Source organism: Astatotilapia calliptera, chromosome 15 (genome assembly GCF_900246225.1).
Source record: "Astatotilapia calliptera chromosome 15, fAstCal1.2, whole genome shotgun sequence".
NCBI classification, from domain to species: Eukaryota; Metazoa; Chordata; class Actinopteri; order Cichliformes; family Cichlidae; genus Astatotilapia; species Astatotilapia calliptera.
The window spans coordinates 33,240,889-33,310,378 of record NC_039316.1 but is presented as its reverse complement, the minus strand read 5'-3'; the positions used below and the strand labels follow the sequence as shown (position 1 = coordinate 33,310,378).

Below are 69,490 nucleotides of genomic sequence, written 5' to 3'. Positions count from 1 at the left end.
TACAGTGGAGGTGAGTTGAGTGTTGCCACGGTAGTATGATGACAACAACCCATCTGAATTAGTTTTTGTCTTGATCTGGGCTGTCGTGGTCCTATCTACGAGGATGGGACAAACTGAAGCACCCTGGTTGTTTGTCATTTATAATAAAACTGTAAAGTGTGCTTTCAATTTTAATAATAAACTAATCATTAAAGAGTGGCGCTATTGCATCTTCTGTTAGCCTCCTCTTTTTGTGTTTAACCATGACAGTCGTGGTCACGAGGTCCATTTGCTTTGCTCGCTGCTCACTCTGACGGCTGTGACTTTGTGTGCTGCTTGTGTTTTTTGTTACTCCATCGCTGAAAGTGTCTGCTTGTGAACTCAGATATTTTCTCTCTCTGTAAAGATTTGTGTTATTATTGTAGCCACTGCAATGGTGTATTTCTCATATATATTTTTGGGGGTTGTTTGTGTTCCTCCAGCACATCCCCGTGGTGGGCAGCATATTCGGCGACTCCTTTTATGATCAACAGCTGGCATCGAGGCAGACCAACGCTCTCTCTCATCAGGTGACACGTAACGTTAAGTAAAAGGTTTTCTTTAGATTCTCTCTGACTTCAATGTGTGTAACGCGTACAATTGTGCTTTTTAGCTCGAGCAGTTCAACATGATCGAAAACCCCATCAGCTCCACCAGCCTTTACAACCAGTGCTCCACCCTCAACTACACGCAGGCAGCCATGATGGGGCTCACTGGGAGCAGCCTACCCGACTCTCAGCAGCTCGGCTACAGCAGCCACGGCAACATCCCCAACATCATCCTAACAGGTAGCCACAGCATCTGTGTGTGTTTGCCCTTTGATACATTAAAGGTTCTTTGCATAAATGCCAAGCATCCGTCAAAACATCGGTGATGAGCAAGAAACGAGGCCCCCCTGTGCTGGTGTGTTGCACATGACTGAGATTTCAGTCAATATATGCTCTATCTGGGCTAAGGTAAAGAAGTCTAAAGGCAACTGAGCCGAAACTAACAGCAGAATTCTCCAGAGACCATACGAGGGAACAACTTCTTTTAGACACTTCCACATTTTACTAAATTGCCAAGGTTTCTTGTTTTATACACTTCTATCATCCAGTCTAATAAACAACACCAAATAAGAGTCGATAGCAGAATAAACCGTACGTCTGTGCAGAGTTGGTGTACTATCATCAAAGTAAACCTTCCAGTGACTTGAACGTTTGTCTTTGGGTTTTAAAGGTACTTTGCAATCCACTTGTGCAGTAGTTCTAAAATAGGATCTCTGTGGTAGGGAAACATGTAGAAATACTTGTCCCAATTTCGCTTGAATCAGTAAAAACTCTAACCCGATTCTTGCCAGGCGTGCACGTTGTTCTCAGCACTTGTATTTCTCAGTCACAGGTGAGTCTCCGCCAAGCCTGTCCAAAGAGCTGACCAACTCTCTTGCGGGAGTTGGCGACGTCAGCTTCGACGCAGATTCTCAATTCCCTCTGGACGAGCTGAAGATCGACCCGCTCACCCTGGACGGACTGCACATGCTCAACGACCCCGACATGGTGCTTGCCGACCCCGCCACCGAGGACACGTTTAGAATGGACAGGCTGTGACGTGAAGAAAAAGAAAACTCGTTAATGGAGAGAACCAAAGGGCAGGATGATCCCTCTTCCTCGTTGCATGGCCGTCCAGCTGTCCGACTTTGCCCTTTGAAACAATGCGGCACCAAAAGACAACAGGGGGGAAAAAAGACATCCAGCGGCTCGCCGGGGGGAATGCCTCGCTGTCGTTTTGAATGAGATTGGTCGCTCAGTGCTTTTGCTAGCCTACTGTGTTTACAGTGTACCATTACATGCCACATATATTCCAAAAACGCACATTTGGCGGTTTTCTTTTCATATCCACTTTATTATTTATTTTGTTGATATTTGCTTGTAGCAGGAAGCTGCTAGGACATTGGGCGAAACTGCACCCGATATAAGCGGCCGTGTTTTTAAGAAAAAAGAGAGCGAGAAAAAAGAAACCGAAAAAAACATGGTCGCTTTGCTAATACCGTGCAATGAAATAGAACGGTTTTCCCATCATGCTATAACGGCTTTCTATTTCACACTCAAAGCTTTATTTTTGACAACCAAATGTTATTTTCATTGTGTACTTGTGTGTTTTTATGCTTCATCTATTTATATGTTCTATTTATTTATTTGGTTAAAGATTTTATATTCCATTTCATAATTTCAATTTGATGCCAAAATGTTTTCTGTAGGCATCGTGTAATATTGCACTGATGTAATTTGTGTCTATTTATTGATTACTAACATATTTATAAATGTGTTTATTAAGCTATTTTTGGTTTATCGAGGAGTGCAAAACCTCCCCATAGTTGCCCTTCGGTGTTCAGTGTGCCATTTTCTGATGTAAGATGTGGCGACCGTTAACCATGCTGCAGCCCAACAGTCCAATCCAGATACAACAGTTTTTTTTAGCACCGCTCCAAAAAATGCTGCGTGCTCCGGAAATGCGTTGGCTTAAAGCCACACACGTGATCTTTAACTGAGAAAAATCATCAGGAAGAAAAACAGAAGCATCTAAATTTATTTTCTCCTGATGAAAAGCCAGAATACATACATATATACACGTTCAGGCCGACCCTCTTCTCAGTGAAGGAAGGTGTCTGTTTTTAAACCAGAGATCACTGAAATCTTTTAAAGTCGTCACTGTGAAATCACCTGATTTTGCCTTACGGGAGTATTCTACTGTTCTACTTAAGTGTCTAACGTGACAGCGTATTTTCGTAACTTACTGTAACGTTTTCTCGTATTTGAGAGAAACTTTTGGTCAGTGATGTTTGTGGTTATGTTGTGTAAGGTTTGACAAATCAATGTACTGTATTTTGTAGCGGTACACTTTATAGCCAAATTGTTGGATGTTTTCTAAAGCGGGGCAAAAACGAGAAAAAAAAAAGTCAAAGGCGTGTTTGAAGTGTTCGAGATGGAGCGCAATTGTGGGGAGGCTTTTTGCTCCTTTACAGGGAAGCTCTAACAAAAACGCAGCTGACTCGACGCGTGGGTATTTCTTACTGAACTACTTGGTTTTCATAAGCTCCACGCTTCTAGTTTATGAGAGGATGGGATAAAGTAGACAAAGTAGAATATGGCTATATAAATCTATTTATATGCTAAGTATTGTGTGCAATCTGAACACTACACAAATCGGCGGTGTAGCAGAGTCACATCGTTTGAATACGCAGACAGACTTTAAGGGGTCAGTCAGCCCGCCTAAATCTTTTGTCAGAGTTTCCCTGAGAGTCACGTGCAGTCTGTGGGATCATGTTTGTTATATTGTAACGTTTGTGTACAGATGTGCTAATATTTTTACTCACAGCGCTGATGGGAAGAGTTCCCAAATCCCCCTTGCTGAAAAAAGAGAAAAAGGAATCACGTTTGGTTTACCTCTACAGCTGGACGGTTCGTCTCAGTTGAAGTGTTTTCTTGTCTGCTGTAAACCTCCATCAACGGTTTTTGTTTGCCTTCAACGGGCCTGTGATTCCTATGCAAAATGAGACAAATAAGATGCTTGAAGGAAAAAATCCACCTCTGGTGTTTTATTAGCTAACAGAGTTTGCACGTTAAGCTGGATTTATTCTTTTTGCAGGCGAGCAAGCAGTGTGACTCTTGTATTACAGATGGTAGACTTTGGAGATGTCAATTTTATTTTAAAGAGAAACATTATTGCAGATTAAAATGGAACCTAAAATGTCAAACATGGTAAATGTCGTGCAGGCCGTATAATATTTTAAGACTTTAAGGGCTTTGTAGTTTATGACAGAATTAAAAATCACCTCACTTAAAAACTGGAATTGGGCGGCATCTCTTTTAAAGACTAAACATCGTGGCTCTACGCTAGAAAACTGACACTATTGGGAGTGTGCGCGTGTAGGATGTTGTAGTGTGTCGTGGTGGTGCTAATGACAATCAACAAGTGGAATACAAATTCATTTCGATACCAGAGAAGCATAAATCCAGCTTACTTTTGAAGTTTTGGCCTCAAAAACTGTAAATTGTGATTTATTTAATTACCTGAATCTCCCTCTTCGTCCTGTGCGACTGTTGAACATGGTGCAACATTGCTGCTCTAGAAAGACACCCTTTGCCCCTGACCCTAAATGAACCCGTGTCACACGAAGAAAAATGCGACACACACTAATTCTGCTTCGTGTAAAGCAGCTAACGTTGGATTTTTCCTTCAAGCCTCCGAAACAAACATGTAGAAAACACACTCTACGGATTACATTTCCAAAGGTTTGTGTACCTAAAAGATATTAAGCGTCACGTGCACTGTCGTGCTGCCAATAACGCCAGTGATTTGAGCTTTCCTGCCATCTCCTTCGTCCTGCTGAAGTCATTGATTCACTGACCTTGTACATATGCTATAGCTGAAACAAAATGCATGACTTACCTGACAGTCAAAACCTCTAAATGAAGGCCTTCTATAGCTCTGCAGGTTTGATTTGTGTAACGTAACACTACCACAAAGTCTAAAGGGATGCATGTAAGGGTTTCTCCTGTTCAGTGACTCTGTTACCTCCATCTCTGTACAATGCTACTTGATGAATGATAAAAGAATGTATTTTAAGTGGCAGTGTCCTAGTTTTAACCCTTTGCCAAATGAACCCGACGATGTTTGGTGCGTTTGGTCTGTCAGAGAAGGCGACCAGGCTTCCATTTCTCTCTGCACTCTTTCATTTGCCCCTTTTCTCCTTTTAAGGAATCAGACTGTTGCTTGTTCCACGCTTTCTCCTACTACTGTAGCATCTCTCTGCGTACGAGTGTAAAGCGGTCCCTTCTTGTATAGAAAGACCTTGCGGTCGTTCCGGCCCTCTCCTTGGCTTTGTTGATGCGGGATCCGTCCCGTGGAAGTTGCAGATTGGCACGTGCGCTGATCGTTTGCATATGTGAACTTGACTCTTCTGACGCTTCTGTGTTACGCAGTCAGCCGCATGACATGATAGACACGTCGAGCAGATTATTATAACATGTTATGTGCAGGACTTTGATCTCGCTATGCTGAAGTGGAGTGCTTTTCAAGACACCGGATATGATAGTTTTTGTTGTTGTTGCCTATCATGTCACGTTCTGGACTGGGTAAAAAGCAACTGTGTGTGTTGGGTTTTTATTTTTATTTTCTTGGTTTCTTTCTTCGTTTTGTTTTTTTGTGTATGTGTGTGCAACGTTTAGTCCACTGGTTGCTTCGCACTTTATTTGTGATTTCCTGGCTTTTGAGCAGAGACTGTTCTGCCTGACGTGAATGCTGACTGTTTCACACCAGATGTATACTCCGGAAATATTTTCATGTCAAAGAAAAGATGAATTCTCTATTTTCCTTTGTAAACTATATTTTGGCTTGTCTTGTTTTTTAATCTGTGAAGATCTTAGGGGATGCAAAACTAGAAAGGGCTTACTCCAGTGCAGCTTGTGTTGGAAAGGATAGGCATTCCGAATGTGTTTCTTTGTTGGTCACACCACACACACACACACACACACACACACACACACACACACACACACACACACACACACACACACACACACACACACACACTGATTCAAACACTAATTAGCTACATATGTCACAGTCACACTAGAGTAAACAGTGGTTTGAAAGTGGTATGCAAGCACTCAGAGTGCGTTGCCATCTTCACAGGAACTTACTGCTGTTAAGATGGCTTCAGGCTGGTATGACTTTGCGATTGAATAGGGCCAAAGGGACTATTACATGCAGTCTGTTGGTGATAATGAGACTTGGCTACATATAAAACTTCACATTGGGCATTTAGAGTCCAGTGAGAACCTCAGCGATATGAACAGAATACAAACCAGCTGAGTCGAGCCCACTGTGGCAACTCACAGATGAGTTGTGCTCATCGCCGCAGACCGACTAAGATTGATTGCACCGTGGTGGCAGTTTTGGCTGCATTTGAAAATTAGAGACCAATTGCCCCCCACAAGGCGATCTGTGCAGAGGTGGTGCGCGGTCAGCCTCGGGTGCAACTAATTATGGTTGGTCTCCGACAGAAAATAAATAAGTCAATGCATTCATGGGGCAACCACCAATTTTCCTTTTCTAGGCGCAAGGAGGTTCCATCCTGTTTTTACTCTACTGTGACTGAGCCATTAAATACATATGCTGCCAGTAACAGTTCTGCAACACAGTCTGACTTTACTCTAGTAGCTAAAACTCGAAACTACTGGTTTGTCATATTTTTTCCTGTCTAAAATATCCACCCACAAGCCTAACAGTTAAAACAAGAACATGTACTAGAGAGGAGCTCGTGCTGAACTCACACTACTTAGAAACTGCTGATGAGGTGTGTTAACGCCTTCTTTGTGGTTTTATCTAAAAGTAATTAGAACTCTGGTAATAGACTTGACTTCATGCAAGGCAGCTAACACTTTAGTTTAAAATTAGTAAAAGAGACTAAAAATGTCAGGTTTGTTGATCAGATTTGAAGTAATTTCACAAAATAGGCCGATCCTGAGACGACATGGTGAAATGCAGAGAGCTGGGGGTCCATTTATTTCAAATATAAGATGCACAGGTCATCTGAAAATGTCTTTTTATGTCTGATACACTGTTTAGTTTTGAGACTTTTGCTTATTTTAGTCTGAGACGTCACTTACTTGAGGTACTTCTCGGCACAGCCCGTTCCCTTTTTTTGCCATAAAAAGGCACAAACTGCATTTTTGTCACAAACTGAAAAAAGTTTGATGAGTGATGCTCAAACAGGAGCGTGCGATTAAAGGTGTGCCCTCAGTCCCAGAATACAAGGAAAGAGTTGCTGCTTGTTCCCAGAGACTTTAGGTTTGACTCAAATGTCCCTTTAATAATATGGGGTTTTATAAATGACTCTACAGTTAATTAAAATGTGTAAACAAAAATAAATAAAACAGAGTTTAAGTTCCACTTAAAGCTTCTAGTGAGAATAGCATTATATCACTGTTGTCCTGTAAGTCGTAGTAACAGAACTGTAGTTATTTATTTGTTGCCATGTGATTCTCTTTACGTGACCATTTGTTTATAAGAAAAAAAAAAGTCAAATTAAATTGAATGTGGAAGACAGATTTTTCTCTGCACATAGTCTTGATTTGCAGAATATGCCGATTAAAAAGAAACTGTCCAGTGTCGCATCACAGCGTGTTGCTGTGGACATGCATGATGTTTCAACCCTGTTGTATATTGTCTTTGCTATTGTTTCTATTTTGTAATCTGTATTTCCAAATGCAAATTTAAAAGATTATTTTGGATATGTGCATGCTTGTGACTTGTTCAGAATGTTAATTTCCACTAAAAGCTGTTGAGTTTGAAAACAAACAGTCAAGTCTGTTACTTAAAATCACGTTCGGCTTGTTCCTGTTTAATAACATATAATACCTATAAAGCCAATTTTAAATTGAATGATCATCAACGTAATTTTACTAAAGTAAATGTAATTTACCTTTCTCTGTTATAGACTGTGCTATAAAACTTCTCGGTCTGAGAAGTCGAGCTGATTCTTAAGTGCTTTAAACTTGCATTATTTCTAGCCAATTTGTATAGAAGTCTATAAGAAACATGACCTTACTGCTCACTCGATTTATGCCCACAGTAAACAGTTTACTCATAAATGTATTGTTTCAGCTGCTAGCTTCAGGTTCTCTTTAATACAATTTAATTTTTATTTTGTAAATTATTTACCCATTTAGAGTAAAATTGAGAGAAAAGCATAGCCTGCTTTGGGGAGTGACTACATTGTCATATACAGATCCCTTATGGTGAATGTCCAGTGTCTTAATGACATCTAGTTTAAAACAAAAAACAAAAAAACAAGATGGTAAGCGCTATAATCCCCAAGTGGATGCATCTAAACAGGGATATTAGATGCATTGATATCCATGGTTTCAGTATGCACAGACATCAGATTCCCACACAACAACAACATTTATTCATTAGTGACAGTCCAATCTTTTCAAGTGGTTTTTCTGAAGTGGAAAATGTTATATAATTTTTAATCTAACATTATACCACTTCCCTTTGAACACATATTACCGTTGCTCTGCACCACAATCGATCAATTTTCACTGGAGACATTTCCAACACTTCTGCTGGATTTTTAATTAAACTTATCGCCGTGATGATCTTCTTTCTGAGATCCAGCTGTGCATTGGAAAGCGTTCTCTTTGGGCCTGTTTGTTGTCATCAGGCTACCAGCTGGACCTGCTGGGCTCTGTAGGCATCAAAATCCTCTGGAAGAGTGTCTGAAGAAACACAGTGGAAAGCCAGTTCACAATTCAGTTTGAAAAATCACACATTTTGTGGCAGCATTCATGGCTCTGCTAATAATAGCATACTTCCAGTCAGTGCATAACTGGTTAACAAAAACACACCAAATAACCAAGTTATCCAACATCAGACATGACTGGCTTCAAAAGCTAGCAGGGCACTTGGAGAGCGAATCCTCTGCAAGGTAAAAGCAATATTTTTCATATTTAAGAAAGTGTTCTAAATATAGCCACTAAAACTGAAATGGCTTATGTTTGATTGCTTTGTGAAATTTGGCTCGGTATTTCCTGCTGACAAAGAAACAAATGGCACTAGTTCTTTCCTTGGCAGAGGAACATTGTTGAATAAATGAAAAACGCTTTGTGGCTGCAGTCCAGCCTTTCAACTCTTCTGAATGTTTCACTCACCGTTGCAGCGATAACGCAGGTTGGCCCAGATAATGTTCTCCTGGGAGAAGCAGAAGACTCCCAGTCGGCCTCCTCTCATGGTCGCGTCTATGATGACGCCCGTGTCCGCTACCATTTGAGTGCCCTCGTAGAAACGAACTCTGCAAACCAACAAAGCGCAGCAACCAACATTGCATTAACAAAGTGTTAATAACACTTGCAGAATTACATTTTATGGCTGATTCATTTTCTCTAGCACCACCAATGTAATCAAATTTTTACTTTTATTGAAATATTTATAAAACGGTTGCATGTATTCACTGTACATGTTCATCTATTCTCGACTACATGCCTCTGGCACTATCATGTTGAGAAAATGTTTCCACAGACACACAGATGTTTCCACACATTTGACTATGACACACGTACATAAATACACACGAGTTTGCATGGATATCTTTGGAAAGCCCCTTATAATAACCGTAACCATCCCAGCTACATAAGCCGGGCGATCGTCGCTCAAAGAGTTGGCAGTTTGTCTTGTAACCGGAAGGTTGACGGTCCAAGCCCCGGCTCGGACAGTCTCGGTCGTTGTATCCTTGGGCAAGACAGCTGTTTGTTCAGTGACCTCTTGTCCCTCATTGGCTCAGATGTCTCCAGGTTCTGGCCAGTGATGGTTCCAGCATTAGGGATTAATTTGTTGATCCTGCTGGCATCCCTGGCACTGATACTCATGATTACTCAGTTTTGTTGATCAGACCTCACCCAGTTCACACACACGCACACCTGTGACACTTTCATGCTGAGAAAGTATTTTCACAGGCACAGAGACATTTCCACATATTTGACTATGACGCACCCAATAGATAAATACAAAACCTTTGTCTAGCCCCTTATCGTACTCTTAACCATCCCATCTATATGCATAACCATAAATTAAAACCTTATTCTAATGTTAAACCTAAAGAAAATCTCAAGGTCCTCAGTTTTTCAAAATGTCCCCAATCTAATGGTCCAATGCTCGAACTGGTCCTCACTAAGATGATTAAACAAATATACACACACACTCTCTATCATAAGATGAATGTTATTTTCCAGCCTGTGGCTCCTACAAAACATCAGCGTTAATTGTGTGTCACGGTACCTGATGTAGCCGTCAGCAGGCCGGTGCTGGAGGAACCAGCGGTACGAGGTCTTATCTTTCCAGCCAACATTGCGAGCGTCTTTCCACAGGAGCTTCACCTGATCGGTGGTGTCGCCCGTGTGCCACAAAGCGTTCCGCAAGTTTTCACCTGGACCTGTGTTTGATTTCACTGCCTTAAGAAGAGTTAAAAAAAGGGATAACGTGTTTGCGATCACGTTTTGTTTTTGTTTTTTTATTATAGATTATTTCACAACTCATATGAGAGAGAGAGAGAGAGAGAGAGATAGCCTTTATTTGTCAGTTGCAGGTCTTTTGCCCACAACCGAGATGACAGACCTTGCCGACCGTACATACAATACACAAACATCACATTGGGGAGACAGGTCAGGCTAGGTAGCGAGGAAAAAACATCGAAATGTGTAACACAAAAAGATGCACAGATATCAATCAACACACCATAGCACAATAAACACAGACAAGCAACATGGGAAAGAGTTCCAGTGTGTACATCTGATCTGGGACCGCTGCAATCTTTTGACTGCGCCTCCAACTGACCCGATGTCCACATCAGAGGGGAGGTAAGCGTTGGAGGTGGCGTTGGATCCGGGGTAGGGAGGGTGATGTGTCGGTGAGTGCTTATCAGTATATGTATGTGTGTGCGTGTCCATAGTTCAGCTGAGACAGTGTCCTTCGCCCTGCTAGGCTAAGTAAACAGTCTTCCAGCCAACCCTGGTGGCCTTGCATGGAATGGGAAGAAACAGACTAAACACAGTCGTTATCAGGGTGTTTTGTTCAGCTCCGGCCTTGCAGCTGGCGCCAAGAGGGTATCCGCATAAGTGATGGTATTTTTTACTTTAGTGCGAACAGCTCATATGAATTTCAAAGCAGTTCTACAGTCCAACACTGGTCTCTCAATCTCCCGTTGGAGAGCCGCGAGCTTCGCCATACTTGCGTTCTGTGTTGTCATTTCTTGTGCTCAAGGAGCCGATTTCTGAGAACTCACGGCAGTGTGTCTCCCCGAGATGTCATCCAATTTTGCGCCCAGAGATGTTATTCCGGGTTAGCCCTTCCGAGATGTATCCAGTCTGCAGTCAGAGATCTTATTCTGAGTATTCACAGCACCCGTAGCCTCTCCAAGATCTTATCCGTGCTGACTCAATGAGCCCATTTTGAGAAACTCACGCCTCTCCCATCGTTCCAATCCCAGCGGGCAGCCTTGTGGGGGTTTGAACAGCCGGTTCCACTTCCTTAATTCTTCGATAAGTCAGGGCCAAGCCAGCTCTGATCAGCCAGAACCCTGTTACCATGGTTCCGAATAGGTCGATATCTTCAGCACTCAGGCTCACCCAAGCCCAAACTTCTCGTTGAGAAAGGGGTGTCAATTGCATTTAGGTACCAGTTGATCCAATCCATAATTCCTCTTTTAGGTTTTAGAGAACAGACTGTGAGAGAATGTTCCAGGGAAAATACAAAAATACAAAAAAAAAAACGAGACTAGACAAGGACATAAGCAGGGAAGATAAGGGAGAGGAGAAAAAGTGTGTCCGGCTCCTCCGAGAGCCAAAGAAGAGGCTGTTTGTATGCCTCTACTAAATCTACAGATTATCAACAAATTTACTACCATTTTCTGACCATGGCAACTAAAATTGTTTTTAAGGTTTAACTGGTTGGTTGTAAGCCACAAGGCAGTGAAAATAATCGTCTTTTAGCTCATTATTTCATTATGGACACTTCTTCAAATGGACTGTGCTGCAAAACCTTGACCCTATAAAGCATTTAAACCATGGATTAAATATTAATACAACTACTAGTTACAGCTCAAAGTCTCTTTACGACTAATCCGTTATCCTGAAGTGGAGCTGGAATTTCTTGCAAACAGTACGGCAGTGACATACCTTCAGTTGGATTCCTGGTTCTGCCACGGCTCTGAATGGGTTTGCCTGCCAGTAGATCTGCTCCACCTGCTTCCACATCACCACGTAGAAGCTGGAGCTGTCCTGGTACGCAAATATAAAACCTGCATAGTCGTCGTCCGTTACCGTATTAACATGAAATGTTCCTTCAAAATCTACTCCGCTGAAAGCTGTGTAACCTGCAGGACAAATTATTTCACATCAGATTTTGTTTTTAAAATGTAGCATAGACGTATAGCTCTATGTGCAGTAAATTAAAGCAACAGCCAGGGGCCTAATAGTAGGTGAATTTGGTTTCCTTTAAACAAATCCATGCCATTTTCGGTCATTTCAGATGGCAGTTTAATATTTATATTTTATATTTTCTTGAAATGTCAAACAGTTTTTTACCAACAGCCAATCCAGGATCGCTGTTCATAGTCTGGACGATCTCTCTTCCCTGTACAAACAGAACAGTGGATTGTAGAGAAATGTTATTTCATGACATGTTATTCTGGCAAAAAAATAGAACAGCAAAAATCAAAGAAGCCATAATCGCTTGACCTGGTTCAGCACCACCCAGTTAGGATCGATTTGTGCGTCTCCTTCTGGATCTAAAACGACTGTCTGGTACTCCCTGAAGTCAGTGAGGGTGACCTCTGCGTTTTCTGGACAGACGTCTATTGGGTCAATTATGGTGTCGTTGTCGAAATCCTTCTCACATACATTACCCACGCCGTCACCTGGGAGGATAGGTAGATATTAGGCGTAAGTAAAGCACAAACTTTTATTTTAATATGTCAACAGTGTCCCACACCGTCAGAGTCCTCCTGTAGAGGGTTGGGGATCAGACGGCAGTTATCAGGACCAGGTGGCAGCAGGTCTGGGATCCCATCGTTGTCATCGTCATCATCACACTCGTCTCCCTTTCCATCTTTGTCAGTATCCAACTGAGAGCTGTTGATGACAGCTGGGCAGTTGTCCCGAGAGTCTTGGTGACCATCGCCATCACTGGACAAGAGACAGATGTTATAGCAGGTGGAAATTTGACTTGGAGAATGAAAACAGATCCAGATAAATACAAGTGACTTGACTGATGAGCTCACACAATACCTGTCCTTGTTAGTGTCACAGGGGTCGCCAATCAAATCATTGTCCGCATCCATCTGAGAAACATAAGTTGAGTCGAATTTCAGATATGAAATTTTCCAAAGAATAACAAGCAGACAATGGCAATGATAATCCCAGCTAGGAAAGACAATGTGGACTGAATAATGCACCATGAGTGTGATGCTACATCCTGGAGTACACGCTATACCAAATTACTGTTGCAGACTAAAAAGTTAAACCACTAGAGGCCATTAAAAGAAAGATTTTCTACTTAAGATTAACTGCTTAACTTCTCGTGCCTTTTTGCAAGATATTGATGTAACGTGTGAAGACATTTCTCACCTGGTCAGGGTTGGGATCATAGGGACAACTGTCGCAGGCATCTCCCACTTTGTCACCGTCTCGATCTTTCTGGTCAGCATTTGGGACCCTTTTGCAGTTGTCAAGGTGATTGGGAATTCCTGGGGTTAACATTGGGAATGTTAGAAAATATTATAGTAACCCGAAGACAGGCACATAGCTTTAATGTGTTGTCAGTGATGGACAGCAGTTTGTTCACTGTCCTCTTGACTCAGATGTCTCCAGATTCTGGCCAGTGATGGTTCCAGCCTTGTGGATTAATTCGTTGACCCTGCTGGCATCTCTAATGCTCACGATTACTCAGTCTGGTTGGTCAGACCATACTCATTCTCAACTACACACCTGTAGCACCACCATGCTGATAAAGTATGTTTAAAGGAAACCAAATCCACCTACCAACACGAAGACATTTCCACACATTTGACTATGACAGACCCAATAAATAAATAAATACAAAATCTTTGTCTGACCCATTATCGTAATCTTAACCATCCCATCTACGTGCATAACCATAAATTAAAACCTCATTCTAATTTTAAACCTAAAGCAAATCTCAACCAGGCCTTTACAGGAGTGTGTGTGGCCCACAGGTCCTTATTTTCCAAAATGTCACCAATCTAACTGTCTAAAGTTCAAAATGGTTCTCACTAAGATGGTTAAACAAGTGCATGTGCATACACACACACACACTCATAGTCATAACATGAAAATGATTCCAGTTGATAGGTTGTAAAAATCTCATGTATCAAATTCACATTCAAATCACATCTCAAATTAAAGGCATATCAATACATGTCAGTGTTTCTAATTAACAGCCAGAGTAAATAGGTCTTGTAATTAATATAGATTTAAAATCTATTTGCACAAAGTCTTTACCATCGCCATCGATATCTTCATCGCATTCATCTCCATATTTGTCCACGTCTGTGTCTTTCTGGTCATTGTTTTTGACGGCAGGACAGTTGTCGCAGGCATCGCCAAAGTCATCCTCATCGATGTTCCTCTGGTCCACATTGGGCACCAACACACAGTTATCCTGGGAAAAAGATGTTTTAGTCCCTGAGAGCAAAGTTACATGATTTTACTATATTTTCTTTCAACCTCAGTATCCTTTGTGTATGAACCTGTGTATTTAAGATCCCATCCCCATCTGCGTCTTCATCGCAGGCATCTCCAATTCCATCACTGTCAGCATCTTCTTGACCAGAGTTTGGAACAGTGAGACAGTTATCCTGGAAGAAACATAAGCAGATGGGTAAGTTTTAATTAATACTTTTGTTTTGTATAAAGTGATAAAGAGCTTCTTTGATCTGGGATTGAGGTTTGAATTTAAAGTATGACAACATCTTCTTTTATGTCACATTTTTATAAGATCTTTGATCTTCTTCACAGCTAAATAAACTGTTTTAATATGGGTAACTTTCAAAGAGTTCTCTTAGATATGAAGGAGATTTACCTTGTTGCAGTTACTATCAGGACAGTCCAGTTTTTCATCTGGGAAACCATCGATGTCGGTGTCAGGACCACACACATAGCCATTGCCAGCCCATCCGACTCCACACTATAAGGATGGAAAATGTTTTAGAAGCTGTACATAATGCTTTTATTGGCTCTGTTTTGTGGTCTGCACAACATGAGCATAAGTGCTCAAACAGCTTTTTCCCAATAGCTGCTATTATTGTTATAACATGATGAGGAAGGAATGTTGTAATAGCTTTGATAACCCATCAAAGCTAAATCCAAGGAGCTAAAACATAAAAGTTTTATTTGCTCACCTGGCACTCGATGGTCCCCTCTCGGTGGACGATGCACTCTGCGCTGGCGTGGCAGGGGTTGGGTTGGCCATTGCCACAGGCTCTCTCAGGCTTACAGCCTTGTTGCTGATCCCCAGTGTAGCCTGTCTTACAGGGACCACATCTGAAAGAGCCCTGATAGAACCATCCCACCAAGTCACAGGTGCCCACATTGGTAGTGTTAACATGGAACTTAAAACACAGTGCTTCAGACAGCAAACGAAGGAGAAATATTGGTCCTAAGATTACACATACATTTGGCATGGGATATACTGCATTTATACAAAACACTGAGTTCACCGTGGGCTTCACTATGCAATCTTTAACCCTAACTGATAACCCTAGACTGGAGTTTGATGCATATCCACTAATGACAGGTTAGGGCCTTTCTATGTGGAGTGTACACCTTCTCCATGGGACCAATTATCAGCTATCACTATCCTGCGATGTGCATTGGGAATTTTAGAAGGATGTTTGCAGTGAGTAAAAACCCCTCTCCGCTCTCCGTTCAAGCTGAAGCACATGCACAACCACAAATTAGTCCTGGTGACCTGCCAAAGCTGTACCCTGTTTCTAGGCTCCAGCACCCCTGCAACCGTGAACTGAGTAGGCAGTTAAGAAAATAGATGGATGGAAATTGTTTCTATTTAAATTACCATTTTAGGAATAAAGTTTAAACCATTAAGAGACTGCTCAAAAACATTCTGTTGCAATTCGTCTTGGACACAGTTACATGCAGTTAACCCAGAGGATTGTGTTTCCAATACTGTATCAGCTGTAAGGTAGGACTGCTGCTACTACGGCCAAAAGTGATTAAGGATGAAAATAAATAAAATATTCAGCCAACACAAAGAATGACTCTAACTGAGGCTTAGATCTAATCAGCAATTTCATGGAAATTCACTTTGTTCATACTTACGGGGGTGTTCAGACACACGGAGTTCGCCACGCAGCCTCCATTGTTGGGACCATCACACTCATTAATATCTCTGCATACCTTAAAAAGGACAGAGATTTAAAGACAAATGCAAAGTCACTTGAATGGTCTTTACCATTAAGACTGAAAAAGGAGGCAAAAAGAAAAATAAGTCGGAGAGAGAAGGAAGTTTGTTTTGGGCGGCCACGTAAAGTCCAAATTGATCTCATGTTGAATGGAACCATAAACTGCTGCATGGTGCCGACCTGTTTGTTGGCAGTGGCGTAGGCAAGACCGACGCCCTGGACCTGCGGGCCAGTGTATCCAGCGGGGCAGGAGCCGCAGCGGAAACCTGGGGATGTGTTGATGCAGCGAACACCCATGTGGCACGGTTTCACAGTGCACTGTTCGTAATAAGGAGACACACACACGTCAGGATGTTTTTAGGATGAGGACCTGCATTCATTTAGATGAGCCCTTTACTGGGTTTCTAGTAAAGTCTAAATTTTAGCCATTTCGTCTCCTTCTAGTTGACGAAGTCAGGCAGAGAGTTTTCTGACCTTACAATGGTTATACCTGTAACACTGTACTGTCAGCAACAGTTTATCAAATCTCTGCTCGTACCTCATCCACGTCAGTGCAGTGGGTACCGTTTCCTTCCATGCCGTGAGGACAGGGTCCACATTTTACACCCTCTGGTGTTTCCACAAAGCTCACCCCAGGGTGGCAGGAGTTGGGCACACAGGTGGGTTGAGGTTGCATACCCCCCATTGCTGAGAAAAGATTACATCAAAGCAAATTATTAGTTGTTTCCTTTTGTCTTCAAATCTCTCTCCCATTTCTTCTAATGGACTACATAATCATAATATTCATAGTTGTGGAAAATTATGGATAATGGCTCAATTTCGATAAAGATAATTAAATTTCAATAATGATGTAATAATGTGTGTATTCTCAGACATAAACATAATTCCATCATTGATAAGCGAGCTTGTGAACTCACCACAGGCTTCACACTCCATCACTGTGTTCTTTAAGAATACAATCTCCTTAATCTGGAAAGTACAACCAACAGATTAAATACCTTTTTGCATTTCCTCAGCACCCTGAGTCAAACTGTTATCAAATGCAAGTAAAGGTAGTTAAATATATTTTTATGACAGAGCATTACCTGCTGCTTCAAAAGCTCTTTAATCTCACCCAAGACGAGATTAGTCATTTTAATCTGACTGATAATTTCTCCATCTGGGTTTGAAGAGAGAACAAACCAATTAGTAAAGGAAATCTTTTATATTCCCCATGCAAGGTTTTTAAAATTTATAATTTATATTTGCATTTGAAGTTATGAAAATAATTCATTAAACATGTTTGTGGTTGTTACAGTAAAAAATATAACTTTTCTACTCAGATTTTATGTTTTTGTCTTATTTTAGATAGTTACTTTTCCTAGTAATTTGAGGAAGTAACTAGTAACTATAACTAATTACTTTTTCAAAGTAACTTGCCCAACATTGTCTACAGTGCTTCAAAGTTTCTCCTGTTTTACCTATTCACAGGAATAATTTGTTTTCAATTACCCATTTTTCTCTCGTCTAACCTTTAGTCAGATCAGTTAGCTAGAAATAACTAGTGTTAAAATTTACCTACTGAAGTATTGTATTTAAATAAAAATTTGATTTTTGATCATTCGGAGCATGATCTAGGAAAAAAAAGTGTGACCTTAAATGTACAACCTGATTCTCTGAAACTAAAAACAAAAGGAAAAAATAAGAATAAATAATCACGAACAAATACAAGCAGAAAACCTTTAAAATTAATGAAAACATAAAAGTTTAGACAATGTAATTTTATATACAGAACAAATTCGAAGAAACAGTTAATAAGAACTTTGCAGTAAAAACAAGAACTCAAGTTATAACTACACGGAGCAGGTTTGGTTTCTTGCTGCACTGCTTCACTTTTTCTGTGGAATTGTTTTGTTGGATGAACTGGCAGCTAGCTAGGGAGCAGTGTTTTGATATGTGTGTGGAGGGTCCTGTACAACATGATCCACTGCATGTTTAATGCCAAAGTCTAATGCCTGGCATTCCTCCACCACCACAGGACTCATTCGAATCCACAGCCCACACATTAACTGGAGTCAGAAGTCAAAAAAAAAAAAAATATTCCGAGAAATAGAATGACACAAGATTATCCGGAAGATATGGGACATTTTTCCTGCTCACATGCTTTCTGGAATTAATCTTATGGGTATCCTGGGATGCTTGGTTTCAGTATGATCTGTAGTTTTGGTGCAAATTGCCTTCATTTAACTACAAATCAACTATCGAGTGGGAAGCTTAATTTATAGATATAATCACAGGACTTTAACTGCAGGAATAAGAAGTTATAGGTTTCTGAATTACTTTTATGTTTGTGGAATAGTTATATTAAAGTCTAATATGTCTATCAAACTGAAACTCAGTGGTATATATATGTATGTGTATATATATATAATATTTATTATACTTATATTGAACTTCTGTTCTCTAATTAAAAACCTAATTAAGAACCTGTAATCTGATTCATTCAGAGGCAATAAGATGAAGCCAAAGCAGTATTGATAATATTGATAGTCTCTTAGAGGATACATATAGTGACTTGATCTCACTTTTTCACAAAGCCTAGTTAACAAAATTTCACAGTGGGGGAAATAATTATCTAATCCTCAGCTGAATTTGTAAATTTACTCCCTCACAAAAAAACAGTCTATAATTTTTCATTTATTGGAGAAAGACGGAATATCAGGGACAAGATTGTAGATCTGCACAAGGCTGGAAGGAGCTACAACTCCATCAGCAGGAAGCTTGTTGAGAAGGCGCTAACTGTTGGTGGGATCATTTGGAAATGGAAGAAATATAAAATGGCTATTACTTGCCCTTAATGCATCCATGCATGATTCTACCTCATGGACTGACAGTGATCATGATAAAGGTGTCATATCAGCTCAAAACTACACAAGAGAAGCTTGGACCACAGACACTACGAACATCATTGATGATACACCACACCATGATCGGCTGAAACTTGCAAAGCCTCCATGTTCCCCCAGCTCAGAAAGACACATGTACAGGCCTGTCTTAACATCTACATCAGTGAACATCTAAACGATTCAGAGGAGGCTTGGGAGAAAGTGCTGTGCTCAACTTGACCCGCTGTATTTGGAGAAAGAACAGCATTCCCACAGTCCAGCGTGGAGGTGGAAACATTACGCTTTGAGGCTGTTTGTCTGCTGGGAGTCCAGGATGACTTCAGCGCATTGAGGGGACAATGGGTGGGGCCATGAAGCATAGAATCCGGGATGAGAAACTCACTGAAGATGTCTTAATGCATGCTTAGTAATCCAGGTAACCATATATCCACATGAACAGAATCAACTTTCTGGGAACACTGAAGAGAGTTTGTGAATGGATCTTCCATCATGCCAGTGATCTAAAACACAGTGCCAAGGCAACAAAGGGGGGGGCTAAAGAAAAAGTAGATTAAGGACATGAAGGACTAGAGATCTCAGTCCTACAGAAAGTCAAGGAACCTAAAGGATTTAGAGAGTTTTTGTAAAGAAGAGTGGGCCACAATCGCTCCTGCAACCCTGGTGACCAACTGCAAGAAACATCTGAAAGCTGTGGTTACCAGCAGGTGTTTCTCCACTAAGTATTAAGTCATGGGTGTCCAACTCCAGGCCTCAACGGCCAGTGTCCTGCAGGTTTTAGATCTCACCCTGGGTCAACACACCTGAATCAAATGATTAGTTAGCAGGTCTCTGGAGAACTTCAAGACATGTTGAGGAGGTAATTTAGCCATTAAAATCAGCTGTGTTGGATTAAGGACACAAAAAACGTGCAGGACACCGGCCCTTGAGCCCTGGAGTTGGACACCCTGCTTGCTTGGGGATCAAATACTTTCACTCAGTGAAAGCAATTCAGTTTATAACTTTTAGTTAAATTTGATCTTTCAAACCTTTGATCAGCAGTTGATTCTTCATATATCCAGCTTTTGAGATTCTTCACAACATTCATCTACTAACAGCATCTGTCTTGAACAAATTCTATAATGTGTTTTTTGGAGGCTTTCCTCTCAAAACAACCTCCTGCTGGGGCCATAAATAACACGATGAGAGCCGTGAGAGTGAAGCAAAACATTAAAGTGCGGCTAAAAGACAGAAAGACCTGATAATAAGTCTGAATAATAATGCAGGCGACGACACACTGTATCCATACGTTTATTGTTGTTTTAAAAATACCATTTGCAGGTCAGTTCAGCCGCATGTACCGGGCACCAAAAGCAGAAATCTCCTGAGCGTGTAGAGCAGGAAATGTGTTCTTGTCGTTAGCGGCAACTGTGTTTACCGAATGAATTCCACAGCAGAGAGAAGAGATACTCGACATAAATCACTGTCTCTGCTAATGGAAAGGAGGCTGAGTCCTGGACGACAGGAATCTCACTATGATTGTTTTCCCTTGTTGTGTGCGCAGAACTTTCCAGCCCTCGTGAGCTTTGAGCTCCTTTAAGTCAATTTGTGTTCCTGCCCGACTATTTTTCTAATTTTTCATAACAAAAAGCTCTACCTCCCCTAAAAATAAATATAATAATTAATTTAAAAAATCATATTGAAATAATTAATAAAATCTGGCTTTGAATTCATTTCATTTGCAGCTTTTTGTCATTTGTCTTATGTAACACCCCTTTCTCTTGTTCTGCATAGCAGTTTCCATTAATAACATTTCATTTATCAGATTAATTACTTAAGAAAACACTAACCTGTCGCCAGAAACTACCAAAAGCTGTAACATCTTCCCCAGATGGATAAATCAGTTTATATTTTCTAATGTTTTAAATTATGCCTTCTTTCTCTGCTGCGTCTCCACATCAGTCGTCATATATTGTTTGTGTTTCTTTCAAATTAAAACTCTGAAACTTTACCCTTTACTCATATTTACTGCTAATGCTCTTTAATCTTCCGATATCAAACGTATTTCTCACCTCTCTGTCCTGCAACAGCGCTCCCTCCTATGCAGAGCACACAGGTCAGCCCCAGAAACCACAGCATGTCTTCACCTCTGCAAAAAGCACCAGTTCAGGTACAGCAGGTTACTCTCTTCCTTCCCTCTGTTCCTCCTGCGATCCTTAACCCAACAAAGGTTCTGGGGTATTTTCTTCTCTACTTTAGGTTTTATACGCCACCTTCTACCCCCCCTCCTGTGGTTTACATCTCCATCCCTTCCCTTAAAGCTCCAAGAAAAAGGAAGAAGAAGGCGTCTGGTTACACAACAAAATACACCCCCACAATGCGGTGTAACAGCGGCATTACTTGCTGTGTTTTTTGGTCACGTCACTCCAAAACGACACAAGTAAAGATGCTGAAGAAAGTGTTTCGAGGGTTGTTTGGCTGCTGCTTTTGGATTTCTGTGTTGATTATTCCTTAAATGGCTGAATGTTTCTAGAATATCCAAGGATCCAAGGTTCAACTAACCACATAATGAGTACAATGAAAAGAAATGAGCAGATGTACTGAAGCTGGTCCAAACACTTTTGTGGATTGCTCCATTACAAAAAAGGTCAACATTTTTTCAAACTTTGTTTAAACTGTGATTAGAACAAAATGAAAGAAACTCTCCAAAGAAGAAAACACCAAGATCAGTTAAATTATTAGGAAATTAAAATTTCCATCCATTTTCATATTTCAGTACGGTGATCAAACATGTAATCTCCCCACAGAACACCCCAGGCTGTCACCATATCAGCACATTTACTCACAGTACCATTTTAATCTGTAGCACTTACACAGACACCTCTAATGGTCTGCAGATGAGATTAAAAGCTAGCAATCAATCCTAATACATGGAAGCACGTGCAGAATAAAACACCAACACTTTCATCATTAATAATTACGTGCAATGACATCAGCTACGTCTACAGGAACTGTATTATCATCACTGATGACTGTCAGAGTTGTTTTACTCCTGCAGTAGGGTTAGTTGTCAGTAATGAGATCAGCAGATGTTGGATGTTTTGCTCCAGATCAACTTAAAAGCTGACAGCAGTCAAAGTTACATTCATACAGTCAAAGCACAATACGAATGCTTGCTTGTTCTAGTCTGTATGTGTGAGAAATCAGACAGATAGATAGAAAATGCATCGAGCAGATATTTTACGTCTCTGATCTTTAGGAATGTGAGGAATGTTAGGGTTAAAAGCCGAGTGGAACAACCTCCTGCAAACTTCATTAGTGATGGTTTGCTGCCTATGCTACAACAGTTTGTGAACACATCAGGGGGCTTCTCAGTTTCTGAAGACATGACTCGAGGTTCACCTCTGCCCTTTTCTGTTTTCTCTTTCTTGTTTTTTTGGGTTTGTTTGTTTCTTTTTTTAACCTTCCAGCAGCTTCAGGGTTACATAATATCAACTGAGTGCCAATGCTGCATGTAAAAAGAATTATATTTTGGCCCTGGACATGTCTTTAAATGATGAGAACTAAGGTAAGGAATAATAGTAATGAATACTGGCTTTTGCACCACGCTGTAGCACAAAAAAGCTTCACATGGAGAAACAGGGTGTACCTCTGAATTAGAATTCCCATAATTCGACATGGACCGGCCCCTGCTTAGGGCAGAGCTTCTGAAACATTCTATAGTCGAGTCAATTGCAGTCTTAAAGCTCGAGTTGATATGGGAGTTGATCACTTATACAGTTGTCTATGGGGCTTTGCCACCAGAGAGGAAATTCCCTTTCATAGTAAAAAGACCATTTCATTGTATACTGTGTTATTTCAAAATATATGCTGAGGACAGTTTACTTGAAGCCTGACTGTGTCACATCCTTACATATGTAACATCGAAAGCCTAAAATGCTTCTTGTTACCTCCTAAAGACCGGGTAAAAAGATGGATGTAGCTTCCAGAAAAGTGAAGCCGATGTCTAAGTGCCTCACCTGCTGGCAGTAAAATATATCTGCATCTAAAACCCTTGCTGTCTGACCTCAGTAAACACTTCATGGACAGTTTTATGGGCTCAGTCGTTAGTTTCATGTCCCATTAAATAAACTGAAGTACATTTTGTCCCTCAAGCTAGCTTCAACAGCCAGGGATCAGACCCCCAGGGCAGGCCACATGGGCTGAGGCCTCTTCTACCAGAGACTCTCCTTCAGGCTCCCTCCACGGGCCTGGCTCTGGGATCAATCCCAGTAACCCTGGTCCTTTGGTTTTCTTTTTTTCAGAGGGATTACCTGAACACCTAGGATGTCTCCAGGGTGATCTGGGTGTGTCCTTCCAAGCGGAGGACCTGTGATAGACCCAGGATGATACAGCTGATGTCCTTGTGTTGTTTGTGGATCAACATTGCATCTGACCAAGTTCATTGTTATTTTGTTGTAGCTTTACAACTTGGAAAAAAAATCCTGCTGATGGCCATTTAGGAAAAAAATACAAAAAGGGACTGGTTAGGGTTTGGGGTTAGGTTGTGATTGTGGTTAAGGTTAGGGTTACTGGGCTACAGTTTGGGTTACAGTTATGGTTTAGTGTGTGATGTGATGGTGTCTCCACCTGCCACCAGACCTGGATAAGATAGATGGATTTCATGGTCATTATTAGAGTCAGAACATGCAGATCCACTTGTGCATTAAGAGGATACGAATGGCACAGACACGAAACAGACACCATGTTTCTCCTGATTTTATTGAAAGATATTAATTTGCTTTCATTTCAGTGTAAAAATCATCCGTGTTCTTTCACATAATGCTTTATTCACATTAGAATTTCAGATTAAGAGTCAAATTAATTAACATTTTCTGCTGTTTCCTTCATGAAAATAAGAATTGGTGAACTAAATAAAAACCACTTGCTCCTGGTAACAACTACTGATGAGGAACGAAAGCTGTCCTAAGGGCACGCTGCAGCCCCTGACCGTGGATCGCCACACAGTGTTGCACGGATGCAGATGTTCACAGACACATAAATAAATAGGTTTCAAAGGTCCAGGTTGGGTGTGAAGCTTTTGCTGTGGTATTTACAGAGTCCTCGGGTGATGTCAAATGTCGAAAGCACCATGTTGCTCTAATAGAAAGGCTCTCACTTGGCAAAACATCAAACATCATCAAACTGCCCCTCGTCTTAGAAAGGAATGGGAAGTCCGATCGTTTCGGCAGTGCAGCACGGCGCTCTACTCAGCTTTCTTGACCTTCCTCTTGCGAGCACCTTCGCTCAGATCCTCCTTGGTCTTGAGAGGTGAAGATGGAGCACCTGCAGGAGGAGGATGATGGTGGTCCTCCTCACCACCAGCCAGAGGAGAGCCGAACAGCAGGTGGCAGATCCAGGACTCAATGAGAGCAAAGGGGGAGCCGTGAGAGTGCCGGGCGGTCATCACCACCTGAGAGGAGAGAACAGTCTGATAAATTCTGTTCAGTGTTCCCCCGGTGTTTCTGCTCTTCAGTAATCTATGTTGTTTATTTAAACCCTCAGTTTGCTTCTGTTCTTTGTCGGGTTTTCCCTCTTGCTTTGTGTTCCTTCATTGTGCCTAGTTGGTGTTAATTTGTTTCTTTAAGTTCAGCAATAAAGCAGCCTTAGAGTTTTATGTTTCAGAATTATTAAGTGAAAAGTTCCAACGGAAAAAACTAACCACATAATACGAAAAAATGTTAATTTTACATTTAATTTGTTTTACTTTGGCTGGTTAAAAATGTATTGCGCAATTTATCACACTGATTAAGTGTGCCAAAGGTTAAGTGTTTCAAATGTGATACACTTGATGTTACAGGTAAAAGATCTCCTGTGATAATAACACTTATGTATTTCACATTAAAACCAACAGGTTAGTTGTGTATTTCCCATAAACCCTGATTTGTGTAGTACAAAACATGTTTCATCAGTCCAACGAAGCAAAAGAGAGTGTTTTGACACAGTGCAGATGTGTTCACAGAGGTGGATGGTTCTGAGTTCAGTCATTGAATTGCTGATCGTACCTTGCTTGTGGCCATGAAGAGGGTGAAGATGAGGATAAGGGTGCTCTTGGACACTGGCAGCCAGTGGGCCTCCTGCATGGTGAAGAGGATGGCACCGTAGAGGCTGGCTTTGGTTGGGCTGTAGAGAGAAAAAAAACAAACAAAAAACACAAACTGGTGGTAAAACGAACGCTGGCAGCAAAAACAGAGAGCAGAAAGGGCTGGAGTGGAGGCTGGCGCAAAGCCTGCTATTTAATTTGAATTCAACTCTTATTTGACACTGTAAGTGGGTGCTTTCTGCTGTTACGTTATTTCACGAGGGGTCACCTCAGCAGATTGGAGCACATTTTTGATTTGGCACAGGTTTTACGCCCTGACTGCATTTTCATTCAGGCTTGGGGAAGTCACTAGGACTACACTACCTTGTGACTCCTAAGTCTCAGTTTGTGTCTAAAGTGGGGGGTATTTCACATGTAAAGCAAACAGGTTACCCACTCACCATGGAACCATGGTGTTTAGAGTGTCCTTTTTAGGTCCCACCACCAGAGGGCACCAGAAGTCAGAACATGTTTAGAGCGCCACACGAATGACTTTAGCAAACTCAGCGTTATGTGCAGTTCAGCTTTAGGTTTTGTGTTTGAGGAGACACTGATCATTGTATTTCCCCCCCAGACTTACAATGACATGTTGAGGATCTCGTTGGTCTCGGGTCTCCACACACCACGCAGCAGCTGCTCAAAATTGGACATGAGAGCCACTCCAGATCCTGTGAGGATAAAAATAGAAAGGAGGATTTAAAAAAAGTCTATGTTGTGAGTCACTGCTCTTATCTGACTTCAGCTTCTTACGCCCATTTTCAACAAGGACACCTGCAGGGCCTCCTTATTGTAACTGGGACAGGAGGCTTTCATGATAAAGAGCCAAAGTAGAAATGCGGTTTAACATTTTGCACAACCGCATCTGTCAGGCTTTGCTTCTTTCTTTCTTTGGCAGGTTCATGTCTGGAAAAGAAGTTAGACCAGAATGAACCCACACCTAACATTTGATATGCAGCTTTTCTAGCTGTTGGGCAGCTGTGATTGGATATTACAAAAAATACAAAAAAAAAAAGGAGTTGCTGGAACCTCTTCTTCAGACTGTGCACAGTTTATCTACTAAAATAGTTTCCTGACCCTTTTTAAACACATAATAAATCTCTGTTTCCACACAGGATCCAAAGGTTGGCTCGGAAAGCATGGCCCACATTATGGTTAACCACAAAACACAACCCTAGCTATGATCCTGTTACACTGGACATTTACTCCTGAGTGAATTATTTATCACATTAGTGAAAACCACTTGAGCCTGGAGTTTTCAAGGCACAGTTGCCTTGGTGGTAATCCATCCACAGAGGCAAGCACAAGTACAACTAATGCATGTTTAAATCATGCGACTGATGATCCAACAGCCACAGTAACAAAGACTGTAGATGCATCGAGTATGTGCATCTATGTATGCGTCACTAAATTAGTACCAAAGAGTTGGCAGTTGCCACGACTCACTTACAGACTAGTTTGTTCCTCACAAGCATAATCACCTTTCCATCACAATGTAAACATTGGTGATTTAGGGACTATACACGCACCAAAAGCCCAGTCACACCAACCTTTGACATATCCAACGATCACCATGATGAAGAAGCCGTGGTGGTAGGCGTGGTGGGCGTGGTGAACCCCTGCGGCGATCTTACGAGTGCGCACAACTTCCTTCAGGGCGACCAACACCAGCTTGATGGGCAAGAAACTCACACATTTGTAGAAGAGGTTCAGCGGGCAGTAAAAGAGGAGGTACCTGCAATTGAGATTGACAACCTTTGTGAGTTTATTCCTCAACAAACATAAAACATTACTTTTTTATTCCTGTTACATATAAATCTCCTCCCTGTGAATAAAATAAATGGATAAATCCATTGTGTGCGTTTGGTTTCCTGACCACACTGCAACTCATTATCCTTGATGTCTAATGGAAGAGACAGATCTTTGTATCATAAATGTCATCTTGAAAGTTAAATAAAAACACGAGTGATGAGCAAACTGGTTCTGGGGGTTTTCTCACCAGACAGCTGAGGCCAGCAGGATGTGGCTGTTGTGCTGGAAATAGTCGACGGGGCTGCTTCCAAGCATGATGTCTGCCAGGATGTAACTACCAAAGCAGTAGAGCATGGCGCAGAGCCAGGAGGCCACGGGACTCCTGCGAGAAACTTCCACCGAGCCTGCAACACAGAGGACGAGCTGTCAGAAGGGTGTGAAGATCCAAACATCACAGCAGCTGGTCAATGAGTGCTCTCAGTGTGCGCATGAAGCTGATGATGATGATGATGATGATGATGATGTGTTCTGTGCTTTTATTAAAGAGTCAGATGCTGCGCATTCTTCTGTTTTCTCCAAGATTATACAAACAGAAAAACTTAACAAAATCCTCCAAACTTAAGCAACTCACCAACTAAAGTAACTATAGGATCAGTCAGGTGATTTATCTACAAACAGTTTATATATTTGATTGGAAGTCAATAGTTTTCTTTAGAAAAAGAGGAAAATTATTCAACTTTGGCGACTCCTGGTGGTGGTAAAAAAAAAATACAGTCATTATTTATCCTTTTTTATCTGTTTGTAAATGTAATAAAATGATGTTGATTGATCAGTTGATTGATCTATTAAATGCTTTGCAAAAAGTCCTTGACAATAATACTTGTTATAATTGTCAAGTGAGAAAAACGTGGAGGCTGTGTTGGACCACCCCCTGCTCCTCTAAAACACTCAGTCAATATGAAACAATAACTTTGAGTAAAACACCACTGAAAGGTATAAAATCAAAGGTTTATTTATTCAAACAGAGGAAAATGTGCTTAGTATAAACCGAATGCATACCAGTCAAATAAATGTCATGTGAGCAGATTCCTGATTCCTTATGTAAAATGTGCATATAATTAAATTAATTAAAGTCAGCACTTTGGGCAGAATGTTAACTTATTAACTATATTAATCTTTGATCATTTCTGCCAGCTCCTGCAGACCTAACTGTTACCAGCAGCCTGCAAATGCTAATATCAGTGGATCCCGTGTGTGCTGTATCTTTGTGCACACCCAGTTTATCATTCCAGGTCACGCCCTGATAGTACACATCTTTATCATCAGTCAGTGTTGACTCGGGATAACTACAGTCACTTTTGAGTTGACATATGGCTGCTTTGCTTAAGGATACAGACTAGAGCGGCTCTTTATAATATACTGGATGCATATATCTTAAAAGATGCTACAAAGAAAGCCTGCATGACAAACAGTCATGTTGTGGACTCACGTGTTGTATCCATGTGAGTAACAGCAAGGCAGGCGCCAATTAAACTTTAAAACTCTGCGAACTGACACCGTCATAAGTTTTCCACATTTTCTAAATCAGTGTCCAGTGTTCAGGACGCTGCAGCTAAAAATGTTTCTGCTTCATGTTGTGCTACAGCTGATGACGCTGGTGAAGCAACGGGACAAAAGCAAAACTAGGTGCCCAAATGATTTCAAAGAAGAAAAGGAAGTTAGACATGGCATGCATGCAGGAGGTGCAACAAGAAAACAGATGCAGCTATAAGTAAGAAATACAAAAGTGGAAAAATTGCAAACGTGTGACCACACAAAAGGTTACATGTCAGTTTTGAGACTGTACGCACATTTCGTGCGGGACAGAGCCTCGACGGCGTTACAGCATTGTTACAGTAAGTCGAGATGAGAGTGCAAATCTCCACCAACAGGTGGGTGGGGGTGTAGCGGTTCAACCGTTCCTCAATTTGAAGGCAACCTGATCCTGAGAAATACTGCCCTATAAATACATCCTGCTCACTGGCCTCTCCTGTATGCAACTTTGACAGGCCACTCATGACCTTTGACCCTACACTTCTCTCTCCTTTCTCCTGTCACATAAACCGAAAAAAGAAAAAAGCTCAAAGTTCTGGTGCAATTTTAGGCACAGACGTGTGCAGGATAAATGTGATATTGTGGGAGCCACAGCAGGACTCATTTGACTGTGAAATTGCATGCATGAAAATAAGGCAAGCTTTACAGTTGAAGTCGGCCTGATTCGTGCTGGCTGGTACTTTCTAACTTTAAAATACACACAAACTGCAGTCCCTCTGCTTTGGCTGCCTTTTACGTTTTTGCAGTATGTTCGTTTACTCCACACATTGCAGTCTTTTGGCCAGTACATCTTGACCCTGAGCCAGCTGGGAGATTCCCTGATCTACCTTATACAGCATACATATAAAACTTTGGTCCCCCAACAACAGACTTTTAACAACATGCTGACTTCACTAAACTTGATAAAAACATTTATATCGATTAACTTTATCCAAGTTGTTAGTCTAAAACAGGCTTCCAAGTGGCCTACAGCTGTGCTTATGTGACGAGTGACTCCTCCAGCTGAGGAAAATGTGAGAGATGATGCGTTTGTTCTGATCATGCTGTGCAAACAGTTTTAAATGGGCTCGATGGGCATGGCGGGCTTCTTTTTAAACTTATTATGAGGGTGAGATGCATTTTGTGCTCCTTTCATCAAGGATGAAACCTGCCAACAAGACCAAACCATCATATCAATATCACAGTGCATGTTTTACTCTGTGGAGAGGCGAATGTGTTATTTCAAAGAATACACGCACACATTCCCAGGGACAAGTGTGCAGCAAAGGTGGCGGGGGAGTTGGCTCTGGAGGTCCTACTGACCGTCTATTTCAGGCCCTTCTATTTATTGCTTAAGTCACTGGTATGCACAGGCCTCAGGTTTCATCCTCCTCGGGCTCTGTTACTCAAAGTAGTTAAATCTTAATGGAAAAAATGGGCTTTAACCAAAGCTGGGGGGTTTAATCTACTCCAGTGATTTCCTAAAGGAGGTCAGGCTGCTGCAGCAACACACATTCCCTCACATAAAGCAAAGCAGAGCTGCAGAGCTGCTGCTGGAGTTTATGTAACAGGTCATTCTTTATAAGGACTATACGGATAACTGCAAGAGAAAGTCCTTGTAAGGGTATTTAGGCAAAGTGTGAGCTAAATGTAATACAAATAAAGCCTTCTGTTCACAATGAAATTACACATCATGCAAGTCATAGACTTTCTCGCCTCATTCGTTACTTCCTGGTTAAATTCCAGTCACAGGTGTATAAAACGTACTATTCTGGATATATTTTACTTAACAGCCTGTGGACTGTTGCACAAACAGCACGCAGACTTATATTCTAACATACTTATGACATGAATAATAAGCAGAAAAGTGTCAAGCACACTCACCTGGCTCATATTTGAGGTAGAGGATGGACACGATGTAGTAAGCCAGATCAAACACAGGAAACATTCCCATTTTGGAGAAAGCTTGGGCAATATCGCCCAAATTAAGAACTGCCAGCACGTCCATGTTGCCAGTCTGAGCTGCGTTTCTGTTTTATTCCGACTGCGCAGTCTGGAAGACCCCCCAAAACCCGCTCCGCCGACTGTCCGCCACAGAAAGCCCCCCTGGTCTCGACTGTGAAAGCCTGTGACACTCAAGCCCTCCTATTAATACCACTCATCTCCACGGCCTCTGCATATCGTCATCATCATCTGCGCTCAGTGCCAGCTGCTCCGCTTTTTCAGGCGACCTTTCAGGCGCTTCAGCTGAAAAACAAAAGGCTCGCTCTGCTGTCTTCATAGAGATCGTCGCTCAGCCGAGCCATAAGACGCTGCTGGGGGTTTACTGCAGCTCTGAGACACAGCAGGAGGGAAAATAAATATATAAAAATAAAGCGTCAAGGCTTCATATCAACAAATATTTATTCACTCGTTCATGAAAACACCCACAATCCTGATCTGATCCTGGAGCCGTTCTGACTCACGGCCAGATGATGCTTTAATTAATCCCAACATTGTTCACACTCATCGGGAGTGCAGAGATGTCGAGGTAAACGTAATAACACTAATAAGTAAATCAAGATTTCAAGTATGTATTTTTTTTAATGGTTTTTAATTTACTATTCTCTGTATTTGCTTTAAATTCACACGATAATGGATGTAGTGCTTACTCTCTCCAAAAAGGGGAGCCAAAGACATACGAAAAAAAAGCTCCTTTCACCAAAACAAAAACACCCAAAAGAACCTACGAAGTTCGAGAGCTACCAAAGAAATTATTTATCCCACTAGGAAGGAACAGAAAAAACAATAACACACATACCTGTCACAATAGAAGCTGCAATCAGTTTTTGGCAAAGTGGCTTTTATATATCTCTTACTTGCCCAGATAAAAGGTCACAATCACGTCAAAAATGTCTTTTTAAAGAGAGATCTGAGGTAGAGGGCAGCAGAAAAATTTCAACAAATACAACAACAGTTCTATAAACATATTTTAATTGGCTAACTGTGCGTGGTCGTTTTTAAAGTGCTTGAGTGCTTATAAATCTCTTTATAACCTCTTTATAAATCCTGTTCACCAAAGTCTATTTACACATAAGACATTACACATAAAAATACACTAAAACATTGAAAATCAATTTTGGCAGACGATCAGTGTTTGGTAAGGTTGCACCTTACAGTCTAAACCCGGGGAATAACAACACTTCGTATTTCTCTGGATACCGGATTTGTATTGGTCACATTTCTGATTACGTGCCGAACGCGGAAGTGAGGCGCTTCTGATGTGATTTGATCAAGATGATCGGGGATCTGTTGATATTCGGGTAATTTATCGAGTCGTGTGGCAGATGTCACACGGAATCACATCTTGTATTGAGATAATAAGTTCTCTATGTGTCTTTATGTGTCGCTGTGTAATTTTGTGTTAGTCAGTCAGCCGTGTGTGGCGTAAAATGACAAGCTAACTAGCTTGGTGCTAATGCCAGCTCAGCAGCTAATACGCTGCTGAGCTGACAACCAAACTCTCCGTGTTTGTGCTCTGCAGGACTTTACTGGTGAACGCAGGGGCTGTGCTGAACTTCAAGCTGTGAGTATTGTACTCAGTCATTAGTTTAGGTTTGTGTGTTAGCAGAATGTTGAAGGTTAACTGTGGGTGTCTTTTTTTCAGCAAAAGGAAGGAGTCGCAGGGATTTGGAGATGACTCTGGATCACCAACAACAGGTGTGTGTGTGTGTGTGTGTGTGTGTGTGTGTGTGTGTGTGTGTGTGTGTGTGTGTGTGTGTGTGTGTGTGTGAGAGAGAGAGAGAGAGAGAGCGAGAGAGAGAGAGAGAGAGTGTGAGTAGTATTGCCACAAACATTCACAGTCTATCTCTCAGGGGACAACATCAGAGAGTTTCTGCTCAGCCTGCGGTACTTCCGGATCTTCATCGCATTGTGGAACATCTTCATCATGTTCTGCATGATCCTGTGAGTAAGACTGTGTCAGTCGATGCTGATGGACCAGATGCAGTTTACTGAGAGGCACTCAATTACTTGTGCTGTGGGCTTTAGCTATTTTTATCCTAGTGTTTGTTTCATAGGGAGCATGATGGTTCAAATCGTGGAGAACGTAGAGTTTGCACGTTCTCTCCATGCTTGCATGGGTTCTCACTGTGTACTTCAGTTATACTTTTTTATACTTATACTTTTATCTACGACTAAAGGCTTTCTAAAATTCTGACACTCTCACATCGTTAGCAGCTCGCGATTCAGTATCTTACTCATGTGATAAGATAAGATAAGATAAGATAAGATAAGATAGAACTTTATTAATCCCTCGGGTGGGTTCCTCTGGGAAATTCGACTTCCAAAAAGCACAGCAACGACCGAAGTTACAGTTACAGAATTGTTATTTATTTATGTATATATATATATATATATATATATATATATATATATATATATATATATATATATATATATATATATATATATATACACACACACACACACACACACATATATATAAATACAGAGACAAATATAAATAAAATATACAAAGGGGATAAATAGAATAAATAGGAATAAAAAATACAAGTGAATTGCACATTTCAAGTATTGAGTCTATTGCACTGTTGACTATTTACAAAAAAGTATTGCATAAGGTATTGTACAGTGAGGTGAAGAGGCACTACAGCTTAGTTGTTGATAGACAACCACCACCATAGCTGCACAAAGACATGCATGGGTTTGGTGAATTGGTGACTCTAAATCGGCCTAAAAGGTGAACACCAGTGTGAATGTCTGTCTCTCAGTGTTAGCCTTGCAATAGATTAGCAACCTTTCCCTGTACCCTGCCAACCTTATGACAGCTGGGATAGGCTCCAGCTGCTGAATTGGGCACCGACTTGGATAAGCATAGGAAGATGCATAGATATTTGTTTCATATGTTGTGCTCCAAATATGAGAACGTGCTGAAGACTGATGTTGAGCCACATAAGCTTTCTTTGTGACACAGATTCCAATTGTTGCCAGAAACCTAGACCAGTGACAGTAATGGTTGCCACGACAAAAAAGTCCGAAGTTTTGAGTTTGGTCTTCTTGTGGGATTAGATTTTTTTTTTTTTTTTTTTTTTTTTTTTTTGTTAATTGAGGTTTTTTGACATTTCACACATCAAAAAAAAATCCCAGAAAGTTCATTTCGTTCATCTGGACGTTGCTTTTTTTTTAGTGGGACAAATAGTTTAGTTGCTCATCAAAGTAATTTTTTTCACTCTTTCTGAACTTTGTAAACAGTACATTTTCTCAGTAACAGGAAGAACTCTAAGCACCAAGCCAAAGTGTCTGCTCTTGGAACTCTGTTCTCATTCCACATATTTCACATAGAAGCAGAAACACGGGTCTGCAGTGAAATCCCCAGTTTCACCGACTTTGGCTAATTTGTAGCCAAAAGAACAAAGTGGAGAAATAAAGGGCTCTGTTATTGTATCCTGGAACACTGTTGAGCAATTGGTTCAGGTATGTGGATTATACGTGGGTGAAAAATCAAATTTCACGATGTACCACAAAGCATTTCTCACATTATCAAGTTCACCAGGGAGGAAATGAAAAATGGCAGGCTAGCTTTCTTAGACTGTCAAATTGCCATTAGTAATTGGGGACATTTAAAAGTCGACGTGTACTTTAAATCAATGCACACGGATCAGTATTTCATTCTTGACTCTCGTTCTCCATTAAAACACAAACTGGGTGTCATCAGGACACTACAACACAGAGCGAACACCATCACCACACAGACCGGCTTGGGAAGCTGAAGGTCATTGTATGAAAAATGGCCCTGAGGGAATGTGGTTGTCCCAGCTGGACATTTGTCAAAGCTGGGAAGGCGCCTAAAAATAGCTGCAGGCAATTCAGGGGAGAAGGACAGTCACTACCTAAGCAAAAACCTTTACATGGAAAGGTAGAGACCATCTCTGAATCCAGGAGGAGGCCCAGGGGTACATCTTTCACCACTCTGGAGCTGTTACTGTTACAGCTACAGCATTTTACCAGTGCTGTAGCTCTAATAGTGTGTTGCAGCTACTTCCCAACTCTCTGGCCATTAATCAACGGTCATGACAATTTGCATATGATCATGCAATGATCATGAAACTGACCTCGTGAGCTATTGTTAGGCAATGGTGCTACTCCTAAAAGCTTAACAAAAGAAGGCAGCTGAAGTTCGTCAAGACTTTTCCCCTCTCAGTCAAGAGGGCACTTCAGTTCTAAAAACAAAAGGTGGAGGAGTCGCAGATATTTAAACCCCTAGATTGTCCCTTAGGAGGTGGCCGTTGACACTATTGATCATGTGCGTCATCACATCACAAGGTTTGAGGAAAAAAAAAAGGCTGAGTGGAACCACTGTGACACCCTGCCCTGCCCTGCCCTACCATGGAAGCTATTGAGGTCAACTGAGACGAGGTGTGAACGGGCGGAGATGCACCTGGGAAGGATAATCAAAACTGAATTGTAGGTGGCTGATAGCTGCTGTCATTGTCACCACCTCTGTTAAGTGATGGTCGTTCACAGTGGACATGCATGGCCTCTCCAAAAGTTGTTTCTGTTCATCTGGACGTAGCGTTTTCAGTGGGAGAAACGTTTCGTTACTCATCCAAGTGACTTCTCAGCTGACTGCAGGTTTCCCCAATCATATAAACAGTACATTTGCATAATGACTGAAGCCAGCCCACAGAAGGAACAATGGACTGGAAGGTCTGTTTCTTCATCACGATCGTGGGGGCGATCGTGGCTCAAGAGTTGGGAGTTCGCCTTTTAATCAGAAGGTTGCTGGTTCGAGCCCCAGCTTGGACAGTCTCGGTCGTTGTGTCCTTGGCATTGCCATTAGTTAGCATTGCCGTTGTGTCCTTGGGCAAGACACTTCACCCGTTGACTACTGGTGGTGGTCAGAGTGCCCGGTGGCGCCAGTGTCCGGCAGCCTCGCCTCTGTCAGTGTGCCCCAGGGTGGCTGTGGCTACAATGTAGCTTTCCATCACCAGTGTGTGCATTGTAAGATGGCGAAAGATAGGCCACCTCCTCAATTCAGAGATGGTCTTTCCCTATTCACGTAAATGGGTGAATAGGGAATGTGCTCAAACTAACGTTCCTCCCTGTCCAGGATGTGTACCAGTTGTCTTCTTTGTCCAAAGTGTGAACATTGGCATCCTCGATGCCAATCAGAGGATAGAGTGACCTTTGTTCTTTCGGTATAGATTTACAGCTGAGTCCTGTCCTGTTGAGTTGACTCTTCTATGGTGTGCCATGCATAGATTATATAATTAGGTCTTAACCTTTTGTTTTTAGAAATGAAGAACCCTCTTGGATGAGAGGTGTAACATCTTCACAAACTTAAAGTCTGGTTGCCTTGTTTTTCAACCAGTTAAGACTACTGTGACCTGAATTACTGAGAACGTTTCTCCTTCTGAAAATGCAAGTCCATGTGAACAAATTCAACTTTCTGGGATACTGTATTAGTTTTCACTGACACATATAAATGCATTATATTTGGGGAGGATATTTAAGGATTACGCCATGTTTGCTTTTAAAGGTAAAATACGGTTGTGGGGTAGCAGTAAGCTGCAGACATGAGTCAGCACCTTCACATGTTTTTCAAGTTAAACATTATAACAAGAAAAAAATGTGACTGTTGCTGCCAATGAAGTCTTACTGCTTTGAAGGGGGGTAAAGTAATCCAGAAGCCAATTCTTTACAACTGGGAGCAGAAGAAACTTCTTACAATTCACATTATTAGTCTGAGTCTGCAGTCTGGACAAACACTGAACAACCAAAGCTTGGTGTGAAGAAACTTGAATTTGGCGTTTAAAGGATGAAGCCGTGGACCCAATCTGAGAACACTTCAGACACTTGTTTATATCAGTCAGTGTTTCTGGGGATCTCTGATGACCACGTCTAACTTTGTTATTACCACGGTTTTCTTATGTGCCAACATACCAAACAAATTGCCTCAAAATGCTTTCATAAACCTGATGATGGGTTCCCCAATCCCCAGATCTAAATCCAGTGGTGCACCTTTAGGATGTGGTCAATCAGGAGGATAACACCATGATTGCACAGCTGATAAATCAACACAGAATATGTGATGCAATCATGTAGACATGGACCAGGAGTCCTTTTGTTACAACTTGTATAATCCATGAGTCCATCTGAGAGTGAATGAAGTCCCAACTCAGCATTACTGAGGTTAAACCTATAAAGTGCTTGATGATTGTGCTGTCCTGTCTTTTTTGTGTGTGTGTGTAAATCAAACGTTTTTATGCCCTTTAGATGTGCGCTGCTTCTCCTGAAATTAGCAGAAGTGTGCTGCTGTTCTAACTAGCCAAATGTCTTCAATCTGCACAGATTGTTTGGATCATGATCGTGTGTGGCCAGTGGACTTCCTCCAAGATGCTTCCCTTTCCAGATGGATGCTGTCAGCTTCTCCTTAATGTCCTTTTTCTCTTTCTTTGACCCTTTTACTAGTAATTATACTCCTTTTGGTTTACAACCCTTTGTGCTGTACAGGAATTTATGAATGGCTGTATTTATTCTTCTCTTGTTACATTTTTATTGATCTTTCTTTAACTGTAACACCTTTGCTGGAAACTTGTGGTTTTGTAGTTAGTGGTAAAGAAACACCAGAAACATCATTTTATTCCTTTTTCCTGCACAGGCTCAGTTCATCCAGATTCCACAGAAAAATCTGAATCTGATTTGTGAGTTATAAATAGGATTATTTTACTCACTTATGTGTTTGTTTTCAACTTCTTAGGGGGGGAAATTGTGCTATTTTCTTTATTCAGCAGCACATGTGCTGTAATTAAATATATATTCACTGTAAATGTGACCTTATTCTTAATAAAAAATAAAGTTTTATTATCAAATATGTTCTGTCTTTTGAAAGAAGGCAAGTCAAAAAAGGCAATGTGATTTTCTGGGCTATATTCTGGGAAGCCTCGGGTCTTGGTGTACATGTGGGTTACTTTAACATGCTGCACCTGCCTAAACATTGTTCCAGACCACCTGCATCCAGTCAACAGTATTCCCTGATTGCAGCGGCCTCTCTCAGCAGGATCATGTGCCCTGTCGCACTGCAGAATTTGTTCATGAGTAGTTTAACACAGATAAAGAGTTCAAGGTCTTGTCCTGGCCTTCAACCCCGCCCATATCTCAGTTTGAGCATCTGTAAGGGGTATGGGAAATACAAGTCAGACTCATGGAGGCCCCTTGAAACCTGCTGCTAACATGTTAATGTGCGATTCTGCACGACATCTGGAGTGGGCCTGTGGACTCGATGCTTCCAGGCATCCGGGTTTCAGCTACAAAACAGAGCAGCATAATATTCATTCACTGGCAGCTTCATTAGACACAACTAAGAGGCTTGTTAAAGCAGCCAGTCACATTGCAGAAACATAATGCAATCAATGCAGCGCAAAAAATCTGTCGTTACAACCAAGATATACAGAAGAGCATCCCTGAACACACATCAAACCTTGAAGCAGATGGGCTACAGGAACACAAGACCACACTCCTGTCAGCCAGTAATAGGAAACTGAGGCTACAGTTCACAGCAGCTCACCAAATCAAATTTAAACAATAGAAAATTATAAAAGTGTTGCCTGGTCTGATGAGTTTTAAGTTCTGCTGCAACATCCAAGCTGTGGGCTCAGAATTTGGCATAAACAACATGAAAGCACAGACCCATTCTGCCTTGTATGAATAGTTCAGATTAGATGTGGTTTGATGGTGTGGGGGGACATTTTTTGCCACTTTGGACCCCGTAGTACCTGCTGAACATCATTAAAATGCCACAGCCTACCTGAGTATTGTTGCTGACCGTGCCCATCCAGCAGGATAACAACCATGTCACAAAACTCAAAACATCTTAAACCATAACATGTCTCAGTGTCATGCTGCAGCATGTCTGAAGAGATATTTATCCAGGCTAGAAATCCAGTTTCTGGAGATGTTATGGTGACCAACAACCAGCAAACTCTCCTCATGCAGCAGCTCTTCATCTTAGGTGAAATAGAAAATTACTACCCAAAGAATCCATCGTCTCTGTGTACTTCTAGTGACTCAAACAGTTGGTGAGATTCTCTTCTAATCCACAAGTAACTTACCAGACGTGTGAGAAGACAAGTGGTTGTTATCGCCTCTGAGCAGGCTTGACACAGCCAGCAACAATCAGGGTTTTATGTCATTCCTCCTTGGCATTGTGTTAACACACCTGAATGCTCCAGAGTCGTCTGCTTTTACATAGGTGCTCACATTTGCTGATGATCAGATAATCAAGTGTGTTTGATTATCAGCAGTTTGCTGCTAATTGCCTTTTTAATTCCAGTGGAAGCAGTAAGGGTGGAGTTAGTTTTAATAGGACTGTATCTGTTTTGGAAAACATAGAGAGTTGTGCATTTTTAAATACTAAAATATAACTATAACAAAGCTTATCCCAGCTTAAAGAGATTAAGCTGTTTTGGGGAAAAGATTTAGTTTAACAAAACAAACATGTATCAACCTTAATCTGAATAAAACTGAAGCAATCATGTGTTTATAAAATTAAGAAATCTTTTTAAGGGTGTGTTCATGACTCTTTCTGTTCTTTGCCTTTCTCAACAATGCTGATTTAATCAACTGCAAACTCGGCCTGTCTATTAGCAGAGAACTGAAGAGATTTGGTGAGGAGGTTTTTTTTGGTTATCAACTATATGGCAACATCATGTGGCATACACTGTTTCTCATTTATAAATAGTTTATGCACAAGATTTTTGAAATTTAGTGTATTTTTCAGTTGAAATATCCATACTTATTTTTCATAATCATTTTTTAGTGAATAAGACTTGTTTTGTATGGTGAGATTTTGATGACCGTCCCTGACAGAAGAGATATCATCAAAGGTGGCTCCAACATCAAGCTTCAGTTTCAAGTGAACTGGAAGGCACCTTGATTTATTAGTTAGATGTGGAGGACGTTCAGACGAGACAAAAATATGAATTTGGTATTATTAAAGGTTATTTTTGTGTAAGAAAATTTTAACTATGGAGTCCTTTTATATACAGCATAGTCTCGCTTTCTATCTTTAAATTTATTAGACCACCGCCTAGTATACGGTTTATTACACAGATGCTCTAACAGTATTTGTCATTTCCATTTGTTATGCTTCTGTCATGATTAATCTAACAGAATGTATTTAATGCTAAAATATAATTATTGTTTTACGATACATTAAGATACAAAATACAGATATTTACTTGCATTCCTGCGTAGAAAAAATGGTTGAATGTTATGTTTTATTAATAGAATTCCTGACTTCTAAGAGAAGCCCCGTGTGGCGATGAACAACTCATTGGATTGACATGAATTCAGTTTCTTATGATTGTAATAAATAATACAGTTTTTTCTTTTACACTCATTTGATAGATTTCCAGAATATGTATATATCCTTGTTTTAGCGACAGCTGCTCTAATCGATTTCTTAGGACCACCTTTCCGGTTTTATTGTCTTTCTTTTTTTTGTTAAATTTACAGCTTGCTGCGAGCACGTGGATTTGACGCGGGTCGAAGCCGGTTACGTAAAGATTTCCCACAATGCTCTGCTGCCTCACAAAAAGCTCGGTGAGAAGGCCGAGAAGGAGGCGGCTACCAGCCGAGGGGGTAGCCGATTCCCGGAGAGGGTGTTCTGTCTCCTGCAGTTAGCGGTACCAAACAGGTGAGGGTGGCGATTGGAAACAAAGACAGAAGCATCATAAAGCATGATGCCCGCTGCTTCGGGGGAGCTTCCGTCGGAGTTGTGAGTGTCAGCGGGTTTCCCATCGCCGGCTCTTCGGGGGATTCTGCTGTCTGTCTCCGTCCCGACCCGCGACACCGCCAGGCGATGACAGCGGCTACAGCCACTCCGCAGGTGATGAGAGACCGGCTGCTACAGGCCATCGACGGCCAGAGCAATGTGAGTATGTCCACTGGTTTTAAGCGGAATTAACTGGGTGGAGAAGAGCAGACAATGGTGGTCGAGCTGGTGGCCTCGAGTCGCTATAGGGGAACTGACAGAGTGGAGGCATTCAGCGTCTGGACACTTAGTATTTGCTTGCTAATTAGCTGGCTAACGTCTAGTTAGCGAAAGTGAGTGATGAAGCAGGCATGCCAGAGCCCGGTTAAGTTGATGCTGGCGACAATTGTGTGCACTTACAGTAGAGTTCATCAGGGCAAGAGAGGGGGACGTGCTGAATGTAGTGCAAGTTCCCTTTAGACACAGAGGCTCTGCAGAGAGGAGACCTCCAGCAGGGCTCCGAGGTTTGTAACGCCTTTATCTAAGATGACCCCGGGATTACTTTAGGTGTGTTACAGCAGTATAAACAGCCAAGCCGAGTTAGTCAGCAACCTACAAACATGCATGGCTTCTCAGTGAGCTACCCAGCACCAGCGACCATTACAAACAAATGGATTCAGAGCTGTTGTTGTTTACAGTGTCATTTAAGTACTCCCAGTGTGTTACTGCTGAGTGTCCAACACACGCCTGATTATCCACATGCCTTGGGTGTCAAAATAAGGCCCAGGGGCCAGAATCGGTCAGCAAAGATTCCAATCCGGCCAAACTGGATGGTTTTGGAAAATGTGAAGGAGGGCTTTTAACTCATTCACTGCCAGCCATTGGCAGTGAATGAGTTAACTGTGTTTTCATGAGTTTTACAGCTTGTCCTACTGATAAAGCACCTCCCCTGTTGTCATTCATACTACACCTAAAATAATTAAGGTGGTTGCCTGGTGGAGGGTGAACGATCTTTTTCTGTAATTTTAGACATGCTGATAGGTGCCTTTCATTTACTGCAGCAGCAGCATTTCTTTATTAAATGGGATTAAATGTTTAGCTAAACTTCTTTACACTGACAGAAAGAGAGGTTTCACTGGTTTGGCCCGCTTTAGATCAAACTGGGCTGTGTGTGGCCCACAATGTAAAATAAGTTTGACATCCCTATTTACAATTTCTTATTTCAACATGCTTACCTGCAGTCATGCACTGGGGGTGCTCTCTGTGACATCCTGCCAGAAAGCCTTGAAATGCCCAGCATCCCACACACAGTTTACACCTGATTTATGCTTCAGCAGGATATCAATGCTGTAACCTGATGTGCACTTCGCAAGTAATGTAACTACACGTTGGCTGACGCAACTATTGCCATTGGCCTGTTCAGATGCGTCGCCATAGTATGAAGAATAATAATCATAGGTTCAGTATAAAGATTCACAAATGTTGGCAGACTGCTGAAACTACTTGGATGCATGTGAGAGAATGTACAAAGAAAAGCTTGCCACCAAATAAAACTGACCACAACAAAGAGAATTTTCCACTAGGACGGAAAATTAGTTTCTATCGGCTGACACCAAATATAAAACACCGGGAGACGACCACGCGGTAAATAACACAAGAGCAGACCTGACCGTGATTCACTGCATCAATCAGAAGTCAGGGCTTGTGGTCCACAGTGATGTAACGCATTTTATTCCAGAAGCATCTACGTGTTACATTTTTGCCAACGACTCCTCACTCAACGTTTTTCGATCAGGGGTTTTTTTAATGTCATAAGTTTGATCGCAGGCACACTACAGCTAGAGTTGGGCTTTGGCTTTGCAAAGGAAATCCTCCGCTGCAACACATGTTAACCAATAACCACATTGTTGATCATTGCAGAAGTGGCTGCAGATTAAAGACAACAATCATCTGAATACGTGGGCTTTCTACTATTTTGGTAGACTAAAACGGCACATTTGCATGCTTTCTCGTTTTGACAAACTGAGCCCGAAACTAGTAAATGTTTTCTAAACGTACAGGTGCACATTTGAAAGTTTATTCAAATGATTTCTCGACCTTTTGATAAGTTCTTTTTTTCCCCTTCTGAGGAATGTGTTTGGTGGAGTGGCAACATCTAGATACAGACATGTCTTCCTTTAATGCTGTTTTTGTGATTTCTCAGTAGGGCTGAGCGATATGGCCTAAAATCCATATCACGGTATAATTTGAAGCATGTGCAGTAACGATATATATCACGATATATTATTTTCTTCTGTATAACGTATTTTACACACTGTAAGGCACACTTAAAATCCTTTAATTATCTCAAAAATCGACAGTGTGCCTTATGTATGAATTCTGGTTGTGCTTACTAACCCCATCCAGGCATCCATGAAAACAGAATTTATTAAATTTAACGGAGCAGGAAGTTGGCTCGCTAGCTTCCACCTAAACATGATATAGCATGTTCTGACTGAGAGATTTCTGAAAAAATTAAAAAATACAGCTCTGCTATCACTTCCAACATAAATGAAGACAGAAAACTAAACAGCAGTGACTTTTACAGGGTTACTGAAGTCGGACTAGCTGGTATATAAAGATGTCCTATGTGATCGCTAGCAAAACAGCCACATTAGCATAACATTAGCACAGTGTTTCAAAAGTGTTTCATCTCTTTGCTGTTACTGTCGCCCGGCATAATTTGCAGATGATGTTGTTTGCAGCCGTTGCAATGCTTTCGACCAAAACAGGCGCAGCTTGATGACACCATCAACATGCGCTGTCGCAGTAGAGCGGTTTAGTCAAAATCTCTACCGTTGGCCAAATTTATATCGTTTCTACCATATACCGTTTTTACCGCCCACCCCTGTCTCTCAGTATTTTTGTATATAATTGGTCTTTCTTTTCCAGCAGATATGCAACATGGTGGTCGTCGTGGAGGTGATCTCCTTTTTGGAGAAATATCCTATCACCAAAGAGGCACTGGAGGTAAGTTACAACATGTGCCATCAGCAAATAAAGCAATCAAATGCAGATTTTTAGCAGTCAAGTTTCATCCGCTGTTAAACAATCATCAATCTTATCTCCTCTTAAAGGAAACCCGCCTGGGCAAGCTCATCAACGACGTCCGGAAGAAAACCAAAAACGAGGACCTCGCAAAGAGAGCCAAGAAGCTTCTGCGGAACTGGCAGAAGCTAATCGAACCAGGGAAGGTTGAGGTGTTGTCAAAAGGCGGCACCAGTGCGTCGTGGTCTTCCATTGGCGGTGCTCATCCTTGCATCTCTGCTCCAGCCACCAACCCACCGTCGGGTAAAACGGGCCCAGAGTTGAAGAACAGAAATGATTTCAACAACTGCTCCCTGAGAGTGGAAAAACCGAGCAACAAAAAACGCAAGGGCGAGCAGAAGGAAGGACCGATTTTACCAGCAAAGATACCTAAAACAACTCTTAATGATAAAATCCAAAACTCAAAGCAGCTGCAAACCAATGGAATTGGTACCGGCACAGAAATTTTTGCAGATATTCGTGCACATCAGTCTTTGGACAGGGACATTCCTGAGGCTTTGGACAACGACAAGCTAAATAAAATCCCTGTTCATGCTGTAAAACCTCACTCAAATTTCCCAGGATGCAGCAAGCCTCCTAGCACTTCCTCTTTGCTAAAAGCATCAGTTCTGCAGCAGCAAGCCAGACAGGAGCAAGCTGCCTCTGGGGGAAAGTGTCGACCCAGAAGCCCACGCTGTTCCTTGCACAGTCCTCAGACTCTAAAACAGGAAGCTGTTGTGAAACAAACTGCACCCCAAGCACAGAGTATTCCTACCCCCAGCGTGAGACCTGGGACTGTAGATAACTCTGGGCTCGGACTGTCTCCTCAGCCTTTCAGCGCATCTGTTCAGGGTTTTCACACTGACGGTTCAGGGTCTGCTGATTTGGACTCTCACCACCTGCCTCCTAGTATGTCTCTCCACGGCTCCACTGTCACCCCCTGCAGTGGCGTGGAGAGTCTGGAAGATGAGGGTCCTTCTTTTAATACAGGGAAAAGAAAAAGACAGAAATACAGACCTAAGGATTGCTCTGTTAATTTAGAAGGGCTGACTGTAGAAGACAGAACAAAACCAGTGAGGTTAAAAGACAGGAGGCTGACGTTCGATCCTGTAACGGGGCAGATCAAAACCTCCTTCCAGAAGGATTCTTTCCCAGAGGGCGAGGACAGACCGAATCACAAACCTGAGAATAACTGGTCAGAACAGCCGAAGCAAAATCCGCCAGTTCCTCCCAGTCCTTTCCAGCAGACGGACTGGAAAGAGCTGTCGAGGAGCGAAATCATCCAGTCGTACCTTAGCCAGCAAAGCAATGTGCTAACGTCGTCGGGCGCGCACACCCCCGGTGCACACTTTTTCATGTCAGAGTTCCTGAAGAAGGAGGAGCACCGGAGCAAAGATGCTAAGAAAACACACACGCTGGTTTCAGACTCGCCACCTGGAGAGATCCCTGGAGTCAGCAGAGAGGTGAATGGCAAAGACCTGAGCAGGTTACACACACAGCACTGGTCCGGGGTAAATGGTTGCTATGACACAATGGATAAATGGTACGACTGGACCGAGTGCATCTCCTTGGACCCGCACGGAGATGAGAGCAGGCTGAACATACTGCCCTACGTCTGCCTGGATTGAAACTGAAGTCAGGTCGGTAAATGAGACGTCGATCCTTGCCTTCCCTGCGCGGCAGAGCGGGCCGGGATGCGTGAAGGCTCTTCTTCACCGTGTATGCTGCTGTTGGAGTAAATACGCTGCCTGCTCGAGTGTTTGTTGGAGCACAGGAGGTGTAATCAGTGTTTTATTTTGTAAAAGTCTGAACAAAACGTGAGGACAGTGTGAAGGGGAAAGGCTATGCATCTTTGACTGTTTAGATGTCAATGTTTAACAAGTGTACAGAGTGAGTTTACAAAGCAGGGAGACGAGCGGCTCTGATACCCACGAGTTTATATACTGGAGAGGAGATTAAATATACAGATGCATTTTATCCATCTTAAGTTATCTTATTCTATCCACATGCCTCACAGAATGTGACTTTATTGCATTTCATGCAGTCATTCATAGTTTTTTTTTTTTTTTTTTTTTTTTTTTAATTGTTATTATGTAATTTTTATGCATTAACCGACTAAATCAGGGTTGCTGCTTTTGTCAGCAGGCAGTAGCACGATACATCATTGGAACGTTTGTTCATGCTTTTTGAACAAAGCGTTTGAGCTCTTAAAATTAAAACTGCTGCTTCCCGCAGCTGCACGCCTGCCTCTCGTTGTAACTTCTAGCAGATTGAACCGACGGATCGGTTTTAAAACATTTGAATATTTTTCTTGTTTGCTCTTTAATGTGATGTGAAACTTCCAGATGTGACCACTGTTTGTGGTGAGAGGGGGAGAAGGCTTGCATACAAGCTGATAGAGAAATTTGGCTGTATGTATATTTATTTACATATTGAGATTTGCATACATGTTTAAACTGTATTGAATCATCTTGTTAGTTTTTTTTGTTTTGTTTTGTTTTTTTGTTTTTTTTGCAAGCAACAACAGTGAGGCTGCTACGGTGTTGTGTGATCTCGAAGACACCTACCGTCACAGGAACTAACACAAACGTGGCTTTGGCTGTTTTGGCGGGCGTTTATCAATCTGTAGGCAAATGCTGTCAAAGCGGCAACGTCACAGTAGTGCAAGATTTTACAGATGTGTAGCTGACATTAAAATGAGGGGCCAGATTCATTGATGGTTTGTGATTTGACAACACTTTGGCATCTCATCTGTTGCAGTGTCATAATAGGGTTAGGAATAAGTTCACTAATTGACATTCCAGACTTTACCTACTGATCCATCAACATGCTGTACTTTACACACTCAAATAACACATCCTGATACTGTGTACTTTTTATTTTTTGGGCTTGCCTTTTCCCTTTACTGTGTATTAAGGTTGTAAAATATGAATCAGCACGGCAGAGCAGATTGTGCTACCAGCTTGCATCCTTGTACTGTCAGGAAGAAGTAAGAAATAAATTGACATGCTGGATAATACTTAATAGCATTCCTTTAAATATTATTTGCCTTATGGAAACCCGTGTTTTCCCTAAAGACAGAGCCTTAGTGAATGTACAGGTATGATCCTTTTGTGTTCATTTGAATGCAAAAGACAATATATTTGCTACCTAGTCCTTTTCAATGGACATGTAATGTGTTAATAAAAAGAAAATGAAGGAATTGTTATTATGTCATCTCTTTAACCCCCCCACTCACACCCACACTCACTCCTTTTTTTTTCCCTTTTTTAAGGGCTCTGCAGTTACTGATGTTCCTGACCAATTAAATCCAGAACAAGTTCAGTACTGTCTCTGCATGTAAATCACTTATGTACATTTCCATTCATCACTAAGAGAAACGATTTCCATGATATTTTCATAATATAACTGGACAGTTCCTAATAAAATTAACTGATACTGTCCTCTATAAATGGAAAGGAACTGATCTGATTCATCATTTAGTTAAAAACAAAAAAAAACTGGCAACTGATTGAATAATTCTCTCTCTTTTTTTTTTTTACATGTAATTTCAAAAAAATCTTGGTTACAAGAATTTGCTACGTTTTCAGTTTGGCACCAGATTTTTTTAGACATTTTCTTACACTAAAGTAATATACGTGTACTGTACTTAGTCGCAGCTCTAAATACAGCCTTTAAAAATCATGTGAAATTATCATACCATTGTGTTAGATTGCCTGACAATGACTTTGTATGAGTCTTCTAAAATCTGAATGTTCAGTTCCCTTTTTAAACACGAACAGTCTGAGACTGCATATTTCTACCAAGGCTTAACATCTACATCAGGGCTGGGCGGTAATTTTTCCTGAACTCAGATCTCCTCACAATAAATGTTATATGTTTACAAACTGATAGTGTCAATGATGGTCATTAACTTTGTGACAATAAAAGAGAAAAGGCTGAGACTGACAGTTATACTGGCTTTTTACAATAAACATGTACAATAATGGGTTATGTTTAAAATGTCTATACTCAGCATGACAGTACTTTTTGATAAAGGCACAGAGCTGTGTTTGTTTTAAAGTTTTCACTAGAGTTATCGTAGTTTTGTATTTTTTAAATTAGCTTTTATTTTTATTTCATTTTGACTTCTTGGTTTTAATTCAGTTTGTTTCCAGAGTTACATTTGTTTCAGTTTAGTTTTTATTGTTTGAAAATGTTCAGTCTTTTTAATTTTTATGTATCGAGACCATATGTCAGAGGCAAGGTTTAGAAAAATCAATCCAGGTATTGCAATAAAAACATTGAACTTTTTGAAAGCACTTAACTCACAGTCTCATCCAGAATCTCAATAAACACGACAATCAATCAAGCAAGTAGTAAGAAAGATTTTTTAAACCAAAGTAACACTAAATTAATTTAAATAATACTAAAGTTAAAACTATAGTATAAAACTTACTATAAAAACCTTGGTTTTAACGCGTATTTACAGATGTGAGCTGTACACTTCCGCCCACGGTGAACATCTTTCGACGGACACTGTTGTCTTTTATTTTGAAGGGTACGCCCGGAAGCGTTCGCGGCTGTGAGTGTGACGGATGAGCTTCTCCGGTGCATCCACACCACCGGTGACTCGTCACTCCGCGCTGGAAGATGGCTGCGGTGCAGCGGACCCCGGTCAGGGAAGGGATCCGGATAGTTTCGCTGTGTGTGTGCTGGTACACGGTCAGCTCGGGGGGAAATGTTGTCAACAAAATCATCCTCAATGGATTCCCGTACCCGGTCACGGTCTCTCTCTTTCATATCATCTCTATCGTCGTCTTCCTCCCCCCGCTGTTGCGGGCTTGGGGAGTCCCCAAAACAGAACTGCCGAGCAGGTACTACTGGTGGTACATCCTGCCTTTAGCTTTCGGAAAATACTTTGCCTCCGTGTCGGCTCACTTCAGCATATGGAAAGTGCCCGTGTCGTACGCGCATACCGGTGAGTACAGCGGCTTTGTGTTCGTTTTAATGCGCCGCCACCTGGAGCCTGTCAGCCGGGGTAACTTGATGATGTGTCCGTCCTGTCAGCCGATGTTAGCATCGCGGCTAACGCAGGGTGGCACGGCATTTAACCAGGCTGTGGGCCCCACGTAGAATCTGTGTACTGTAGGTCTTGTTTTAATGAGGCTAATTAATCTCGCTTCGTGTCCTCTTAATATAAACTAATTAGCTTTAGACTCTCCAAAGAATTACTAATGAGCTGCTGTTTGCTAGCTTCATAGCTAAGGGGGAGGGTCCATTAATGAGCCGCCGTGCTTCCCTAACTTAGATGTTAAACCACCATGTAACATGCGAGCCTCTGCAACTGATTTTTTCTCCTTTAACAAGCTGAAGTGACATTTTTGTGAGGCTACCTGCTGATAAATGTAAAAAAAACCCGGCTAATACTAACACATAGTCCTTTAAACATTGTTATTGAGCTGAAAGAAGCGAAAGCCACTATATAATAGTGTAGGAATACTGTTGGTAACGTAAAGGAAATATTAAGATCCGGCTGTGATTATGTTGCACCCAGGAAATGTACACCAGGCTGCTTAATCTATAAAAATGTATCATAATAATACTATCATGTCACTAATCTGAATGTTTTCTTAGTCCCTGTCTTAAGGGACAGAGCCATTTGGCACTTCCAGTACAAAGCATGAAAAACAGTTATTATCTGTTGCTAACTCAACCTTGTTTCTGGTTGGACTTTTACAACCACATTATACAAGCACAATGGATTTACAGCAACTAACTGTATAAAACCACAATATACTCTACATGCAAAACTAAAGTAAATGCACATGTAAGAAAAATATAGTGCAAGATGCATAAATTAAAGTATTAATACTAATCTGAATCACAAGGCTAATCTTTACAGACAGCTATCAAACAAATGTTGTAAATTTAAAAACCCTGTATGGAACTTTTGTCTTTTTTCCCCACCCTATTTCTTTTTCTTTTTTTGCAAATAAAAGGTGAACCTTCTCATTTAATAGGACCGCAAATTACAGCCCCCAAAAGAACTATATAGTTGATCTGCATTTTTAAGAAAAAAAGCAGGAAGCATGTGCCTCTTATCCTGTGAAAGATGGAAATACACATATTAAACCCTCCTCAAGTTCAATTCAAATATTTCCCGTGGTATGTATCAACTGCACCTTTTTGAACTACTTTCACCTTTTGCATCTATTGTGTCATTTAAAGATTATTCCATTAATTTAGTTTCCACTGACTCCTGGGACTTGTGGCAGATGAATTTCATCAGCTCTGATTTCTCCACTCTCTCTCTCTTATTACCTGCAGATTCTGCAAGTTAGCAACACATGTTGAATTTCTCATTAATTGCGCCTTCAAACTCCACGGCACTGTAATGTAGCTACACGTTCCAACTTGAAACAACTCTAAAAGTCTCAATTTTATTTACTTATTTCTGTATTAAGTCTAGCAGATACTTAATAACAATTGATTTAGAGCAAGTCTGTAAATAAAATGTCACTGTAAAATATCTTTGTTGCCTCTGACCTGAGTTTTGGAGCCACAGCAGTTGCATCAGTGTTTTTACTTTAGGAATGAGCTTCTAACCTTGTGAACCTACACAATGATCATTCTATCTACTTTGTGTGACGCCAGTACTGAGCGCCTACTCTGGCATTGTTCTTCAGAAGAAAAAAAAACATAATGATAAACTGAGTTGCGCTTTAGTCTGTGTTTAAATGAAACAAGTGCAGTCGAGGGAGGTGTGCAAACCCAAGGTTTGTGACAGGTTGGATGTTTGACAGAGGTGTGGGCCTAGCTCTGACGTACCGTGCCTACTTGCTGCCTGTTAATAGTTCATGTTTGTTCAAGAAAAAAGAAACTGACGTCGTTCCTTGTCATGTCTTTTACAGTCAAAGCTACAATGCCGATATGGGTTGTGCTGCTGTCGAGAATTATCATGAGAGAGAAGCAGACCACAAAGGTGAGTAGGTTGAGCACGGCTAACGACAAGGCCTGCTCTGTCTGAGACTCAGCAGTGGTGATGTGGCACAGTGCTGCTGTGTCTGTCCTGGATCTCATATTACAGCCATCTGTAGGGGCTTTTGTCCACAAAGTTGATGAAACCTTCTGAGGGAGGGTGGAGGTGAGAGAGGAAGAGGGGCTTTTTTTCTTATACCAGGTGACCACACTCGCCTAATAAATTCCCATTTAACCCCCCACTTCTTCTGTTATTTAGACAGTTGTGTTTGGGGCCATGCATACCACAACACTGTGCATTAGCAGTACGTCAATTGGTAGTTCAACTAATATCAATTAAATATATCTTGGATTGCATTTCACTGCAAGGTTGCATTAAGGCTTTTTGTTAGTTTTTTGTCTCAGTCTGTGCAACAACAAATTGTTGCACTTTAATATCACAATTAAAATGATTGAACTGCACTGCAACTAAAGATGATCTGCATTGGTAATTGTTGCCATTCATCGAGTGCGCTTTGAAACGTGAGACAGTAGTGGTGAGTAGAGCACGGCGATATGACCAAAAATATTTATCACGATATACATTTGAAAATTTGTGATAACGATATAACTGACACTAGACAAAATACTTTACAACTCCACAACTTTATTAGTGCAAAAAAACCTCATCAATGTATTTTCACTTAAACAAGCAACTGTTTTTTTATGTGCAGTAAAGTTATATAAAAGTTTAACAGTGCAAATGCAAATTCCTTGCTGACAGTGGAAATTGGCAGACATATCCTCAGCATAACCATGTATAATATCCACAAAACTTAAAAAGAGGTTATACACACACAATATGGTAATATTATGTTGAAGCACAGTACGTATCACTCCGCGAGGCTCCTGCCTACGATAGCCGCAATGCTCCGACAATCCATCAAGCGGTGCGGGTTCGTAGCTTAGCATCGTCGTACTAAAACATTTGACAGATTTTCGAGCGACGTGTACCGCAGAAAATCGTCGATTTTCAGAAAAATCAAAGGATTGATTTTAAGTGTGCCGTAGTTTCCGAAAAAACACGGTAATAACGACTAGCATGGTCTACCAAAAATAGTGCTTTGATGTGTATGTGACGGACGAAAGCTAAACCAGTTCCACACCACTGAAGTTGCAGCATTTTTACAAACCAATTCTGGTTCATCTGTTTCATTCAACGATCCGCTTTCGCCCTTCTCATTCTCCGTCACCACCATGCTTTTTCCGCCATGTGCGTATGAAAACAAAGGCACTGTGCATGCGCGTTTTACCCATATTCTATCACGATATTTCATTTTCTTATCATTGCCCAACATTATACCGGTATTACCGTGAACGGTATGATATGGCCCAGCCCTAGTGGTGAGTCAAAATGAAGATGCTGGAAGCAGTTTCTGTTCAGCATTTAGTTTAGCTTTAATTTTTCTTTTTTCTTTTTTTAAATCCAAAGCATAAATTCAGAATCGACTGGTTAGCGTTTGAGCACAAGTAATGCCTGGTTCTTCTTTTGCACTGGTTGTGGAAGGCAAGGAACAAACTAGTAGGACACATGTAGAGTGCATCCTCCAAATAAAAGGAGATGAATCCCCTCCAAATTGTAACAACTTTCCATTGTTTTTGTGCTCCACCTTCCCACAAAGTCTCACTGACAGACACATAGCAATGATTAAAATAGTTTGGTGCAGGAATCGCCCCTCGCTCATGACGAAGTATACACAGCTCTTAATAATAAACAAAGCATGATGGGAATGTAGGAGTACAGTAAGCTGTCCAACTGTTGATTGTAATGTGGGAGTTATCCTGAAGTCCTTAATGTCATGACGTTTTTAAGTAATTAGTTGTTTGGTTGATGTGTCATATAAACATATTAGTGCTGAGCTCATATTTCCTTAGAAAAAGAGAAAGCTGCATTGACTTTGATCAGACTTGTATTAAATTAGAGTTAAATGAGAAAACTCCCTTCGTGAAACACCGATCAAGTTTCTTATATTTCTTCATCAAATAAATCTTTTATATTCAAAAGAAACGATCCACTTTAAGACTATTTTAAATTCCATTATCAATAAAACTACTTGAGCTCCGTGCTTCAAGTATTTTAAATGTGATTTGCGGACACTCTGGAGTGCAGCTTGCAGACATAGAATAATGGATGCTTGAAATCTTCGAATATTTGGATCTGTTATCTCTGGCAGCAGATTTGAAGGTCTGTAGAAACCATTATAATACACATTGTAATGGCACCCAGCACATATCCTGTCTTCTTATTGGTAAAAGATAAACTTCCTGCAGGGATGTGAAGGTGCATAAATCAAACTAAAACCTTGTGCTCTGCCTGCCGTACATAAATATGAGTATTTCAAAAATTCATATTGGGAACATTAGAGATAATACCTTGAAACTTTTGGATGTAATAACAACAGAAGTCGGCTTTTGAAAAATATTAATTTCAATATCACATTGAACTTGGATATAAAAGTGTGTGTGTTTCATTCTACATTCAGGCTTTAACATAAAAACCAGGCGCTTAATTGTAATAATTTTAAGGAATGTTCTATGCCTTGTATATATGAGAATAAATATACTATCAGTCCCCTACCTGGAAAACATGTTTCTACTGGTTTCCATATCTGCTGTCTGAGATCAGACACTCCTAAGAGTCTACATTCCTAGCCCTGTAGTACCAGATATTTACCCTATAACATCTAAAAAAAAACCCTAACTCTAGTAGTTAGGTTCTAACTACTGATAGTGGGATCTACATTGCCCAGTATCACAAATCCCAGAATTCCTTTCAAGTGTAGCATCCATTTACTGACTTTAGACTGAGCTGTCAGTTTAGTTTCAGTTCATTTCAATCCAATGTTATTTCTATAGCACCAAATGACAACAACAGTGAGCTTTATACTGCAAGAACATACAATAATATATAGAAACTCCCAACAACCAGGAAGCTCTTGGCGACAATGGAAAGGAGAAGGGGAAGACGGGTCTGTGGTATAGAGCCAGAATGCATCACTTTGCATTTTAATAGTTAGTAAAACAGTTATTTAATAGTTATTAAAATGCAAATTGATGTGTAAACACACAGTGAGTAAATAAGACACACTAAGTGCATCATGAGAAGCTCCCAGCAGCAGGAGCCTATGGCAGGATTCAGGTTGACCTTGTTCAGGCCCAACTATATGTTTTATCAAAAAGGGAAGTTTTAAGTCTAAACTTAAACATAGATGCAGTGTTCAAAACCTAACTGGATCCATGGCAATGAAATGTTTACACAGAGTTTGCGTCATGTGAAAGTCTTCAGAGTCTGAGATTAGCACGTAATGTTTATCTTCCAGTTCAGTGTTGAGACGGGAGGCAACATGGCTCTGATGACCGTGTGAGAACTGAAGTTGTATGAGACTTATTATAATACGTCTCATAAAACACTTTATCAATGTGTAATGTTTAAAACATGGACTTTAATTATGCTTATGGTTATAATTTAGGTAAAATTGGTAGACTACATGATATTGGATGGGTTTTATGTGGAGAGCACCTTGTCAGCACAATGCAATGCAGGCCACTGCAACACCACTGTGGAGTGTAATTTAAGCTTTAGTCTAAATCTCCAAAATAATTTGGAGCACCTGAATTAGGACACAAATCTGGGCCTTTACCAAAATAGAAAACTCCTCCCTGAAGGTTCAACGTTGTCCCCACTGTATATTTTTGTGATGCCAGTAAGTAGACCTGCATCTTTTTCTTTCTTTTTTTTTTTTGTGGATGCACCTGCACTTTTGGTGTGTTATCAGAAGTTAACTTTTAACATGAGGGTGTGTGAACAAGTTTTTACTGGGAACTGTTTCCTTGTAGTGCATCCAGTTAAGAGACTGGTTAATTATTAAACAACACATTAATGGAGCTAGTTTAAGTATGTTGTGCTGCAGCAGTTCAGTTTGGGTCACAATGATACCAATGGAAATTTTGGGGGGTTTAGCTCAGTTGGAGGCTGTCTTATTGGTCTTGTGCGTTTTGCTCATGTGAGATGAAGAGTGGTTTGATAGCTTGAGAGCATTTATTTGCTGTTCGGTGTTTAGTTTTTGTTTTTTTTTTTAGTTTCAGAGTGGTTTGTTGGGGGCTGAGTGGGTGAGTGTGTAGGTGCACAAGTGGGTTTCATAACAAGTGATGGATGCTGTATTTCAGGATGCAAATGAATCTGTAGATGAGCTGTTCTCCTCAAGTGTATGTCTAAGCAGAGTTACCAGGTCCAGCTGCACACTCTGGACTAATCGCTGTGCTGAAGATTAGAAATACACTAACACACATTAATGTGAAATTATGTCTTCTTGTGCAGCAACCATTTTTGGAAATTTTCCACTTCTTGTTATCTCTTTATTTTTCAGTGGGTGAAAATGTGGTCATGTTTGGGTTTTATTAATTCAGTGTCGGAAATGTTGCTTCACATTTTCTCTGAGGTGCTGACCAAATTAACACGAACCAATGTTTATCCAGTCATATGAAAGAGTTTTTACACGACTCCATGCACTACACGCTTACTGCTTTCATAGGAGTTAAGAGGATAAGTAGCAGCCAGGAGCTACTAATCCCATCAGATTCACCCCAGTTCATGATAGTAATGTTAGCAAAACACTGAACAACTTTGACTTGTTTGGAAGGGTTCCCAGGAGAAAGAAATTTAAGGCCCAACTTAAAAGGTTACATCTAAAAAAACTGCAAGGCTTCTGGAACAGTGTCCTTTGGAAAGACGAGCCCAGAGTGGAGATGTTGGGCCATAATGCACAACGCCACAATCGGCGAAAACCAAACACAACATATCACACCAACACCTCATACCTGCTGTCAAGCATGGTGGTGGAGCAGTGATGGTTTAGGCTTGTTTTACAGCAACAGGAGGGCAACAATAACCATGAACCAAGGCCACCTGTCTGACAGTAAAGCCAGTCCCAAACTGAGTTAACAGGCAGAATGGCTGAAAAAGAAAACAATCAAGTTATTGCATCACGCAAGTCAAAGTCGAGACCTCAACCTGACTGAAGTGCTGTGGCAGGGCATAAAGAGAGCTGTGCATAAACAAAAAAAACACACACCTCAATGAAGTGAAGCAATGTTGTGAAGAAGAAATTCATCCACAATGATAGTCATACATAGGGTTGTGCGATATGACCAAAATCTCATATCCCGATATAAAACATCTATCATCTGATAACGATATAAATCAAAAAAATGTAATATTTTCTGTAAATTCTGTGAATCTCGGGTAGGTGAAGCGTTTCCAGCTGGGCGTCGTCTACCTGGAGTCGAGTGTTTTAACCAATGCATGAAACTCCACATTTTTAGATATAAGTTGTAACGGCCGCCGTTTTCTTTGTGAGTATTTATTACATGGCGTGCTACAGGGAAAAGCCTGTTCTAACGTTTGAGTCTAAGATTTATTTTTTAGCACCTGACAACTTCTTTTTTGCTTCTCATCCGTCAATAATACTCTTTCACGTGATTCCGTTTATTTTGAATAGTCTCAGGATCTTGAGCTTTATTGTGAAAGGTTTATGTGGAAAATAAACAAGCGGACATGCGATGCTGTTACTGTCGTTGTTGCTAACGACAACCCATAAAAACAGGCGCTTGTCCGTCGGTAGTGTGGTTATATTAAATATAAGAGAAAGAGAGAACTTTAAGAAATTAATATAGCCACTACAGTGATCATCAAAACGAAAAAAAAATATTGCCGTAAAGTTTATTTTGCGACACCATGAAACAAACGATAGCGTAAAATGAAACGATAGACGTTTTTATATCGTCATCCGATATATATCGTTATATCGAACAACCCTAGTCATACAGAAAACAGTTACTTTTAATTATTGCTATTAAAGGTGGTTCTATAAGCGATTAAATCATGGAGAATAGAGGCCTGTGAAACATTTCTTTCACATCACTGTATCATTAGGAGGCACCAAGCTGCTCACATTCTTACTCATTTGGCTACAATTACTACTTTCTTTTTTCAGTTCATCTACAACAGCGGTCCTCAACCCCCGGGCCTCGGACCGGTATCGGTCCGTGACTCATTTGGTACCGGGCTGCGAGAGTTGAAGCTCAGGTGTGAAATGTATGGTTTTCAGGGCTTTTATGGGTTTTCAGCGTTATTTTGTTATCGTTTTTATCGTTAACTCGGTTTTCCTGGGTCTTTTCATGTGTGTTATGAATAAATCTTTTTTTTTTGGTACCGGTACTAGTTTTATTTTGTTGTATTTATCCGCGACACCTTAAAGGTCGGTCCGTGAAAATATTGTCGGGCATAAACCAGTCTGTGGCGCGAAAAAGGTTGGGGACTGCTGATCTACAAAATGTATTCACTAATAGCTCAATCAGTGAATCATCTGGATGTTGTGAGACAACAGAAACTCTCTACTTGTTTATGTTAAAAGTCAATTTTACTATTTTCAAGACAAAGTTTCACCAGCTGTTCAGCCAAAACAGATATTTATAAACACATGTCATCTGTAGACTTTGAGTTTGTTCCTGATAAGCTACAGGCGTTACTGCCAGCAGTACATCAGCACAGTTTGTCATGGGAAATACTTCTCTCTCTATGTTACTGTTACTGTCTGTTAGACCATTATATTGATTGGATGCATATTTATGAATGAATTAAAGCAGTTCATTGATTACAAACATGGTTGCTAATTTATTTTTATAAACCTGCCATCTTTGCTAGAGAGTGCAAAATATTTCCTGCGCTGGAAATGAGATTTCCTAAATGTGTTGCTTTAGATGTAAGTGATGAAACAGTTTGTGCTTTGTGTGGTCTTAGGTATACGTATCGCTCATTCCCATCATTGGTGGGGTGCTGCTGGCCACAGTGACCGAGCTGTCCTTTAATATGACGGGACTAATCAGCGCTCTGGCTGCCACGCTCTGCTTCTCACTGCAGAACATCTTCTCCAAAAAGGTAATCCACCCTCATGTTGCTGTGTGCCACGTGTGCTGATCTGCTGATTTTTTTTGTTTTTTTTCTCTTCTCTGAAAAATGTCCAAATGAACCAGCAGACATTGTTAGAGACTTCCTGTTTTTTCATTCAAATCATAGCCACAGTTTAACTGCCACTTTTTGAGTCTCAAAGGGTGGGAAAAAAGTCAATGTAGGATCTCCTTCTCCTTCCTACTTATGACACATTAACAGAGAGGAAATGAAAATGCACTCAAGGGATTTAATAACGCAGTATTACTTTTTTTTTTTTTTTTTTGAGTGTCTGAGTCTGATGAGGAGGATTGTCCTGTTGCATTCAAACAACTTCACGGGTTTTTCCTCCAGCATCCCAGTGGCACGATCCCACTCAGGTTGCCCCAGTCTTGGAAATCTCACATGTCATTTTTTCCAAACCTGTGGTGCCTTTTTTTTTTTTTTTTAATAGGCTTGGGTGCGGTAGCCGGATAAAGGTTTTGTGACGACACAGGATTGCTCACAATAATCAGTCGGGTGTGACAAAGTCTCACATGTTATCAAAAAGGCAGCTATAGTTTTCTTAACAGATGAAAGGTCTTCCCAGATTGGACAAAAAATAGAGTGGTGCATTTTAAATCTCTTGAGTGTATAATAAAGAAATGGAGATTTCTGAAAGTGTGCTGAAATGCTTACAGAGTTCTTTATATCAGTTTAAAGATGCATTAACAGAGTTGCAGCCTAAGGTTTTATTGTGTTTTTTACAGGTGTTGCGTGACACGCGGGTCCACCACCTGAGGCTGCTGAACATCCTGGGCTTTAACGCTGTGATCTTCATGCTGCCCACCTGGGTTCTGGTGGACCTCTCTGTGTTTCTGGTGAATGGAGACTTGGTGAGTAGCAGTAAGAGTCTGGCGTGAACTAGAGCCGCTTCGGTGACCGTGAGCTTTATCTGACGTAACTCCTTTCGTCTCAGACGGATGTTTCGGGGTCCATGAGTACCATTATCCTGCTGCTCATCAGTGGGTTCTGCAATTTTGCTCAGAACGTCATCGCCTTCAGTATACTCAACATCGTCAGCCCGCTCAGCTACGCCGTCGCCAACGCCACCAAGAGGATCATGGTCATCAGCATCTCGCTGCTAATGCTGCGAAATCCCGTCAGTTTGACAAACGTCCTGGGAATGATGACGGCTATCGTCGGAGTCTTCCTTTACAACAAGGTCAGTCAGCCCGAGCGAAAGTTCATTATAAAGATGTGCATTTAATCCATTAAGGCACGATGCAACATGCACTTGCTTCTGTTGTTTAAATTGGATGTGATGCAAAGCCTGTTTTATGTCATTGTTGTCAAAACACACACGCTATAAATAATTTCACCTTTCTTACATCGTGGGGTAAGAGAAACATACAAATGTTGCACTTAGAGTTCAGGGTCTGGAACTTACTGTCTCTAAGTGATCTGCTTCTCTACCAGCCCCCAAGTCCACTTACACTCCTGTCCTTGTTTATTTTCAGTCCACAGACTGCTTTGCTTTCACCCTTAAAGGACTTCTTCCAGTAGTTTTACCATCAATCCAACTTGAGCTGCTTTCCTTTTTTGCACTCATTTATCTTCTTTGACCATTGTGACCTACGTGGTCAGTTCAGGTGATCCAACATTTAAAACCTGGTTGATTTCAAATCTTTTTGCTCTTGTCCTTTGCCAACAGGCCAAGTATGACGCTAACAAGGAGAAGAAGCTGCTGCCGGGCTCCAAACAGGACCTGATGTCCTTTGACAACCCGGCGCTGGAGAAGATCCAGGCCAACGGGTCAGTGCCTTTCCCCCACAGCCCAGAGCAGCAGCAGCAGCAGCAGCCGCACAGCTGGAACCACGTCCTGACTGACCACTTCCAGTACAGCCAGCAGACCTACACGACAAACTACAGCAGCAACCACCAATATGTGGTGTAAAGGAGGACTCGTCCTCACTCTGGTAGCTGTCATAGACATTACTGCGTGTAGCCCGGCGGCTCAGAGGCAGGTCTCAATCACCTGGAGACTGAGGGCTGTTTGTGTTGAAGAATGAGGTGTCTGACATCACGGGCCAGTCATGTGACCTCCCACCCCTTCTCTCTCCCTGTCTAAACTTCATTTTGAGTCAGCTTTGGTGTAGGTCTTTATTTATTTTTTTGGTACTGACTGAACGCGACGGTTAGAATCGGTTTGTATCGGCCAGGAAGGTAGCTGGAAAAGGATCTCCACACAACTGTTTGCAGATGTTTGATTTTTGTTTTCACTACCAGCCATAACATTCTAGTTTGTTTACTTTGAGAGGAAAGGACGTCATGTGTAACCATCACTGTGAATGTTGACGTGCACCGAATTACGAGTCTGTCGTGTCTTTTAGTTCAGTCAAGATCCTTAAAATTTTTAGGTTTTGGCATTTCATGTCTTTTTTTTCTCTCTCTTTAAAATTTACTTGAGACAATGTGGGGAGATACAAACTGTTGAGTTAGTCATCAGTGAATAAATTATAGCCTTAATGCTGATGGGAGTTCTTGGGAATATAGTGGGTTTTGTAGGTTTGATCTGATATTGTGATTGGCAATGTTTTCAACACCAAGTGTTAGTCATTCATTCTTTCTGTCCAGATTGAAACATATCAACAATCAAGATGGGTTGTAATGATATTCTATATAGTTAAAAACCTCACAGAGCCTCTAGCGTAGCCACAGACTGTATACATTCAATCGATATCCACACTCCCACTAATAAAAGTGCCCAATTAGGAAAAATGCTCCAAATTAAAAGCGGATGAGTCCATTGATGTTCATAAATGTTTAATAAAGCCAAACACTTATGAAAACCACATCGTTGAACGAAGAGCGAGACCATTTCTGTTATCTAGAAAGGTCAGTGACCTCATACAGATCTGTGCTTCTCCCTGGTGAAACAGAAAATAGTTTACTGTATTATTTGTTGGTATAAATGTGGCTCAGGAGGTTGAGCGGGTCGTCTACTAATCAGGTTGGTGTTTCAATTCCCGGCTGCTCGTCAAAGTATCCTGAACACACCGACACTCCAGTTTGTGTGTGCGTGGATGTTAGCTTAGAAAAAGCGCTTGTATGATTATGTCTTTGAATGAATGAATAAGGCCTAAAATTAGATTTGCATAACAAAAGATGTGCAGCTTCATACATGAAGGATGTATTTGTTTCTTCTGTATCCCACCACATAAAATATAATGGAGGTGTTTTTGTTGTCATGGAGACTTTTTTTTTTTTTTGGTTTATTTGTATTTATCAGTCTGCGAAGCTTCAAGCTTTGGTTCAAGCTCTGTCAGCCTGAACCAAAAGCTCCTCTGTCATGTTTCAGTTTTTAAAAACAGAACGCCGTGTCGAGTTTGCACGTCTTCAAACCACTTGATGCGTTTTCTTTTAATTTGTCAACACTGGCGTCATAGAGTCACTGGACAGAGGTTTGGATTGTGCAATGAAAGATTCACCTGTAATTTCAGGTGGGCTTTCTATCATCACTACTGTAAAGTGCAGGAAGACAGTTTTTCTTTGTTTTGACTCTGTTGCTTTCGAATCGAGCGCCGGTTGTGAGCTTGTTTTCTTTTTTGGTTTTTGGGGAGGGTTATTAATTAAATGCTGTCACAGTATTCAGTGATTGGTGGGTTTTTCCCCACCACATCTAGTGTCTCCAGAACGTGTCTGTTTACTCCTTTCTAGATTCATGGAGAAAACTAGCTATTAACTGCCACCATGTTATTTTATTTTTTATTAGATTACATACTGAAATTTAAGTCCTCTACTCAGTGTAAGAATAATTTTAATCAGAAACATTGCAATACAACCAAACTCGCTGTCCATTGTTTTGAAATATAGTTTGTGTGTTGTTGTCTGTTGTTCACTTTGAGGCTGTCTGTTGTTTGTGTTGGCCTTCGTGACATTTTCCCCACCGCAAACGGTAACCATAAATAAAAACAAACAAAGTGATGAATTCGAACTTCTATGACTTCAGCGTCCATTTCAAATGTTAGATTTAATCATCTCAGCTTTTATCTACTGAGCAGCATAGTTTCAGTTTTGCATCCGATGGGAAAAATGTGATTGTGTCACTCATAGTGGAGTGATGGCAGCAAATTAAAGAGCCCATTTCTTTACCTCTATGGAAGCGCTCAGTGGTTTTGCAGATGTTTAAAAAGTAGTTTTAATAAAAATCAGTTTTTAAGGAGGGGAGATTTTGTTTATAATAAAGATCCAGATATGTTTTAATGAGTTGGTGGAGCCCAAAACGGAGCTTAAAGATAAAGAAACGTGCGGTTTTATTTATTATTTCACTGCAATGTCTTTGCAGTTTCTGCCACTGCTAATGTGAACATTGACAAATCTGAAATGTTTCAGTCTTGCAAGATGCACGGGCATGATTTTAAATCTACAATAATACAAGTGTAAATTGTTTTTGCAGACAGCAGGAGGGAACTCTTCACCCATTAAGAAAATGACTCATCTTCTTACTAGACTGGTGCAGTAATTCACAGATCTCAGATGGGAAGTATCGTATTAGATGAAGAGCCAAGAAAATTTTAGAAGTGTGATTTACAAAGAAATTGACACGATCGCGTCACGGCTCAAGAATATTTTGCTTCCAGTCACATGCAGAGTGCAGCTCTAACGGTTTTAGACCATCTCGCCTTTCCTTCGTGCTTTTTTTTTTTTTTCTTCCTCACTTATTTCTTCCTGTTGCCAAAAGAAAGGGTGTAATCCTTCTGATGCTGACGTGCCACCAGAGAGAGGCCTTCTGTCAGCTCGGCCACAAGACCTGAAATTCCTAAACGATAACGCGTAGGACACGTGGACGGTTCATGCCGGCTCTGTTTCTGAAAGTGGGAGAAAGTTTGAAAGGCGAATTATTTTAAATTTCCTCTCTCTGTCTGTCATAAAGCTTTTTAAAGGGATCTAAATGTTGACGAGAAAGGGGGAGAATACTTTGTAAAACTTGTATAATTATTTTTGTGTCTCTTCAATGGATCTCTAGAAAGAATTTTTACTTAACTGATGTTTTTAGATTTTTATTTATGGTGTCTGTGTACAGAAATGTTGTACAGGGGGGTGCACAGTCTTGTCTGCTTAAATAAATACACAATTGAAGACTGAAAATGTTTGCGTGTTCTCTTAACTGATAAATGTTTGATAAAAGAAGTATGAATAATGAATAGTATGAATAAAAATCCCAGTATAGTAAAAGTGTTAGCAGCCAAATATTCTTAAAATACCTCTGCAGTAAAAAGGTTTCTTTCTAATAAGGTTTAAATATTGATAATGTGTCTTGCAGTTAAGGATTACCATCTATTGCTTAAAGTGTTATAGGGAAATATATTATTCATGATATGAAACCGCATCCCAAAGATGCTCTGTTGGATTGAGATCTGGTGAATCCGTGAACTCGCGGTCATGTTCAAGAGACCAGTATGAGACGATTTGAGATTTTTATCCTCTGAAGCGTACACTGTACTCGTGAAGGGATGGACACTGTCGGCAACGATACTTGGATAGGGAGTGGCGTTTAAGCGATGCTCAGTGGGTTTTCCTGGGGTCAAAGTGCACTGAGATCATTAGACTACCAGCAGCCTGAACCACTGATACAAGCGGGATGATTCCATGCTTTTGTGTTTTTGATGCCTAAATCTGACCCGTCCATCCAAATACTGCAGCAGAAATTGGGATTCATCAGACCAGGTAATGCAGGGGTGGGCGATTCCAGGCCCCGAGGGCCGGTGTCCTGCAGGTTTTAGATCTCACCTTGGGTCAACACACCTGAATCACATGATTAGTTCGTTACCAGGCCTCTGGAGAACTGCAGGAGCTAATTTAGCCATTTAAATCAGCTGTGTTGGTTCAAGGACACATCTAAAACCTGCAGGGACACCGGCCCTCTGGGCCTGGAATTGCCCACCCCTGAGGTAATGTATTTCCAGTCTCCTGTTGTCCCGCTGCTGTATAAAATCTGCCTCAGGGTTCAGCAATTTTCATTCAGACATGTTCTTCTACAACCTTGGTCATCTCAAAACATCTGTTCTCCTTTGACCTCTGTTTTTGACAAGCCATTTACACTCAGAGAAACTCCCTTGACTGGATGTTTTAAATCTTTGTGCAGGAAAATCCCAGCGGATCAGCAGTTTCTGAAACACGATTAACGTCCCTTAAATCACCTTTCTTCCCTGTTGATGCACAGTTTCAAGTATCAGGTCCAAGTATCTTGATTATGTGTGTGCAGCGCTTAATTTCAGGAGAGCGTGTATAAATCTAACATGACATTTCAGTTGCTCTGTTCTGTCATGTATGTTTCTTCCTGGCCTCAAATGTGTGCTTCTTCACTTAAAAACTTTCCAGTATCTCTGCCACTGTTGTGCAGATAATATACAAAGTGGTGATGAATAAAATGGCAATTTGGTATTTGATTAGGAGCTAAAACCTTATTTATCTCCCAGTTTCCCAAAGGCAAAACCACATGTTGATGATATATTTTTAAAAAAAATGTCAGTTAGTTCCCCCTAGTGGGCACAAATTAATAATGCAGCACAAATGTCAGCACTTTTAAGTAGAACTGAATGATTTACTTGAAGCTCCGAGTGTACGCTGTCATGTTTGTTTACACCAGACTGTGTTTACAAGAAGTCGGTATGGTAACAACAGGCACAAGTTTCTTTTATGTGGCTCCACGTGATCTTTCAGAGGAGGACGCACATCTGCAGCGTGTCTTTGTTGGGCACACGGAGCTCACTTTCTCCTCTTTCCATGTTATGATGGATGCTGGCAGCCTCAGTTAGCCACCAGTGACAGCTCTTTAGTGTTCCTCTACACAGGAGTGCAGACTGTTAGCATTAAGGCGAAAGTGTTTTAGAGCTTAGCTGCCTACGCACAATGACTAATGACCTGATTTCCCTGCATTTGTTTTTTGGTGTGGTGGGGTTTTTTAGTTTTGTTTTCAATGTATTTGTCATAAAGAAAGAGATAAAGTGGATGTGGTTTTTTGCTTCTCTTTCATCCTATGTACTTTTTCTTTGTTGATGTGACCTGTTGATGTGACCTCTCACTATTTCACTTGGCTCTTTCTGCGCCCATGATTTCATTCCAGGACAAAGACAGTTGACTGATTTTCTAGTGCAAACATGAGTCTTTATTACAAACAGCCATCAGCATATTTTGGTCAGTGCTCTATTAATTTCATATGTTTCTCTTGATGAAAAAGAAATAACGAAACCCACACAAACCATCGGGGAGTTTTCCATAAACACTGTTGGAGCTGAGGGAGGATCCTGTCCATCACAAGAACCATCTGATGGCTCTTTGGCACTGTCAGAGACATCTGGAGGAAGGTGGAAGGGGAAAGGTGGAGGTGAGCCCCATGAGAGATGACATTCATCTAGCGAAAGAGTGTCTCAGCTAGGCGGAAGCCACAAGGGGAGGTTGGACAGAATGGAAAGGCTCGATCTATCATTGCACTTCAGTAACAACAACTCAATCAAACATTGTTTCTCTTTTCTTGTCAGCCCCGTGACATACAACTCTTTCAGTCAATAAATAATCCTCCAGGTGCTCTGGGGATCCCTCCGTGCTGTGGGCCCACCACATCTTCATCATCAGCGGCTCTGAGAGAGAGTCGCGTGTGAAGCTCTTCATGCCACCATAACGCAGCAAACATTCATCGGTGTCAAATATGTGCTCACTCAGCAGAGTCAAGTCTGCTGGAGGCTCTCTCCGTGTCGCGCGGAGTGAATGTGACAGTAGCGGGGAGCTGAGTGATGATGCTGGCATTGCACATCAGCTGGGTGAACACGCTGCTGTCCTTCACAATGCTGGTAGTAAATAGGGTGGTTTGCGTTAAAGGAGGGGAGCTGCTGCGGCTGCTGCTGCCTCGCCTGGATAAACCGAGGAACCGGCGGAACAGGGACTTCCTGAGGAGGATGTAGATCCAGGGGTCAAGGATGGGGTTAACTGAGGCTATCCTGATGGCAGCCAGGTCTGCTTTGAAGTTTTTTTCATCACTGAAGCAGTTTGCAAACACACGGACCTTAAAACAGAAGAAAGGAGCTGTTATAATATATTTCTTTAGACTGTTAACAGCTCATAAGCAGAAAGATTTCCTGTTTTGTCATCTTAAAAAAGAAAGGTTTGTCAAATCAAATCAAATTCCTGGATTCCTGGATTGAATGAGCAAACTCAACATTAAGGCGCTGTCCTCATGTAGACTACACCTCTGGTTACAAATATTTTGCAAGCTGTTGCATTATTAATTTCTGCTATTTGGGTTTAGCTGGACATTGTAAGTATAAAAAATAAACGTTAGCTTTGAGCAGAAAATGACTAATAAAGTCTGTTCTGGAGACAGGGACTTTATTTTCTAACACAATAAAATCCACATTGTTTAACACAGTGTAAACACTTCATGGCTTTTCTGAAAAGCCAAAATATAAAGTCCCTGTATGAGGTGAAGAGAAATGATCAAATTTTATCCAATTAAAGGCAGATTACACCCTGCACCAGTAACCAGCCTGTTGCAGACAACCATTCACAATCACACCTATAGGCAGTTTAGAATGAACCTAACCTCCTGTCTTTGGACTGTGAGAGGAAGCCTTAATAGTACACAGGCAAAATAAGCAAACTCCACACAGAAAGGCTTCAAACTTCAAACTCAAACTTTATTGGTGTGAGGGAACAGTGCTAACCACTGTGACCAGGTAATGACTGGACTTTAGAAAACAATATAGATTATATTCATCAAATATACAAGAATATTTAATGAACTGGCATGCAAGTTAAATGCCTAAAATGTGAAGGTAGCCCTGCTAAACTGTCACCAGAAGTTTTCAGTTGTAGTCATTTTAATGATACATATTGTTGTGTGTGTGTGGGATATATATTTATCCAATTATATTAGGTTGAACTTCTGGAGTATCTGATGCTGAACGTACTGAACATATTTGCTGGAATCAAGCAAACTGAGCAAATCAAGCACTACGTTCGTCCACTTTTAGGTCCTTTTACAGATTTAAGTAGTTCCTCGTTATTTCACAGGCAGTTGTTGCCTGTGAAATTCAGGCTAACTGCGTGCATCGCTTTAGAGGAAAAATAAGATGGAAAGTGGGTAAAATTATTTTTGGCCAGTTTTAATTAAAGCTAACGACGTTAAAATGCATGTTTCGCACTGCTGTGTCGATACTAATCAGTACAATACTGGTAATCCTCGTGTTTATAAGTGCCAGGCAGTGTTACAACAAAGTTTCTCTGCGCACCACTCGTTAATTAAAGACTTCTCTTACCACTAGTGGGGCTGAGCAGGCCAGGACCACCACAGAAGTCATCACCAGCACCGCGATCATTTGAGTCTCTGCGGCCGAGGACAGAGCTCTCCACCTTTCGCGGACGCTGCCTCTGGTGACGGGCAGCTGCACGACCCTCTGGCGCATCATCAGCAGCGCGCCGCACACCGCCAGGTTCAGCAGGATGGTGCCGAGGATCAGCAGCAGGCTAACGACGCTGTACAGGACGAAGTAGGTGGTGGACACGGGGTCGTGTTTCCTCCAGTCGATGAAGCACCAGGTTTCGGACGGCTGCAGTGTGCTATTCGCCATGCCCATCATTGGGAGGCAGCAAAAGAAGATGTGACTGATGTAGATGAAGAGCAGAAGCTTCTGCGCGAAGCGTCGGTCCACTCCCCACCGCTGGTAGGTGTACGGGCAGCATATGGCCAGGTATCGCTCTGCTGCCATGGTGCATATGATGCTGAGTCCGGTCAAACCGAAAAACAGCAACAAAAAGGACTGAAACTCGCAGACATGTTGGTCCAACAGCACATTGGGGTTAAGGTAGTTGGCTATAGTTATCGGACTGGCCAGGCAAGTGCCCAGCAGGTCCGTCACCGCCAGCCCGCACACCAGCGTGTAGAAAGCTGAAGATTTGCGCTGCTGTCTTGATACCGAAAGAACGATTATTGCAATTAAATTCCCAACGGCGCCTCCAGCAAACATAAAAATCGGTAAATTGATTGATTTCTCGACACGGTCTGTTTGTGAATTCTGAGTCGTGGTCTCGTTTATTGAATAAGGTCCGTGCGTAGAGTTTGAGCTTTCCATTTCTATCCACGAGATAGCCTTAGTTACAGACGCTACCTGTGGTGTGTTGTGGGTTTGGAAGCGCAGTTCCTCTTCAGCCTACTGCAAGAAAAGATAATGACTCAGCAGGGGCATGTTCTCTGGTAGTCTCATCCCCTCTGCTTCCCAGTAATCCAGAAGTTACCGAGAGGTCGTGGCGCACAGTTGTGGGCAAAGTGGTGGGTTGTCTCTAATATACTGAAGCATCCAGCAGTCTGACAGAAGTGATGGATAGGATTTCCGTTCCCTTTCTCATTTGTCAGTGAGCCGTCAGTGATGTCTGTCAGGAAGTGAACTGAACAAGGGGGTAAAGAGACGACAGTGTCACAGATGAGACTTCAGCGGAATTTTCTGTGTTAGATATGAGTCACATTTGGTTACAAACAAAGATCTAAACGTTTGAGGCAACCGCTAGATTAAGTGATGTGCGTTCGATGCGCGCAAAAACAAACAGTAAAGTTAAATAGGATAACTGTGCCTATAGCCGCTTCCAATAACACTGTTGAAAAGTTTTCAGTTTGAAGAATAAAATAAAATTTAAATGCCAATTACACGTTTAAAGTGTGCCCCACCCAAACACTGTACGTTTGTTTTTATGAATGTGAGGTTAATTGATAATGGATGGATGATGGATATTTAAATGAAAGAAATGCAACATATGTTTACGAGCATGGTACTCCAAACCTTTTGTCTTTAATAATCCACACATATTACTGTAAACCTTTTGCTAAAGTAACTTAATACTAAAAATCGTTTATAGTGGGGGTGTCAAATATGAGGCCTGGTGGCCAGAATTGGCCCAGCAAGGACGCAATTTGGCCCCATGGATGGCTTTAAAAATGAATGATGGGCTTAAGTTTTGAACTTTTGTCAGTATTTTCATACGTTTGACAGCTTTTAATAAATATCTCTCCCACTGACAATCATAATACACTAAAGTAATAAAGTAACGAATCAATAATTAAATGACAGAAACGTTTCTGTTATTTCTTTACTTTACCTTTTTATTTACTATAGAAATTTCTGTTTTGTCTTTCTTTTACAGAACTTTTTTTTTGTTCCACTTATCCTTATCAGGGTCACAGGTTGGCTGGAGCCTATCAGGACTTTTACAGGGCAAGAAGTGGAGTACACCCGGGACAGATCAACACAGAGACACTCACATTCCCTCCTATGGGCAATTTTTATCATATTCACTTAACCTAACCCCACTAACTGCATGTCTTTGGACTGTCGGAGGAAACCAGACTACCCACTCAAACATGGTGGAGAGCCATCGAGCCAGATGGTGGAGTCGAACACAGGACCTTGTTGCCGTGAGGCCATAGTGCTGCAGCACCATGTTGCCCTTTTCTGTTATTCTGTAGTAAATGAAAGAAATGGTGGCAGCGTGAAAAAATAAATATGTTCTCTGTAATTTTACACATTTATTTCTTCATGCTGTTTAAGTCATTTAGAAAAAGATTTACTGTTGAAAATGCACTTTTTGTTTCTTATATTAAAAATATCTCAGGGATCGTAAATGTGTAGTTAACTGTCTTTAGAGTGACAGGAAGGGGAGTTTCACAGGTCTGGCTCACTTAACATCAAAGTGCGTCGTATGTGGCCAACCACATAAAACAGTCCAGTGCATGAGTGTAAGCATAAATACTGTACTCTGTACAAATGCATTGCCATTTTGTTGGTTCATATTCAGTGATGATTAAAGTCCCATACATTTTGGACACCAACTACTATCAGCCACAGAAAGCTATTAAAATAAGAGCACGTTGACTGCAATTGTTTTCCATGAAATGTCATCATCTTTCTCTGAGGAGTATTTCTTAACTAGAAATGGGTGGCTTGGATTTCCACATGTGGTCTAATTCATTCCAGAAATTGCAGATGTAATAAACAACATCAGAACTTACAAATCCCAAGCAAATTAACTACACATCTGTACTACTTCCTATTTTTCTTTTTTCTTTTTTAACTCAAACTAATTAATAACGTTTCTGTTTGTGTGTGATGCTCTTTCTTTGCTCAGCAGTGGAAGAAATTATATGAGCGGGAACATTACATCAAGTGGAAAAGCTTTTGTCTATCATTTGTTCCATAGGGTTTCTGAGGGTGCTGTTTTCCCAGTGATGAACCTCTGGGTGCAGCACGCACCTCTGTCCCAAACAGAAGTTATTGTAAATGGTAGTGAGGAAGAGCAGAGCCCCGACAGACAGCAAGAACACCCGGGACGTCATTGCACTTAGCCTGCTCCGACTCTCCAGCCGTCACACATTCATTACAGTGTGACTTATGTTTACAGT

The 69,490-nt window shown here is 41.1% G+C and overlaps 7 protein-coding genes and 1 long non-coding RNA gene across 12 annotated transcripts in view; 4 read left to right on the top strand and 4 right to left on the bottom strand.

Moving 5' to 3' along the window:
- LOC113037230 (uncharacterized) overlaps positions 1 to 1,469 on the bottom strand; it is a 13,480-nt gene extending 12,011 nt beyond the window's left edge. The window contains exon 1 of the long non-coding RNA XR_003274604.1: positions 1,344 to 1,469. This is a non-coding gene — a long non-coding RNA (uncharacterized LOC113037230). The remainder of the gene's footprint in view (positions 1 to 1,343) is intronic.
- Positions 1 to 5,539, top strand: part of crtc1b (CREB regulated transcription coactivator 1b) — a 24,814-nt gene extending 19,275 nt beyond the window's left edge. For all 4 annotated transcript variants that reach the window (XM_026194080.1, XM_026194077.1, XM_026194079.1 and 1 more), the window contains 3 exons: positions 462 to 548; positions 632 to 806; positions 1,393 to 5,539. In XM_026194080.1, the coding sequence (XP_026049865.1) occupies positions 462 to 548; positions 632 to 806; positions 1,393 to 1,604 (474 nt within the window). In that variant the 3' untranslated portion in view covers positions 1,605 to 5,539. The remainder of the gene's footprint in view (positions 1 to 461; positions 549 to 631; positions 807 to 1,392) is intronic.
- A 7-nt stretch (positions 5,540 to 5,546) lies between these two features.
- Positions 5,547 to 21,244, bottom strand: comp (cartilage oligomeric matrix protein). Its single transcript, XM_026194076.1, has 19 exons — positions 20,928 to 21,244; positions 17,080 to 17,153; positions 16,912 to 16,963; positions 16,533 to 16,681; positions 16,175 to 16,312; positions 15,912 to 15,989; positions 14,975 to 15,127; positions 14,656 to 14,760; positions 14,324 to 14,431; positions 14,076 to 14,235; positions 13,182 to 13,300; positions 12,843 to 12,895; positions 12,547 to 12,740; positions 12,294 to 12,472; positions 12,141 to 12,189; positions 11,733 to 11,929; positions 9,838 to 10,010; positions 8,715 to 8,854; positions 5,547 to 8,282 (listed from the first exon to the last, which is right to left on the bottom strand). Exons 1-19 carry the CDS (start codon positions 20,992 to 20,994, stop codon positions 8,224 to 8,226), a joined length of 2,247 nt encoding a protein of 748 aa, XP_026049861.1. The 5' UTR covers positions 20,995 to 21,244; the 3' UTR covers positions 5,547 to 8,223.
- A 2,353-nt stretch (positions 21,245 to 23,597) lies between these two features.
- Positions 23,598 to 30,561, bottom strand: tmem38a (transmembrane protein 38A). Its single transcript, XM_026142423.1, has 6 exons — positions 30,182 to 30,561; positions 26,973 to 27,129; positions 26,524 to 26,708; positions 25,557 to 25,644; positions 24,900 to 25,017; positions 23,598 to 24,307 (listed from the first exon to the last, which is right to left on the bottom strand). Exons 1-6 carry the CDS (start codon positions 30,303 to 30,305, stop codon positions 24,101 to 24,103), a joined length of 879 nt encoding a protein of 292 aa, XP_025998208.1. The 5' UTR covers positions 30,306 to 30,561; the 3' UTR covers positions 23,598 to 24,100.
- A 957-nt stretch (positions 30,562 to 31,518) lies between these two features.
- smim7 (small integral membrane protein 7) lies at positions 31,519 to 37,170 on the top strand. The gene is made up of 5 exons (XM_026142424.1): positions 31,519 to 31,599; positions 31,821 to 31,862; positions 31,944 to 31,996; positions 32,152 to 32,242; positions 36,650 to 37,170. The coding sequence occupies exons 1-5, from the start codon at positions 31,574 to 31,576 to the stop codon at positions 36,663 to 36,665; spliced, it is 228 nt and encodes a 75-aa protein (XP_025998209.1). The 5' UTR covers positions 31,519 to 31,573; the 3' UTR covers positions 36,666 to 37,170.
- Positions 37,171 to 39,957: 2,787 nt separating this feature from the next.
- Positions 39,958 to 45,156, top strand: LOC113007091 (mediator of RNA polymerase II transcription subunit 26). 2 transcript variants are annotated; one of them, XM_026143488.1, is made up of 3 exons: positions 39,958 to 40,232; positions 42,987 to 43,061; positions 43,169 to 45,156. In XM_026143488.1, the coding sequence occupies exons 1-3, from the start codon at positions 40,161 to 40,163 to the stop codon at positions 44,744 to 44,746; spliced, it is 1,725 nt and encodes a 574-aa protein (XP_025999273.1). In that variant the 5' UTR covers positions 39,958 to 40,160; the 3' UTR covers positions 44,747 to 45,156. The 2 variants fall into 2 exon arrangements, with proteins under 2 accessions (XP_025999273.1, XP_025999272.1); XM_026143487.1 differs by having other exon boundaries at positions 42,984 to 43,061.
- Positions 45,157 to 47,590: 2,434 nt separating this feature from the next.
- slc35e1 (solute carrier family 35 member E1) lies at positions 47,591 to 62,193 on the top strand. Its single transcript, XM_026142720.1, has 6 exons — positions 47,591 to 48,078; positions 50,012 to 50,082; positions 56,917 to 57,054; positions 57,813 to 57,938; positions 58,022 to 58,267; positions 58,757 to 62,193. Exons 1-6 carry the CDS (start codon positions 47,751 to 47,753, stop codon positions 58,997 to 58,999), a joined length of 1,152 nt encoding a protein of 383 aa, XP_025998505.1. The 5' UTR covers positions 47,591 to 47,750; the 3' UTR covers positions 59,000 to 62,193.
- Positions 62,194 to 64,190: 1,997 nt separating this feature from the next.
- LOC113006350 (prostaglandin E2 receptor EP4 subtype-like) lies at positions 64,191 to 67,354 on the bottom strand. Its single transcript, XM_026142268.1, has 2 exons — positions 66,360 to 67,354; positions 64,191 to 65,107 (listed from the first exon to the last, which is right to left on the bottom strand). Exons 1-2 carry the CDS (start codon positions 67,170 to 67,172, stop codon positions 64,760 to 64,762), a joined length of 1,161 nt encoding a protein of 386 aa, XP_025998053.1. The 5' UTR covers positions 67,173 to 67,354; the 3' UTR covers positions 64,191 to 64,759.
- Between the last annotated feature and the right edge of the window lie 2,136 nt (positions 67,355 to 69,490).

Coding starts and splice junctions, on each gene's coding strand:
- comp (XM_026194076.1), bottom strand. CDS start 20,994: ATGCTGTGGTTTCTGGGGCTGACCTGTGTGCTCTGCATAGGAGGGAGC. Junction 14,236..14,323: donor ATGGGATCTTAAATACACAG/GTTCATACACAA, acceptor TCTTTTTCCCAG/GATAACTGTGTGTTGGTGCC. Junction 8,283..8,714: donor CCTGCGTTATCGCTGCAACG/GTGAGTGAAACA, acceptor GTGTTTCTTCAG/ACACTCTTCCAGAGGATTTT.
- LOC113007091 (XM_026143487.1), top strand. CDS start 40,161: ATGACAGCGGCTACAGCCACTCCGCAGGTGATGAGAGACCGGCTGCTA. Junction 40,233..42,983: donor CCATCGACGGCCAGAGCAAT/GTGAGTATGTCC, acceptor TTTCTTTTCCAG/CAGATATGCAACATGGTGGT. Junction 43,062..43,168: donor TCACCAAAGAGGCACTGGAG/GTAAGTTACAAC, acceptor CTCCTCTTAAAG/GAAACCCGCCTGGGCAAGCT.
- smim7 (XM_026142424.1), top strand. CDS start 31,574: ATGATCGGGGATCTGTTGATATTCGG. Junction 31,863..31,943: donor GCTGTGCTGAACTTCAAGCT/GTGAGTATTGTA, acceptor TCTTTTTTTCAG/CAAAAGGAAGGAGTCGCAGG. Junction 31,997..32,151: donor CTCTGGATCACCAACAACAG/GTGTGTGTGTGT, acceptor TCTATCTCTCAG/GGGACAACATCAGAGAGTTT.
- slc35e1 (XM_026142720.1), top strand. CDS start 47,751: ATGGCTGCGGTGCAGCGGACCCCGGTCAGGGAAGGGATCCGGATAGTT. Junction 57,055..57,812: donor AGAACATCTTCTCCAAAAAG/GTAATCCACCCT, acceptor TGTTTTTTACAG/GTGTTGCGTGACACGCGGGT. Junction 58,268..58,756: donor GAGTCTTCCTTTACAACAAG/GTCAGTCAGCCC, acceptor CTTTGCCAACAG/GCCAAGTATGACGCTAACAA.
- tmem38a (XM_026142423.1), bottom strand. CDS start 30,305: ATGGACGTGCTGGCAGTTCTTAATTTGGGCGATATTGCCCAAGCTTTC. Junction 25,645..26,523: donor GATCGTTGGATATGTCAAAG/GTTGGTGTGACT, acceptor TTATCCTCACAG/GATCTGGAGTGGCTCTCATG. Junction 24,308..24,899: donor TCTTCATGGCCACAAGCAAG/GTACGATCAGCA, acceptor CTCTCCTCTCAG/GTGGTGATGACCGCCCGGCA.
- LOC113006350 (XM_026142268.1), bottom strand. CDS start 67,172: ATGGAAAGCTCAAACTCTACGCACGGACCTTATTCAATAAACGAGACC. Junction 65,108..66,359: donor CCTGCTCAGCCCCACTAGTG/GTAAGAGAAGTC, acceptor TTCTGTTTTAAG/GTCCGTGTGTTTGCAAACTG.